The sequence below is a fragment of the Pituophis catenifer genome, unplaced genomic scaffold (genome assembly GCF_029215685.1).
Source record: "Pituophis catenifer annectens isolate HBS135680 unplaced genomic scaffold, rPitCat1.0.hap2 SCAF_1, whole genome shotgun sequence".
In the NCBI taxonomy this organism is placed as follows: domain Eukaryota; kingdom Metazoa; phylum Chordata; class Lepidosauria; order Squamata; family Colubridae; genus Pituophis; species Pituophis catenifer.
Window position 1 is genome coordinate 241,696,665 of NW_027256881.1, and position 72,089 is coordinate 241,768,753.

The 72,089-nt window shown below is 37.5% G+C and overlaps 1 protein-coding gene across 2 annotated transcripts; it reads left to right on the plus strand.

Moving 5' to 3' along the window:
- Positions 1-13,657: 13,657 nt before the first annotated feature.
- Positions 13,658-55,553, plus strand: PTDSS2 (phosphatidylserine synthase 2). 2 transcript variants are annotated; one of them, XM_070957363.1, is made up of 13 exons: positions 13,658-14,145; positions 21,102-21,203; positions 32,348-32,430; positions 34,373-34,440; positions 38,426-38,560; positions 40,597-40,647; positions 44,405-44,518; positions 46,358-46,476; positions 46,988-47,102; positions 48,138-48,283; positions 52,126-52,311; positions 53,581-53,680; positions 55,099-55,553. In XM_070957363.1, the coding sequence occupies exons 1-13, from the start codon at positions 13,658-13,660 to the stop codon at positions 55,165-55,167; spliced, it is 1,776 nt and encodes a 591-aa protein (XP_070813464.1). In that variant the 3' UTR covers positions 55,168-55,553. The 2 variants fall into 2 exon arrangements, 1 of the variants encoding a protein (XP_070813464.1); XR_011601667.1 differs by having other exon boundaries at positions 13,795-14,145; positions 53,581-54,253; positions 55,099-55,113.
- Positions 55,554-72,089: the final 16,536 nt, after the last annotated feature.

Here is a 72,089-nt window from a genome sequence, read left to right on the forward strand (position 1 = left end):
GTTTAACGTCTACATTAACCTCTTTTGGGGTCCTCCATAAATTTAAAAAATGAGAAAGGACTCAAAGAAGTTTAAGAAATACTGTTCTAGAGGATAATCTAAACCAGAAAAAAAAATCATAAATCATGGTCACATGACCATGGAATGCCTTGACAGGTCATAAAGTTGACGCGCCCAACATGTGGTCATGTGACTGCAGGGCAGCACAACTCTTTATGATGGCCAGAGGTGGTTTATGGGCTCTAAATAAAGCACCTGTTCTGTGGCCATGGTAACTTCCAATGATTGTAAAACAACCAGCCATTAAGCAAGGAGTACCTGTTTATGTTTAATTTTGTTGCCATCTATTGAACATCTGGATTTTTGCAGTGCAGATATGGTAGCCGTAGTGCTGGTGAGAAGGGTACATAAAACCCGCTGGATTTATGATCTTGTGAGCCCAGTCATTTTGTGTTCAAAAGAAATTATACCTTAGTATGTTGCATAAATACAATGTATAATAATGCTATTTGGTTTCCAATGCTTCTAACAGAAAGATGGTTCAGAGGAAACACAACACTACTAAGACTGGGGTTTGTACACTGATATCTAGTTATATAAACTTTGGGTTTATTTTTAGGGTGCTCCTGCAGCTCTGTATCAAATAAGGTTTAGATAACTCAGAACAGAGAGTCAGCTTTAGCCTCAGGAACCTGCCTCTGATGTAAACCATCAACTTAGCCTAAAGCGGTATGAAACTCTTGGGAAACTTTAATCGTATGAGTGGATAACCATCTTTAAATTCCAGTTTATAACAAGTCACCTTCCCTGAAATCAGGATAGTTAGCTAATCAAAAAGTGAAACAACTAATAAACTTTTGTAACACTCACCAAACTCTGAGGAAACATGTGCAAGATTGGGCTGCGTAGCTCTTCAATTCAAGTGAAATCTAGCCTCTAAGCTATGGCATTTTATAAACATAATCAATAGTTTTTCTCCCAAGGAACGATCAATCAATTGCATGGTTTTAAATTATAAACCAACTGTATTTTTCTATAAAATTTTCCGGTTGCAATATGAAACCTAAATAAAGAATTTTTTAAGTAAAAGTGAAATATTGATTATATTTCCGGCCATAACCAGAACATGAACTTTGGGGAAAGTGTGTGTGTGTGTGTGTGTGTGTGTGTGTGTGTGTAATTCTAATAGTTGCCATACACAAATGTGTCACTCTGCTTATTTTTTTCTTCTTTCTCAGGGATTGCCTTAAAAGAGTCCTTGCAGTTTTCTTGGTAAGATTTCTAAGAAGCGGTTTGCCATTGCCTTCTTCTATCTTAAGGCTGAAAAAAAGTGCCTAGCCTGATGCCTTAACCCAGGGGTCCCCAAACTTGTCAGCTTTAAGAATTCTGGGAGTTGAAGTCCACAAGTCTTAAAGCTGCCAAGTTTGAGGACCTCTGCCTTAACCACTACTCTAAACCGGCTCTCGAAAGGTCTGCTTACAAGTACATAGCGAAGAGATTCTTGCAAAATGTGTAAGGGATTCGATCCGACGCAAAGGAAGACCGAAAAGGCTCAAGAACGGTGCCACCACAAGGTTCCGTGGTGGGATTTATCGGGGGAAGTTGAATAGGGGGCCGTAGGTTAATTCCGCTCTTGCAGATGCCTACAGGCACGCAACGATCTAAAAGGTTATCCGGAGGTACACCTGAAGGGTCGAACGCAGTTCATTTTAGCGGCGGGAATTCCTTATTTATCTCATTCGCCACTTCCGTCCCTGCCAAACGTAAAAATAAATCTCAAATCGGTTGTGTTTGGCACTGCACACCGCCCCGCTTTCGAACCCTGTACGGTGGTCCCTGGGCCCCAATATACAGGGAGTAAAGGGACAACTCGCCGGGGATAGCGGGAGTCTCCGAAGTGGCTCAGCCAGTTAGGGCTGCCCCTCCGGCTAACCAACCTTTGCGCGCAACTCGACCTGCCAGTTCTGCCCTCTTACCGGCATGGTTGAAGGAGATCGGCGCTCCTCTCGCGCAACAGGCCCCGGAGACGAGCGCTCCTAGCTTCCGATCTACGACTCCCTCGCCTCGCTAACCGAACTTCAGGAGCCCCTCGGCCACATGACGCTTTGGGGCGTCCTTTCAGGCTCTCGGGTCTCGAGTTCCAATTCAAGCCTGATTGCTCGAAGCGGCCGGACTTCCGCGTGTGACTGTTTGGCTGCGATGCGCCTCCAGACAACAGAATCGCCACCTGCCGCTGTTGCCGCAGGCGGAGAGAGGAGAGAGAGAGAGAGAGAGACTTGCCCTAAACTTCCCGCCCTGCCAGATTTAACCAGGATATGAAAAAGTAGCCGGGCAGGGGCGGGGAGAGCCAAGCCCTTTGAGGTCTTGCTAGCTAGGGGATGGGTGTGCGCTTCCCTTTGTTGCTATAGCGCGAGCCTTTTCTTCCTCAAAGTGTAAATAGATCATCGTACGGGAGTTCCACCACTACCCCGCCCCAACCAGGTTAACTAGCTGAGCAAAAGATAAAAAATCAGCCTGACTTTGGCGATGACATCAGGAGCCACTTTTTTTTTTTTTAAAACTGGATTCACATCACACGGAAAAGTGTAAAAAGGCTCAGAACCAGTTTAAGGGAGTCACTGCGGCTGCATTGGACCAAAGCACCGCCGAAAACGGAAGATGAAGAAAAGGGCTCTGCATTGAACCTCTATACCTGCGGAAAAGTGCTCTGCACCCGGCTCGGACTGACACTCTTCTTTTCTCGTATTATTGTTGTCTAAAGAAAGGGAAATTCCCTCTAAAGCTTGGTGTCTTTTCCTCCTCCTTGCTTTGTAGGAATTCCATCAGAAAGGTTGTATATATTTTTTTTTAATTTGATTTATATGCCGCCCTTCTCCGGAGACTCAGGGCGGCTTACAATGCGTTAAGCAATAGCCTTCATTCTTTTGTATATTTTATACAAAGTCAGCTTATTGCCTCCACAAACTGGGTCCTCATTTCACCTACCTTAGAAAGGATGGAAGGCTGAGTCAACCTTGAGCCTTGGAGAGATTCGAACCAGCAGAAATTGCAGGCAGCTGTGTTAATAACAGGGTGCATTAAACCACTGTACTATCAAGGCTCTAGATATTTATCTAGAATGTAGGAAGATCTCCAAACCTGGCATTGCATGGACTCCAAATTTCTTAAATTAGTCCTGAAGTGACATGTTAGATTTGGGTTCAGTGTGTAATATGAACCCTGCTGCTGTGGTTTGTACACCATAGTGTGATTATGTACCTAATTGTTCGATAAACCATAATTAAACATAGCTTACCTCATTATGAATAATCTTTTATTAGAAGTGTGTAAGGTTCATGAATTGCAGTACAAGGTTATTATCTCCACATTATGTAATTTATTATAAGCAACTTCAGGAAGAAAGGGAACACTTAACAGGGCTTGTTTGAATTTGTTTTTGGGCATTATTTTATGTCTTTGTGTGAGTGTTTCATTTATAGTTTTATGATCCATCTTTTTTACAGGAGCTGAAGTTAGCTTCCAGGACATTCTCCAGAGGTTCTCCCCTCATTTCCCAATAATCCTGTGTGATATTGAACTGAGAGACATTGTTAGAAGCTTAAACTTAAATCCAGTGGTCATCCAACATCTTACAATAATCATTATATTTCATTTTCATTCTTTCTATCTCATTAGATACAGTGAAATAAAATGGGAAATAATCGGTGTATAGGATACCTACATATTAGGTGAATTCATTGTACTCAATTGCTGTTTTATTGTGGTATAGTAAGTAAAGCACAATTAATAAACCACCCCACATATACACATACTTACTTCCATACACAACGTATAGTGCTATGTGTGAACTAAGCCTCTGTGCTTTGCTTGGTTTCTGCTTAGTGTGATGATTATTGTTGAACAAAAATGATTAGTTGTTTTGACCTGTGTCCATGGTAGCTGCTTGAAAAGCTGGCAATTCAATGAGGTGTGCAATTTCATCAAGTGTTGGGTAACACTGATGACTTTCAGAGCTTATAGGAATCTTTCCTAATGGTCCCATTCTGCTCCTAGTACCCTCAAGATTGATAGATTACAATTCCCATAACAAGAATAAAGATAGACACTCTTGAGTTAAACTCAATTCCTAGTCCACTAGAGGGACACAGCCATGCAGTTTTCTTGTTAACAATATGGAAGTAATTTGCTACTGTCATCTTGTAGGATGTTTTCTACTCCCCAGAATTGGAATTTTTGGGTGATTTTTATCTCTCTATTAATCTGGCCTAAACTTGCTTAGCTTCAGAGTCCCGAGGCATTAGAGATACAAGACAATTCTAATCTGTTGTACTCCTTGCACTTTTTATTGTAAGTTCCATATTAAAAAATCCTCAGCGCCTTCTTCTCAGCAGCTCATGACAAAAATGTGACACAGGCAGCAGAAACTGCTTTAAGCTGGGATATTGCAGTGGTTCTCAACCTTTTCTTCACCATGGACCCCCTTTAAATACCTTTTGTGACCATGGACATCACCAAGATTTAACTAAGATTTGAATCATAACATTTCTTCAAGCCTTCTTGAACCCTCTGTGATTACATTGCAGCCTCCCAGGGGTCTGCGGACCACAGATTGAGAATCACTAGCATATTGCAAAAGTTGATCTGTAATGAATTATTTGTTCTATATTAGTATTTTCCTTCTTTGTAATGCATTTAGGAATGCACTTGTAGTAGTATAATGACTGGTAGTACTAGTAGGATAGACATGGATTGCAAAATGAAGGTATTTTCTGGGCTAGAAAAACATATATTAGACATGAATTGGTCTCTGCTTTTCTATATCAGACATGGTAGGTAGGCACCCTTGGGTGAAGACAATGCCTGAGCATCTGGATCTGTTATTCTTGCCTAAGAAATAAACAATTGCTTCGTTGCCTAATGCTTGATTACAGTTACCCATCAATCAAACATCAATCAAATTATACCAGAAGAGTCACACGTCCTAAACTGTAATTTTCTTAAACGTAATTTGTATTTGTATTTGTATTTATTAAACTTCTATACCGCCCTTCTCCCAAAGGACTCGGGGCGGTGTACAGCCATAATTGAGTTTTAAAATCACAAGGCTGAGTTACACAATAGCCATAAACCCTGATTTACAAGTTACAAAGGCTATATTAACAAAACATGCCAAACTAGAATCAAACACCCTGCATTATTCAAATAAAGTGGTTCAAGTGTATAAAATTCAGCCTACACAATCTGTTGGTAAGACATGATTTTATTAATCAAGGTTCACAGAACCTTAGTTTATATGAAATGGAAGGCACTTCACAAATCACCTTGTCTTATTCCGTTTAGTGAGGAAGTTCACTAAACCATCCCCTACAGATGGCCATCTGAACTTTTCCAGTGAGGAGGAGGTCATCAGTTTTCTCAACAGATAGTTAACAATTTAACAAGTCTTCTTATTCTTGTGATTCTCATAACCAGCCTGAATTTAATTCAATTGTTAAATAGATCAATGTCTATTTCTAACAATCCTTCACATATTTGAAGACTATTATAACAACTTCCTAAACATATGACTTGGTTTCCAATCTTACTAGTGTTCATCTGAACTCGCTCCAGCATCTCTACAGTATATTACTTAAAAGTGCACTGTAAGATTGCAATTGTCTTTTTGCTATTGCATCACACTGCTTGCTCATGTGTAGCTGATGATGAATGATATCTCTGTGTATTTCTTAGTCACCAAGTGAGATGTCTCAAATCCTCTTCTTGTACACTTGATTTTTCCTACCATAACTTCATCATTTACTCTTAATCAACAAAATTGCATTAACAAAAATAACAATATACATATTTTGACCTCAATCAAATAAACCCATTCTATTTTCCTTTCCTTTGCTTTTAATAATTTCTTTAAATCATGTCCCAGAACTTGATTTGTTTTTTTTTTTCCTCTTCTCAAAGCTCCTTTAAAGATTTAACACATTTGTTTTTTAAATCCAGAATAAGAAATGTTTTCAAAGACACTGTTCTGGTTTTGGAATATCCCTTTTAATTGTTAAGATATCAGCTGGTTGCATTAATCAAATCCGCTGTAATGTTTTTTTCATATCATTCCTGTAACCTAACATTTTCAAATTAATTTTCAGATACACATTTGAGTCTCTGTCCAGTAAAAGCTGTTCTATAATCCCTTTTAAATACATTTTATAGTAGCAAACAATCTTAAGAGTAATTTCTGATTGCATTGTTCCCAAATATCCTTGACTTCTTCCAAAAGTCAAATTATTTTGTATTGTGGATCTCTTCTCCTTAATCTTTAGTTCTTTCTGGTCCCCTTTAGTATCCAACCTTTAAAGTTCCATCCTATGATTTTTTTTCCTAATCAACAGCATTTTCCCATGGGAAGGTTTCATACTTAAATTTCAAAATGATCCTGTATTTTTATAGAAATCTAAACAATCCACAGCAAGGATTCATGTAATTAATTTCAAAATCTTATATCAAACCTCTTTGACTCTTTAAATGTGGGCAAAGATGACAATCCCTCTGCTCTAACCCCACCAGGTTAGCTATGTTATAGTCTCTTCACAAGGAGCTATTGTATGGAGGACTTTGGGGCAATCCTGAATCCTTCCCATATCCAGAGCAGAATTCCTATGACCCCATAGGGTCTCCCAACAGTGGTTACCGACTGGATTTCGCAAGGTTTGGCGGAGTCCACAATTTTCCAGCTGCTCTCGCCGAGACGTCATCCGGAAGCTCTCCACCCAGGAATATATTTTGACTGGCCTCAGAGACTTGAATTTATTTCAGGTAAGTAGATTTTTATTCTACCTTAATCAATCCTAAATTGTGTCTCCTTATGTAATTGATCATAGTTGGAAGACATCCCTCCCTCTTTTGGGAGAATAAAAGTGAGGAGTCCTTCAGATTGAGTTTAAGTATTGGTAATGTGATGGGTGTATCTATGTAGGGTTAATGAGAATAATATGAACATGGTTTGCTTTTACCTTTCAAGATTTTTTTTTCCAATTTCCCACTCCAACATATTTATTATTAATCAAATTTATATAGCCACTCATTTCAGTACTTGAATTTGGGCACACAGAAGCAGCTAAAACAACAAAGCAAAACAACAATTTAAGAAACAGTTAAAAATCACGAAAGCAGTTTGGTTAAGGCATCAGACTAGAATCAGGAAGCTATGACCTCTAGTTGCCATAGACACAAAGCAGCTTGGTGATCTTGGGCCAATGTTCCAGACTCAATCTCTCCTGAAAGAAGAACTTCGTAGAGAATGCCTAATGGTACTATAGGGCTCTTTAGTTTAATATTAAAAATTATTGAGAGAGGAATATTACAAGCATATACACATAAATGAACAGAATGCAGAAAAGTGATGGGAAATACATTTTCTTCCAGTTTTATTGGGATTCAGCATTCTCCATTTAAACTTATCTATAAAATTAATGTAGATATATATACTTTCTTAGCAATTTTCAGTCTAAAAATTCAGATATCCAATGAATTTAAATTATCTCAAGTACAAATGATGATTTCTCATAGAATTATGATACACCTCTTTACATGCTCTTCAGATGGGGTGTGTAGGCTACAAAAGACACAGAACAACTGGAATACAAATTGATTGCATGAGCCAATAGTTTCTTGCTAAACTTTTTAATTCAGATCTCTTTTTTAAAAAATGATTACTTTCATGCATGAAAGCCTACTTATATAAATCAGGTAAGTTTTTCATAAACAATAGAAAATGGTATGACTAGCAGATGATGATCTATTGCTTGCTCCTATTATTATTGCGGATGCAAATGTTCAAATTCAGAAAATGTAGGGAAACAAGCACTAGTCTATTGTAGAAGCAGCTTCTTATAATTATAAAAGTTGTTGGAAAATTTGGTAAGAAGCTTCCTTCAGTCTGGATTCACATTCTTGAATCAGAATGGGTTGTTGATTTTGTCTTAATGTGAACTGTGGACTCAACTTCGTTGCTTATTCAACAATCCAGGCCTTAAACAAACATGGTTTAGGATATGTAAACTCAAACAGTGAATCATAGATATGGTCTGGAATGGATGACAGCTAGAAATGCAGTGGGATAGATAGAATAAAGAAATACCCATAATAATTCTAGTTTCCAGACGCTGAGACTAAGGTTTGTAGGTTAAGTGTGGATGTTTTTTGGACTGAATTATCTTATAGCACCACCTACTGTGCTTTTGGCCAAGCTGCAAGCTACAAGAGAATAACCATCTTCCTTCACATTCAGCATCTCTGAAAGATACTTCCTTTGCTAATTGGTTTTCTTTTTTCTTTTCTGTGCTATTTTTCTTTGATTTTTAAAAAATCAAATTAATATTGTATTAATTTTTTATCTTAACTGTATCTCTTAATAAAATTGCTATTTAAAAAACACTTGACAAAACACTTTGTCAAATGCTTTGCTGTACACTATGTTCAGCATTCCTTGGATTTACTAGGCAAGTACCGGTCATTGTCCCCCCACAAAAAAAGGTTAAGTGGCATGACTTATTTGTCACAAACCTATGCTGATTTGTATTCTTAGCCAAGTGTTCACAATTACACTATTTAAAAAGGACCTCTTTTTTCCCTTGTTTGAAAATGGGACAATTTTTGCACCCCTTTAGACTTCTGAAACATTACCAGAATTCCATGAATTCTCAAAAATTAAAGCTGACAGTTCTGCAATCACCTATGCTAGTTTCTTCAGTGTCCTAGGATGTAGATCTGTAGTTTAGCCTTCCTGGGACAATCCTTATTTCTGGCAATGGCCTTACATCATTTTTTGGCTATGAGTCCTTGACAATATAGTCATCATGGACTTTTGAACAGAATATTCTAGATGGGGCAAAATTTGCCAATATTTTGGCCTTTAACAAGAAAAAAAATCAAAATTTGCTGGTTTTAAGTTGGTGAAGTGCATAATCAGAAGAAAAAAAATAAGTATATTTTACTGTTCTAAATATTTGTTTCCTAAAATGTTAATATTCATTTTTAGAAATAGGCATTTGCCTCCAGGCACCCATCACTCTGCAATTCAAAGCATTCTATAGCTTGAACCCCCATGATCCCAATATTCACTTTTTTCCTTTTGATAAAATTATAGTTGTGATATTCTGGATTACAAGGAATCTGAAAACCCGGCAATACAAGTATCAAGATGAGTATATATTCATATTGTGAAAACTCCTAGAGCATCCATGAACTTCCATTTGGCAATGGATCAACTTTTCAATGTACTTAGTGTAATGATTAATTCAGTATTGTACTTGACTGTGCATAATTGAGAACTGGATGCTAAAGCTTTTAAAAACCAATTCCAAAATCAACATTTGTGGAGAGACTCTCATTTCAACATGATTTAGATAAGACTGCTAAATGAGAGATGGGTGCCAAGACACTTCCCGGTGAGAACCAATGTTTATATTAACTTTTTTATATAGTACTATACCTTTGGAACTGTGATCCGTACCTGAATTCTTTAATTTCAGAATGGATGAGCAAGATAAATATAACAACAACAATGCATTCTTAGTGAATCTGCAATACATTCCCAAGATAAATTTTTGGAACACAAGAATGATAGTAATGATTGCCTTGGTACATTAAGCAAGTCTTTCAGCTCTGGCAAACAAGCTTTGCATTTAGGTATGTAAGTTGATAAGAATGTGAAATGAAATAGTGCATGTAACCTTAAATATTTACAGGCTAATGTAGAAAGCGAATTGTTAGAAAATTTTCCAATCTGATTTTTTAAGACTATCCTATTAATTGGGGAGTAGAAAAAAATATTTCTTCCAGCTTATATAGTTGTCTGCATTGGTAAAGTTGAAGAAGCTGCCTTTTTTTAGCATTACTAAAAAAAAGCTTTAGTAATGCTTCACAATATACTTCTTGATTGAAGTCTAGTGACATGCTCCTGCTACCTGCATAGATAGGTTCAATATTTTGCCAGGCACTTCAAATTTATTTGCAAACAGCAAAAAAATAAAATAAAAGCAAGGACTACATTGCCAAGGCTAGATGAATAACCTGCAATCATGAAATACAGGACAAAGGCAGGGAAAATTTAGTTGAACCGATTTAACTCCATCTAAACCAGGGGTCCCCAACCCTCGGAATGCAGCCCACTACCATTCTGAATGTGCAGCTTCATTTGTGACATGTGCAGCTCCATTTGTTTGAGTGCAGGCACACATGCCTCCTGTACGTACAAATAGCACTGCGCACATAGATGTGCATGCCCACCTCTCATGCAGAACCAACCCTTCCCCCCTCCCCCCGCCAATCTGCAAAGCCAAAAATGTTGGAGACCACTGATCTAAACCTTCCAACAAAAATATAGCACTTGGAGTACTACCTATAAAATAATGTATGTTCAGAATTTCAAGAACCTTTGGCTTACCCTGGAATGATCCTGGGAAGGGAAGACCAATTTATGCTGATGAATAAACAAAACTCATACTCAAACCATAATGGAGCAGCCAGCAAAAACAAACTTCACTTTGTTAAGTACATGGCTAACTTTACATATTGTACTAAGACAGAATATATTGTAACTCATTTGAGGCCTAACATTATTTATGAGCCTAACCACTCTGACCTAACAAAACACGATTAATAAAATTGTGGCTTAGCACAATATGTGAAGAAAATCAAACACAATTGAACATTAATGTTTTTATCTATTTGAAAGCGACTAGATGGGGTAGTAGAATTAACTTGTGAATTACAAATACAAATTATGAAATACTTAATATTTCATAAGATGTAAATAAAATTCAAATATAATTCAAATTGACAGAGAAATGGGCTTTAAATGAGATAAAATGCAAAAATTTCTGCTTAGAAAGTATTATACACATAAGATATGAAGGGCTACCTGGCTTAGCAGTGATTATGTGGCTATTCGTCAGTGTGGAGTATTAGCAACCACATAGCTAGACCTTCTCTAGTATCATTTGTCTCCAACTTGACCGTTCTTCCAACTATGTATCTTAATACTCTCATTAATCAAATATTTGTATGTGTCCAAAATTGGTGATTTGAGCCCGGTTATTTGTCCCTTGAGTGAGAAATCTGAATTGATTTTTTTTTCTATATGTTTTCTTGGTTATCCATGTTTTTCTCAGGGCTTCTTCAACATCAAGCTCAAAAGCTTCAATCTGCTTTCTATCCTGCTTCTTCAAAGTGGCAATGAAGTTTATTGAAGATATTTGATTCCTGTGATGTATCTATGATGTGTCAGAATCATTTGGCAACAATTTTCCCTGTGACCTAGCAGGATTGGGTGGCCCTGATGGAGGTGGTAGTAGAAGGCTTGATAATAGAACTTATGAAAAACAAGTCACATAGTAATTTATTTCTGACTGAATATGAACCAGTAGTACATCTGCAAAAACAGCTAATGAAATTTTGGACATTACCACCAGACATGGCTTCTAAACTACAAAAACCTATTGTTCCACTTTGTTCTTGAATGCTTATGTTCAGTTCCCAGCATACATTAAGGATTCAGAGAAATTGGAACAGATTCAGAATAGAGACAGCAAGAATGAACAAGGGAAATCAAGTCCTGTATAAGAGACAGGACTGAAAATAACGTTGGAATGCAACAGTATTCATCAAATAGTGAAACTATGTTACATCACAAGTCACAAGTTCTTGTCACCCCTTTAGGCAATATGAGGAATGGCAGGAAAAAAAAGTTCTGAAAAATAATAGTCCCATGATGGAATACGTTAGCCAGGGAGGTAGTGATTTTCCATTCATTGGAACTGTACAAATAAACTTCTGTTGTAGTAGTTTTAGTGTATATTCCTGTATGGAGGAAGAGTCCCAGGTCAATCTTGTCTGCGATTGGAAGCAAAGCAGGAACTGATTAATATTTGGGTGGGAAACAACAAGGAAATTCCAGTACTGTAGGCCACCAGACTGAGAAGTCAAAAAGTTTTGGAAGAAGGCAGTGACAACTCCCATTGCACGGACCTGTCCATGTCAACAGGAATCAAGTTGTAATTTAAAAGTGAGCATCTGCAGAGCAGGGGATTGAACTTGACTAACTAATTTTTATGTATTTGATTTCTAAACTACCCCAGTGCTGCAACTCATAACTGTATGTGAAAATAAAACATCCATGGGCACTGTAATTAAGGAAAATATAATACATGAACAAACAATCAATCTAGTTGGAGCAATAATGTCTTCCAACTGTAAGCCAGCAATGTACAATTACCCTGACTGAAATGCATGAATCATGGACATCACATAGTTAATACCATCCTAACAATATTTTCTTAAAAGTGTTAAAGTAGAATTTGTTTATCATATTTGTTTCTCACCCAAACTGGCAACCCACAGCAATTTAAAAGAAAACCCACAACTCAAAATACAAAACCTGTACAGATAACAAGTTAACAAAACAATAGATGTAACCAATTATATATTAGAATAAACAAATTACTATAATAGCCACAGGTGCTTACTCAATACTAGGCACCACAGGCCTCAAATGAATTTACATGCAATGTGATCTAATGCAATCATATGGATATTTGCTCAGAAGTAAATTATATTGGGCTCAAATTGATTTATTTTTGACCAAATATTCTAGAGTTACATCCTAAAAATGGTAACAATCTAATCTTGCTGGAAAATCAGCACTGAATGTGAACATTACCATAATTATACAGCAGGATGTGTTACATACAAGCTACCCAATAAAAATAGGAGTCTTATTGTGGTTTATGCCACAATAAATATGTTGGTCTTGGAGATTTCACAGTACTCTGTGCTGGATATATTGCAGGTGGACAGAAACTGAAACATATAGCCCTGCTCTAGTTCAGAAAGAGGCTAAAAAGATAATCATCAGCTGCATTTCTCCCTGTTACAAGGCAGTGAAAAGCACAGGGATTCTCGGGATCATTGGTGCAATTATTCTACTATAACTTCTAATTCTAAAATAGTTTTGCTGGGTTTTTTTTTCGTTTTTACTTTCACCCAACTACTAGTCCAATGACACAGATCTCTTTCTTTCCTCAGCTCAGAGGTTGTTGTGTAAGGGGGGGAGGGGAGTAAATTGCTCTTTCCAAAAACCTGAAATCATTTGCAAAGAGTTTTTTAAATTAGGCATGGGACCAATAAAGGCTCGTTTGAAATGCTGGCTCCCTGGCTACTATTCTTCGACGACAGGAACATACACTCTCCCCCCTTTTCCCCGTCTTTTTTTTTTTTTTAAACTAAGCTGCAATTTTTAGTATATTTTCTGTGTTTAGACACAGTAACCCTCTGTATAATGCATTTACTGCACTTTTATATCTGGATTTACTTAACGCACGTATTAACCTAAACTAGCCGTACCGAATCCACCAACAAAGCCCTCAACTATCTAAAAATGTTTCGTCAGCCAACCAATCATTGGGAAACGCTCCATCCCGACGTCCTCCTTCTCCATGTAAACCTCCCTGCGTTGGCTTGCTGCAACTGAACTTCCATTGTCTACGCTAGAAGCTTGTCCTGCCAACGCTCCCACCTCCGAAGCTTTGCTGGACGGTGCCTTCACGAGCCAAGAAAAAGAAGAGGGGGGGGGACGGACGCAGAGAGAATATAACAGGGGTTCGGAATGCGCATGCGCCCCACAGGCCTTAGCCGCTCACGTCTCCTCCGAGAGGAGTCCCGCCCCTCAACCTCGTCCAACGCAGGGTCACGAGCGAGTGCTGAAAAGGCGCTTGAACAAGAGCTGCTGTGTTGGTTCTTCTTCCGAGCTTCGCATGGGGCGGGCGGAGGGATCGGCAGGGCGCGCGCCGAGCATCGCTTAAGCTCGCTAGTCGAGGTCGCTCTCGTGATGAGGCGCGGGGAGCGGAGGAGTCACGGAGGCGCCTCCGGCAAAGCGGCGCTGGAGGAAGGGCAGCCGCCGTTTTCGCCGCCGCCGCCGCCGCCGCCCCCCAACGGCGCTTCTCTGCCTGTTGGAGAGGGGCCGCGCGGGGACTCGCCGCCAGTGGCAGCAGCTGCATCGGCGGCAGCAGCGCCAGACGCCGCTGTCGTCACTCATGGCGACCGGCGCAGCACTGAGTCCGAAGTGTACGACGACGGGACCAACACCTTCTTCTGGTGAGAGGGGCGACTGTGCTTGCCTGAGCTCCCCTTCTGCCTGCCTGCCTGCCGGCCTGCCTGGTCACTCTGCAGGCAGAACGAGCGCTTAGGTGCATCTGGACCCTGTGCATAAAAATAAGGGCGCCCAGAGAGTGGCTGAATCTGGAGGGGAAGGTTGCTGGGCGCTGATGCTGAAGGTGACAGCAGCAGCAGCAGCAGCAGCAGTAGAAGAGGCGAGGGTTGGATAAGAATTTAGAGGTAGCACTGGCTTCTATTTACATCTAAGTTGATCTTTGATAGCTGTGTGTATGTGTGTCCTCTGAAAGAGATGGTACAGCACGTTCTTAGTTTCAGGACAGACCTTTCTAACTTGCTCCTCCCCTGCTCTTTGTGCTGACTTGGCTCCATGGCTATTGCTGTCTCGGATGCGATTTTTCATCACTTGCTATCACACATGTAAACAAGTTTACAGTTACTAACTAGGCAAGGGTTATCCTTTCGGAAATATTTCATTACCAGATTCTCCAATGCCTTTGACAATGGCAGAGCTGCTAAAGGTATTGGAAAAGTTCTTAAACATTCAGGGAGATATTCAGAGATGTATCTGCTTTGAAAGTAGCCCATATACATACATACATACGTACGTACATACATACATACATACAATATAGCACAGTCAAACATCAGAAGTTGACCATGGGAAATATTTTATGACGCTTGGTATTATGCCATAAGATGCTTTATGATAATTTTTATGTCATAAAATGTTTGATAAAGTTTGCCGAAGTTCAATTCCAGGGGAATCAAGGGTCCCAGATTTTGGATACATTCTGGAAGTTAGTACATTTGAGGTACGCTGGTTGAAAAAAAATGATGTACACTTTTACCCAGTTAAATGTTATGGATCCAAAGCATATAGTATGTATATCCTGTTATTGAACATAACTCTGCTAAAGACCAGTTTAATCAGGAAAACTGATTAAGATTGCTTTGTAGACTATTTTCACAATTTTCCTTCCTCTTTTTATCTGATGCCTTGCTGCTGAATCTGTTAAGATTAGAAATCAGTGGAGATAGTGGGTCAACATCAGTAACTGAGTTTAAACATTTTGGGGATAAACACATGTCCATCATCTGACAAAAACAGAAAATAAAACAACAAAATAAAATTTAATAAAAACAACGAATAAAGAAAGAGAGAAAAAAAAACAAACTCAAAAGGCAGACTTGGACAACTAAGTCTTTTTCTGTGGTCATTTTTCTGTTTCTCTTCAGTTTATAAATAGATATTGCAACATATAATAAAAGCTTGGGGAAATAAGCCAATTTAATCTGCATCAATAAAGGGGCACTTGGACTGCATTCCTTAACTATGCTTAAATTCATACCTTTCTTTTTTCAGAATACTGGTAGTCCTTGACTTACAAACGGTCACTTTGTGTCTCTTCAAAATTACGATGGACACCCCGCCCCATATGGTATTGGTTCCAAAGTTCTGATATCTGCCCTCCAGTTTGTGGTCACATGACTGCATTTCAGGCATTCGGCAACTGGCCCAAATTTATGGCTGTTTGCAGGATCCCGCAGTTATCTGACCACAGTTTACAACATTTTTGCCGAAAACTGGCACTTCTAGTTTTCGCCAAAAACACCCCATAGTGAACAATGAGTTGACTTGACTGTGATGATTTGCTTACTGACCACCACAAAAAAGGTCATTAAGTCAGATTGGTCATGTGGGTGACCCGCTTTACGACTGTCACAACTTATGACCATAATGGGCAAGCTCCATTATGGTCATAAATTAAGGGCTACCTATGTTTTCCTGGATTGTTAGAGAAAAGGAAATATCTTTTTATATTCTTTGTCCTTTTTTAATAGTTTCTGTTAGTTCTCCAAATTCTTTCATATTATTCTGGCACTTACCCAGTTTGTACAGATTTTCTACATTAATTGTCTATTTTTAGAAAGCAATGGGAGAAGATTGTAAAATCATTTTGTACTTTAGCAGCATTAGAAAGTGGTATAGAATGCTTATTGCTGATAGAGCATGCAAATGGAACTATACCAAAAGAAAAGATTGACAAAGGAACTTTATTATTTTAAAATAATCCCTGAAGAAAGTGCATAAGAACTACATGAGTTAATAACAGCTGAGTGAGCCATAGTAAATTTCTGCTATTTTTTCCTTACAGCTTTTATTTTAGCTGATGTTTTAAATTCCTTGTTGCCCATAAAAAAAATGACATTAGTGACATCTCCATTGGTTAAAAATAGTGTTTACAACTGTACTTGTAGGTCCTTAAATAAAAAGCAACCTTGAATTTTACAATAATTAATTTATGTCAATCACATATCTGGGCATTGGCTATATGGACTGCATCCAGAATATTCTTCTTCTAATTAGAAAGGCAGAAATCTGTGTAGATTATGCTGTTGTGCTGTATTTCCCACCTAACTGTGTTTACCTATCTGTGCCATTGATAGAGAAGAAAACAAAATAGTTGTAGACTTAAAAAAATGTTTGATATTGCAGGGGAAAAATTCTTTGGCTGTGCAAAAAAAAAAAAAAAAAAACCTTGGCAAAGAGAAAAACGTGAACTGGCTTTGTATGACTTGAACTTTGTGAACTTGGCAGCAAGAGGGATACATTGATACTCAGCAACAAATTTAGAGCTCAGTTAGCTTCCTAGAAGTTGTTGCATTCCAACATAGTACCTGAGAATTCACTGTCCCAGTATTCAGTGCTCTGCAATTTAGGGAACACCATATTTCATCATAGGTCCAGGAAGCACTTTAGAGAGTACATTAGGAACAACTGTGGTACAAAAATAGTGATCTAGTAACTGGATCTTACTGATATTTTGGGTTATGCCATGTTTTAAACGGAGTGTGGGTGAAATTGCCAGTTCTTCCAATAGTACTCAGTTTATAAACTTCTGCTAAACTGTTGTTTTGTTTTGTTTTTTGCAACACTTCATAATATTGTAATTATTCATCTTGGAAATAAGTGTACATTGTGTTACATTTTTTCCCCTCGTAGGTTAAGTTCTATTTCAAAGAAGTTTCCATTTGTGTCTCTTATTTTTGATGTTCCTATGTATTCTTAGTTACTCTTATATTTGGCAAAACATTTAAAAATGGATGTTCTTACATTTTTAGTAGTTAGAGTTATGGTCATTGTGGAAAAAGCAAGTACAATAGTAAAGATCTAATTTACTTCATGCTAGTAAACTGGAGTACTTTAGTGGAATAATTTATTGATTGCAATTAAAATATCTTTAAATGTTGCCATAAACTAGCAAAAGCTCCCTTAATTTTTTTGCTAATTTTTATAGCTGATGCAATTAATTCTATTTACCATCAAATCACTACAGATGCTTAGCAGTTTACAAAACAGAAGCAATCATTTTAGTTAAAGCATCTATGATAGATAGAAATAAAATAAACAATAACTAAGTCACAAGAATATAATGGTGTGGTGGAATCTGGAGCTGAAGTCCTCCCTAAATTTGAAGTGCTTCTCTAGTAGTTCCTGTGGTAAGTATATTATTCTGGCGAGATTCCTGTCAATAGGCGAGTAGCAATAAACGTACCACTCTGATCAACTCCTTGTGTCATTTCTGGTCCCTTGTACCTCACTAAGGGTAACAATAATAAAATAATAAAACAAATCATAGGAAAACCAAATTAAGTAATTTTAAAAATTAAATTAATGTAATTAAATGTGATAACAAACTATTCAACCAAATGCTTTTCAGAAAAAAAAAGATCTTCAATAGCTTCCAGAACATTATAAGAGATGGAATAAGCTTTAATTCTAAGGAAATTGTATCCCATAAGACCTGAATAGCAACTGAGAAGCAATCTCTCCTGGCCTCCATTCCCCTTACAGCAGGGATCCCCAACCCCCAGGCCATGGATTGGTACCACTCTGTGGCCTGGTAGGGGCCGGGCCTCACAGCTGAAGGTGAGTGGCGGGCGAGTGAGCAAAATTGAAACCATCCCCCCCCCAGACACACACACACACACACCGGGTCCATGGAAAAATTGTCTCCCACGAAACTGGTCTTTGGTACCAAAACAGTTGGGGGCGGCTGCCAGTACTTAACAAAAGTGATGTATGACCAAAAGCTTCTCATGGGAAGAATGTAATAGATGGGCTTACTCAAGTTGGAGAAAGCAGTCCTGTAAGAAGCTAGGCTCCAAGCTAATTTATAATACTGATTACCGGTATATAATTACAGATGTAAAGAATGACTTTAAGAAAATATGTAGGTATTAATGTTTATTGAAATAAAAAGGAGAAACTCTTTAAAGACTAATAATAGACACATTTGAAATAAACTCCAGTTAATGAAATACAATCTAATTATAATGCTATCTTCCATTTCAAGTGGGGGAGGGGGGAGTAAATATTTGATCTAAATGTCCATGGAATAGAAGAGGCTGTCTTCTAACTAATGCTTCATTCATGTTGTATTTATATTTGAAGAAGCAAGACTGTTCCTATTATCCCCTCTCTAAGTATGGTTATGAAATATCAGGAATGAAAGTCTATGCTTTTACCTGAATGCATAGCATTTTCCCTTTTCTGCTTAGATTGTAGACCCAGGTGATAATATTAATGTAGGTGTTGCAATCTACTTTTCATCATCACTCATAGAATATATACACTAAGAGTTTCTTTTGAAGAGGCTTTTCATCTATAATATTCAAATAGATACAAAATTAAACTCAATAACTGTTCACAGTGGTAGTTAACAGCAGAATTACAACTTTCCAGAGGTAAAGTAATGCCCCCACTAGAAGAAGAAAATGTGATTTTATTTGAACATTAAATACATAAAATAATTTATCAATTAGTCAACAATTTCATATTGGAGTTTTTGACATTTTTGTCAAATTGCAACTCACAAACCATCAGTGTTTGGTCTAGGACAGTGTTTCTTAAAATGTGGTCTGCACTGAGTTGGCTACGGCCCTGGGAGTCCTAGCTGATTGGAGGACTTGGATGCCGAGTTGAGGGTGGCAGTAGGAGCAGGAGTCAGCAATTGTCCTGAGGGAGAACTGATGTCTCCTGTAGCTACCAACTAGCTAGGTACATGGTCCAGCAACAATCTTGGCAGTTTTTTCCCTCTGTGTAGGACACAGGACTTGAATGTACTAATTTGATTTGATCATGGTGGCTGATGGCCTGAAGGGATGAGTTAGACTAGCAAGGATATTGAGGGTTTTGGACCATTTTGTTGGAGCGGGCCTGGATGGGGCTGGTCATGCCTCCTGCCTCTGAGTGAGAGGCGGTGGCAGGAATGAGGCCTGGCCTATTAGGCCTATTGGATGTGATATTCTGTAGAGACCAGGGGGAGGATTTAATAGATTTGATGGTGTGGGTGAGGAATGGGAGGCACTGCTCAGGTTAGGCACTAAGTTGGTTTTAAAACCACTAGTAGTCTGGGTAGAGTCTAATTCATCTCCAGTTATTTGTTGCTGGGTAGGGTAGGCATCTTTAGCTTGGGGTTGGGAAGAGGTAGGAAGGATTTGAGGGGGGTGCAATTCTATTGATACATATAGCCCATTCGTATAACCTTCCAGTACAGGTTGTACATATTTCTAAGGCTTTATCAGAGGCTCTTGGCTGCCACATGGGTCTTCTGTTATTCCTTCAAGTTTTTCTCTGAGGGAATGAATGAATAACCATTTCCCATCAGCTGAAATGTCAGATAACATTTTCTCAGTTATCATTATGAAATTTAACATTCAAGGTTGGACAATGAATGTATTGGGATAAGCTAAAATGAAAGAAAGGAAGGTATAAGCATTTATGTTTTCTAAAACATTTCATTGTAAAAGCAGGGGATGTAGAAAAAGCAATAAGTTCAGAAATAAGTTTGGATGTTACAGCTTCAAGGGGCTTTTTTGTTATTTAGGCTTGGTTTTAAGGTGATGTTTATAGGCACTGAGTATTTTACTAGGTTGAAAGTTGTTGACAAAATTATTGAATACTACTTAATGAACAGAGAAGACAGAATCTTTTATCATTCCTCTTAAGTTAGAGAAGTCATCTCTGAATATATTTTCAACACATTTGGTTGGATATTTTGAAAAAAAAACCCAAAAGATAAAGTAAAATCTAAAAAATATAAAAGTCCTATTGCTTTTGGAAAAAACTGCACCTCTGAAGGCTTTGAGAGCATTCTGATTCTTTTTGATTCCTAGAAAACAGTTTGTGACAATCCCTATCTTTTTTATCAGCTTGTCAGCTTCTGAATACGTTTTGGTTCTGAAGGATTTTACTGTAGCTTTCCCCCTCTGTTTTTACCTCAATGATCAGCTGCTGTTTTATCGACTGCTTTTGAAGATTTCTTTAAACTTCAGCTTATTTAAAATGTACAACTCTAAATGCACATAGTGAGTGAGTGAGTGAGTGAAAATGTATTTTTGATGCAGTTGCTGGTATTTCTCTTGTGAGCCCAATTTAAAGTGATGTTATTCTTTTTCTTGTTGAGATTATCACCCCATACATTTTTCTGCTACAGCTGTTGTTCAGGCTTGATTAGTCTCATTAAGTGAGTTAACATAGCCAACAACTCTATTATAACAACACCTTTTTCAGTACTTGCAAGCCTGGGACAGTTCTCCCCATGGAAACTAGCATTTTCTTCAGGATCTTTCAAAACAAGGTGTAAAACTCTTTTTGTAGACACTGATTTGTGACTCTTCTGAACTTGTATATGTAACTAGTGAATTTGTATTATTTTGCCTTTTAAATGCTATATATTTTATATTAGGGCTGTGTGCATGTATATATATATATATATATATATATATATATATATATATATATATACACACACACACACACAAACATATGTACTTGCACACTTAAAGCTTTCATTTCTGCTGGTGAAAATAATAAGCCAACTATAAACAGTGTGTCAGAAAAAGATGATATTTTTTTCCCTTGTCAACAGGGAAGCTCACACTTTAACAGTCCTGTTTATCCTTACTTGCACCCTGGGCTATGTGACCTTGCTTGAAGAAACGCCACAGGACACAACCTATAACACAAAGAGGTAAATAACTTTTACAGAATACTGCAGCAATGTTGCTCACTTATTAACTATTGTTTGTTGGAATACCAATTTTTCAATTGCAGTTCTTTTATACAGGTAGTCTTTGACCATTTAACGACTATTTGAGGTTAACAGCACTGAAAAAAGTAACTTATGTCAAGTCTTGCACTTATGAGCATCATAGCATCTGCACGGTCATGTGATCAAAAATTGGGCTCTTTATGATGTTTGCAGGGTCCCAGGGTCATCTGATCGCCATTTGCAACCTTTCCAGCCAGCTTCAAGAATGAGAGAAGCCAGATTCACTTAACAGCCTTGTGATTTACTTAACAAATGCAATGATTCACTGAACAACCATGGCAAAAAGGTGTAAAATTAGGAGCAACTCACTTCACACTGCCTTGCTTAGTGATGGAGATTCTGGTCCCAATTGCAGTCATAAATTGAGGACTACCTGTATTTGGGATTTTTTTTCTGCAACAGTCTGTTGCACGTTTAGTATTTATTTCCTAGTCTCATTTGAAAACTAATGATAAAAATATAATTTAAATGTTGCATATTGATTAATCTTGCTTTTTAAGAGGTTTCTTTTATTAAATCACAGGGTAATTTGAATTACTCCAAAAATCATTCCAAGTTGAAAATGTTTTCTTGATATTTCTCTATCTGATGGAAGTTTCATTGAACTTACAAAGATTGGTATCTAAGTAACAGAGATGTATTTGGTTACCTCATGAATCAAATAACATCTTTTAATATATCTTACAGGAAATGTTTTGTTAAATTAGATTGGAAAATGTATTCATACAAAATCAGGATTCATTCTACATGTAGTCTTAAACTTACGAGCAGTTGTTCAATGACTGTTCAAAGTTACAGCAGAATTGAAAAAAAGTTACTTAAGACCTGTCCTCAAAATTACGACTGCCCTGTAGTCATATGATCACATTTCAGATGATTAGCGACTACATACATTTACTGGATTCAGACTTACAACCATGTAATTAGCTTAACAACCACATGATTTACTTAATGACTATGGTGACCTGCTTAAGAAGTATTATAAAAATGGTTGTAAACTCAAGTCCGGTCATATGATGACCCGATTTATGATCACAATGACTTACAACCAAAATTCCAGGCTCAATTGAGCTCATACGTTGACGACTACTGTATACTGTTTTAGGTGAAATAAAATATTGGACCGCAACTGATTTCTTTCTGTAAGCTCAAAACTACTGAATGCCAGAGTATAACATGCTGGGGTGGGAAAACCCTGCTACTTGTGAATCTGATAGTTGTGAGTAGTAGGGTATTGTAGAGTTGAAATGGAATATAAACAAACAGAAAGATTAATTATTTCATCAGTTGAACACCTGTCTAGTATAGTCACTCCTCTGCTCTTTTCTCCCAGGGATATATTAGGCCATAATTATTTGTGAAAAGGTAGAAGGATATTTTGTGAACTCCTTGTTGAAAGATAGTACATATACATTAAGGAGGTGACAAATTAGTTATATAAAGCAGACATACACTTTGAGATTGAACTTTCATCTTCTAGTTTACGTGGTAATTCATTGGAATAGCCTGCCAACTGAATTATTGCTAGATTTTTGATTAGTGTAATTCTGGAGGCAAAAATGTACTAAAATATTTATAGGTATATCTGTCTGACTTATTAGCACTTAGAACAATTAAAGTTCATAGCTCAGTTTGAATTACCATACCTGAGTTTAATGTGCCTGAATATGACTTTTGCCCTATTGCTTCTCCTATTGTGACACGAACTATCCGTAAAACAGTCACTAGTTTTGCAATAAGCTAGAATATTAAACTCAGTGAGTGATGTTGGATTAATCAGTTTCTTAGCCTAATTTATCTCATGGGTTGTTATTTAGGGAGGTTAAAGGATTATATATAAACTAAAATTAAAGGATACAATGCCATGTATGTAGCTTTGAGTTCCTTGAAAAAAGGCAGGATATGAATGTAGTAAATAATAGTTTATCAAGTAATCATTTGACTGCTGAGATGTGCATTGTTTTGCTGAGGAATCATAGGGTGGGGAAAGTTTTATATATGTTTGAGAACTAATGTGATCTTTGGATGAAAATAATCTCTAATGCTAAACTGTGGGATGTAATCAAATATATCTACCTATTAATTAACTTAAGGAGATACAGTTATCTCCTTGGTCTTCCAATTCATTTGTTATTCTTTTTTTAAAAAAATTAATATCCATAAAATCCCTGTTTATGGGAAAGAATAAATTAAAGAGCCAGTTTGCTCTAGTGATTAAAGCATCAGGTTAGAAACCAGGAAGACTGTCAATTCTAATCCTGCTTTAGCATGAAAGCCATCTGGGTGACTTTGGGCCAGTCACTCTCTCAACCCAACTCACCTCATAAGATTATTGTTGTGGAGAAAATAGGAGAAGGAAGGGGTATTAGGCATGTTCGCCATTCTGACTTATTTATAAAAATAATAATAGCAAAATATAAATAAGATCCAAATCAGGCAAGTGTTGTTTATAAGTTTTTTTATGGCTGCTGGATTTTTATCATTATTGAAGTCAGCACAAACAATAAGCTGTTTTGTATTTATGCTGCTTTCTAAATCAGCGGGTCTGGATGGGGAGGAACAGGCTCAGACTCAACCCTTCCAAGACCGAGTGGCTGTGGCTGCCGGCGTCCCGATATAGTCAGCTGGTGCCATCGCTGACTATTGGGGGTGAATCTTTGCCCCCCACAGAGCGGGCTCGCAATCTGGGTGTCCTCCTGGACGCACGGCTGTCTTTAGAAGAGCATATGACGGCCGTGGCCAGGGGGGCCTTTTATCAGGTTCGCCTGATCCGCCAGTTGCAGCCCTTTCTGGACCGGGACGCCTTGCGCACGGTCACTCATGCCCTTGTCACCTCCCGGCTGGACTATTGTAATGCTCTCTACATGGGGCTCCCCTTGAAGAGCACTCGGAGGCTCCAGCTGGTCCAGAATGCGGCCGCGCGGGTGGTTATGGGCGCACCTCGTTGTGCCCGCGTGACACCCCTCCTGCGCGAGCTGCACTGGCTCCCAGTGGTCTTCCGGGTGCGATTCAAGGTGTTGGTTACCACATTTAAAGCGCTCCATGGCACAGGACCCGGGTACCTTCGAGACGGTCTTCTGCCACCAATAGCCTCCCACCGACCAGTCCCTTCCCACAGAGAGGGTCTCCTCAGGGTGCCATCAGCCAAGTTATGTCGGCTGGCGACACCCAGGGGGAGGGCCTTCTCTGTGGGAGCCCCAACCATGTGGAATGAACTGCCCCCGGAAATACGTAAGATCTCCGACCTCCGGGTGTTCCGCTGCGCACTGAAGACCCTGTTGTTCCGCCAGGCAGGGCTGTCAATATAATAATTTTAAATTGGGGTATTTTAATTTTTGGGGTTTTAAATCGGCCAAATCTATTTAATTATTTTAATTTTTAATTATTGTTGTGTCTTGTGTTTTTAAATTGGCTGTACACCGCCCTGAGTTCTTCGGGAGAAGGGCGGTATAGAAATAAAATTATTATTATTATTATTATTATTATTATTATTATTATTATTATTATTATTATTATTATTATAAATTTGATTTTGATCAGTGTGCACAATAATTCAATTTCACAGATATTAATCAAAAGGCAAGCAAATTGCCCAGGGAAAGCTAAAGATAGCAAAGATTTATGGCAAGTTACATGAGCTACAGATCATTTTCACATATTATATCCAGCAGTTATTAAACAGAGTGACTGCAAACGTAACTTTTTGTCTTCTGATTAACTAATTCTGCTATATATAAAATTGTTGAGTGTCCCAACTCCCAATAGGTGTGGGTGTGGGGAGGGCTGAGATCATTTCTGTCTCTGTGTTTGAGCTGTCCATGAGATTGGGGATGAGAATTTGCCCTTTTCTCAGATTTGGAAAGGGAGAAAATGTTAAATATTAATTTTTGCTGACAGCATGTAACCTCAGTGAAATTCGGTAATCCACTGTCAAAATATCAAGGGGCAGCTTTATATCATGCTTAAACGTAGAGAATGTACATTGTTATTGATCCAATAATACAAAAATTAAAATATGAGAATAGTTTTATTGCTTTTTAGAAAGAGCAACCAGTTGTTTTGAATACTTCAAGAGTTATTGCCTCAAAAGCAGACTAACTTACCTTAGAGATTGTCAGGTTGGTATGTTGTCTGTAGGTCTTTATTTCAACTTTTCTTAAAGAGCTGAACTAAATTGTGACCTCTCTCATGAGACTGAGAAGCTTCTCTTTACTCAGTGAACTTTTAAATAGTTATTAAATTTAAACAAATATGAGGAAAAATAGTATCATCTGTTGCTTAGAAGAGACATTAGTTTGATCCACTTCAAACTGGCTTTAGAACACACCATGGTGTTGTGACAGCTTAGTTGTAAAATAATTTTTATTTGGGAATTGGCATGGGGAATGAGACACTTTGGGTGTTTCTCACTATCTCCATGACCATGGTATCTTTCTAGATTACCTAAATGTTCTGGGAATAGGAGGCACATTTTTGCAGTTCTATGTCTTAGGCCAGGGATGGCTAACCTTTTTGCCATCGCGTGCCAAAAGTGGGGGGAGCGTGGTGGGGTCACACGCACGTGTGCCCACATCCATAATTCTATGCGCCCTGCCCCCCAGTACTCTCCCCACTTTTGGCACAGTGGGCTCTGTAGGCCCATTTTTTGCTCTCCCTAGGCTCCAGAGCCTTTCTAGGAGCCTGGGGAGGGCAAAAACAGCCTTCCCCCCCCCCAAAGGTCCTCCAGAGGCCGGAAACAGTGTGTTTCCTGACTTCTGGTAGGCCCAGAAAGCCCGAAAACCGGCTGCCGGGCGCATGCATGCGTGTCGGAGTTGAGCTTGTGTGCCCACCAATATGGCTCCGCGTGCCACCTGTGGCACCCATGCTATAGGTTCGCCATCACGGTCTTAGGCAATTTCAAATGGTGTCACTTGGATATAGTTGCTTCTTGAAATGAGAGCTGTTAATATATTGTCCCCCAGGACTCCATTTTGTCTCCAGTGCTTTTCAGTATCTGCATGATAGAAGAAAACATCAGGAAACTTAGAACTGAGTTTTATCAGTTGTACTGAATCCACCTAATCTGTTTTTGGATGTGGGTCACACTTTCCTTGAATCAGCTGCATGATCTGGGGCCACATCTGAAGTGGAATCTCTAATATCCAATTCGAGGTAATAGCCAAGCCCACCCTTCATCACATTTGCTTGTGTCAATTGCATCTCTTCCTGGAAGACACTATTACACTATTTAAAATTATTGTGCGTGTACCAATAAACTCCAGTCTTGAGTATTGTAACATGGTCTATTTAGGGATATCTACATTTGCAGTATAGCATATTCCATTGGTATAGAACAAGTCAAAGAGACCGTGTTACACCTGCACTAAGTCATTTTCTGACCTCCATGTTTTTAGATTAATACAAAATATTTTTAAACTCATATCTTTTGACTACTTGAGAGAATGTCTTTTTCTGTATGATCCCATCTGCTCATTGAGCAGTTTCACTATAGTTGCTCTGGTCTTATCTCATGATGAATTAGAATCAGGCCTCCTGTATAGCTGCTCCATTTCTTTGGAATATAATCCCTGTTTAGTTAAGGGGTGTAAGTGCTTGTAAGGATACTTTTTAAAGCAGACTTTTAATTCTTGGATTTAATTGGTTTTAGATTTTTTTTAAATGGTGTTTTTTGTATCTCAGATTTTATTACAACCACCAAGCAATAACCAGTTGTACAATATTATTCATGATGAACTTGTTAGTTAATGTTTGGACATGGAGATGCCAATTATGCTGTGAAAGTTTGTCTCCCTTTTCAGGTGAGCATAGAATATTGATATGGAAAACTGAATACAGCTCTTCCAGGAGGTTGATATTCTTATGTCTGGACAAAAATAAACCTAATATAGTATTTGCCCTTAAAAAGGTCATAAAGGTCTTATGAGGCAATCCCATTCTCCAGTATATACAACTGCTTAGTGTTATTGTGGAATTGATAGTAACACAATGCAGCAATTCAATCTGTGATGGCAATATTGATCTCTTCTAGGAGATCGAGATGCTAATATTTCCATGGGTTGAAATGAAAAAATACCCACTTGCTTTCCAGTCTCTGGAAAAGGAGACATGGCTATTCTAGGAGCAGAGCATTCTAGTTCAGGTTGGTACTGTCTCAACACACAGAACTACTTTTTTCAGAGATGGGCTGCACTTTCTTTAACAAAGGGTTCTCGTTGTGAGCATGCGCACACATTTCTCTCGCATGCCCCCCTTTGGGAGAGAAACGGAACTTCAAACAGGCTCCTAATCAGCTCAGGCAGCTCCGGTGAGAACAGCAGGGGCGGCACGGAATGCAGCTGGGCCAGCCAGTGAGCCAGAAAGTAAGTTATAAATGGAACAGGCAGGTGGGCAGGCCCAGCCAGGGATCAGAGCTAAGAGTTCACCCGAACCCTTGCGACCATGCAGCAGCCCACCACTGACTTTTTCCCATTTTAGCCTTGGCAGAGGAGAAGATGCATTAGGAAGCAGATCCTCTGCATCTTTTCCCAGCTGAACCTTGGATAAGGAAAACACATGTAGAGAAGCAGATTGCCTGGTCCCCAGGTTTCTACCCTTAGGCCTTTGCCTTCTCTCAGTTGTTCAATTGAAGTCATCCAGCTGGTAGCCTTTCATCAGAATGACTTTATTTAGTTTTTTATCCCCCTAATCCCTGAGCCTAGTGTGGGAGACATCAGCTTCAAAGAGAAGAATGGACTATTGCCCTTTGGCAGTATCTTATCACAAATCTTCCTGAATCTAGAGAGGGCAAAATTCCTTCTAAAATAAAGGGCTCTTTTTCACTGTCATGATTTTTGTTGCTTTTTGGATTTGTTAATGCTGCCCAGCTGCAGAAAGATGTTAGTGTATTCTCCTATCTTTAAAAAAAAATAGGTCTATACTAACAGCATTGCCCCCAGCTTCCTAGATTGCGTAATCAAAGGTTTGAATAATGCTCTGTTCTAACAAGTCAGCCTACATGTTTTTTCAGGAAACTAATTTTAAAACAGGAAAGGTGACTTACATCCGTTCTTGCTTATTTAATTCACCTTGATAGAAATTAGCCCATTTTCCTGCTCAGTAATTATAGTTGTATTTGGGAGTTCTGCCTGGTAGATTTAATTCAAAGGTTATCTCCTTACCACCCATCTTATTTATCTTACCATCTTATTTTGAGAACCTCAAGTAAAGGGGCACTTATTTTGTGCCCCTTTACTTGAGGGACACAAGTAAACTTCTTAAATAAATAAAATCCTAATAAACTTTCTCTGCTTTAGATCCCTGTTTCTGTATCTGCTATATATCTGCTATATATGCTATCTATAGTTCAAGTTAGAGGAATTTTTTTCAATATAGTGTTAAAGTAATTTTCACATAAACTCACACTCATCATATATCTTACTGATATACGCTGTTATAATGATGGATTCATATATCATCAGTGGTGGGTTGCTACCCACCGGGATGAACCAGTAGCAATAAATTGGCGAGGGTCGCAGAACCGGTATTAATGGCTGGCTGGCCACGCCCCGGAAACCGGTTCCCTGGTCGCCACCCCGCCCGGTCACTTCCTTTTTCTCCTCACCACCCGGGCGGCTTGCCTGCCTAAGCTGCCTTCCCACGTGATGCCTGCCCTGCGCCTCAACTGAGCTGCCTCCTCCTGCTTACAGGTAAGTCGCGCTAGCCCCCTCCCCAGAGCAGGCTGCGCCACCCCCACCAGGCTCACGACCTTATCTTCCCAGTCCCTTACAGGAGTCCCCCCACAGCCCATTTTGGCTCCCAGGGGCTGCAGGGAGGCTTGCTAAGCCCACAATGGGGCGCAGGGGAGTGCCTAGCAAGACTCCCTGCAGCCCCCTGGAAGCAAAAACGGGCTGGGGGGGGGCGTCAAGGGAGAAAGAAACAAAGAAATGCTCACTGTTTAGAGAGATCCCCACCTGCACTGAGTTTGAGTTGAGAGTTTATTGTAAGTGGCTGCTAGCTATCCTTGCTCAGGCTAAGCTAATCAATAGTGGAGCTCTAAGAATGCCAGATGATCAATGGTCACGTTCTGAGTTTCAAAACATCTGGCTTTTCTTCCTCCTACAAAAAACCTTCTGGGGTTCTTCACAGAAAGGGAGAAAGGAGAAAGAGAGGGAGAAAAAAAGAAAGAGGGAGAGAGAAGAAAGAAAAAGAGAAAGAAAGAAAAAGAAAAAGAGGAAGGGAGAGAGAGAGAGAAAAAAACCTCTGTGCTATTATTTTTAATTGTTCCATTATTTATCATGTGTTAATATTTTACACTGTCCCTACACCTAGAGTGATTTTACTGCCTTTTGCCCAGGGCTACCACATATTTTTAGAGATTAACATGCATTCAATGTCTATAGTCCAGAGCATAAATATGTGTGTGTTTATTTTGTGCATCAGGTTGCATAAGTCCATCTTAATATGCTATTCCTGGTATGTGATGTTTTGTACACATACAGAGAAAGAAGCACTCTTGTGATCTTTGACTTTTACGCTTGCTGTCAAACATCAGCCATAATACTAATTACTGTTTTGAACAATATGCACGAATGGCTATGTTATATGTGAAATTATGACTGAAATATTTCTGCACCTATATTGGTTCTCACTGTCAGGAAGTTTCTCCTTAGTTTTAAGTTGCTTCTCTCTTAGTTCAGTTTCCATCCATTGCTTCTTGTTTTGCCTTCTGGTGCTTTGGAAAATACATTGCCTATACATTCTTTCTGGCAGCCCCTTAAAAACCTGTTGCTTATCACACTCTTGGGCAAAGTATGTGAGCCATTTCCTCCTTTCAGTGGTCTATGAAAGTACATTTATAGTATGTAGATAATAAAGTTGAAAAAAGGTGAACAACATTTTTGCAGAACTATAGATACATTGAGGCTGGGTGTGGCAAGGAATGGCTAGGAGGGGAGGGGCCAGGCAAGGGACCCCTTGACGTGAATGACATTGAGTTGCCCATGCCCACCCAGTCACATGACCACGAAGCCACTCCCACCATCACATGACCAAGTCACGCCCACAGAACCGGTAGTAAAAAAATTTAGAACCCATCCCTGTATATTATGCTAGGTTATTTATTTGTATGCTGTCCATTCCCAAAGGTTGAGGCAGATGAAGGATTTAAGTTGGAGTAAGGGAAGGAAGTCATGGAGAATATTTTTGTGGTGGCTAAGAATTGAAAACGACTTGATGGCATATAATTAATCAATAAATCAATCAAGACAGACAGCATTGCCACTCTAGGTATTTAAGAAGTGAGTGCAAATTGTGCATGCTAATTCCTTTTAATAAAATGTGTTAGTTGGAAAAAATGTTATCAGACTTCTGAATTTTTGCAAATATCTCTAAGAAAATTTCCCTCTTACTGATATGGCTAGCCTAGAAATAAAAGCCATCAGACTAATTACTTGAAGTATCCACTCTTAAGTTGAATGTGCAAGATTTGGCCCTCACTCCCCTTTTTGAAAAGATATGTCTGCTTTGTATAACAGGATTAGTTTGGATTTAACAGAGTAAGAGTTATATTTTAATTTGGTTAAATTGAATTATTTATTGGTTAGATTTATTGGTTATTTCCGGGCTTCAAGATTTCATTCTGAAAGATATTTTAAATTGGCAGTTTATCAGATTATGATGGCCAGAAGCTAGATAGATCAGAGTCTCTTGGTAGATTTCTTGGTCATCTGTATTAGTTTCTCAAGGATTTCCAAATTCTAATAGAACTAATGCACAGACTTTTCTCCCTGCCTAAACTGGGTTGTGTATGAAAGAATGCTTATTTGGTCAAGTCTATAAACTCAGTTCTGAGACTGAAAAGAATCCCTATGTTTCCACAAATTTGGTTCTAGTTAGTCAGTTCTATAAAAATAGAATAGAATTCTAGAAAAATGGTTATGTAGCTATCAAATCCAGTGACTGCTAGATATAAAACATTGCAAACTAAGGTTTTCCAGTGTCTTAACCAAACTTCATGATACTTCATCAAGACTGGATTGCCTTAAAGGTTTCATTCATTCAGTAATAAATTTTATCATGGTTCAAAAATACCCACAATGTTAACGCACTGGTCTCTTTCTTTCTCTTTCTTTCTTTCTTTCTTTCTTTCTTTCTTTCTTTCTTTCTTTCCCTCCCTCTTTCTTTCTTTCTTTCTTTCTTTCTTTCTTTCTTTCTTTCTTTCTTTCTTTCTTTCTTTCTTTCTTTTGTATCAGCCTTTATTATTTTTGCAAATAACTCAAGGCGGTGAACATATCCAACAACATCATCTTCTCTTATTTTTCCCACAACAACAGCCTGGGAGGTGGGTTGGGCTGAGAGAGAGTGACTGGCCCAAAGTCACCCAGCTGGCTTTCATGTCAGGCTTTAAATGCTGCTGTTCAGAATTTGTCTGTTATGTGTAAAGAATGATATCTATTTATAGTAAGATGACACAGTAATTGTTTGGACAATCTGAAAGATTTTATTTCTAAAAACGGAACTAACTTACTCTGCATGTTTTTGTAATATTCTTAATAAATAAGATGTAGCTAGCTGTTTTGTTTGCACCTGACTCACATGGTATGCTTCTTCCTCATAGGAAATCTTAATAAATCTACCAAGACAGATAGCCATACCGTATATTAAAGGGAAACTAAGAGAGGCCTCTGCAATATCTAAAGTAATTCCAAAATAGCAAGATATCTATTTGTGAGACTTAATGTCATTGGAAAAGAGGTTTAGATGGTTTTATAATCTACGGTATGTCCATAACTCATTATTTAAGAATCTCTATAGATCATTTAAATTTCATTGACACCAGAAATACCTATGTAATAGCAATTAGTCCAGTGAGGCTTTCTTCTAGTCCAACTGATCGTTATCAAGGTTCATTTAAGTAGCCAAGCCTGGTAGGCAAAACATCCATTTTAGTCCAACTCTAGCCAAGATAAAATTAATAATCGTATCGCCTAATTTTATATTACATGAACAGTCAACATGTTAAATTGACTGTAAGCAAGTTATTGTTACAATATACTGAGGACTGTTTTGTTCTTAATATTTTCCAGAGGTATTGTAGCCAGCATTTTAGTTTTTTTGTGTTTTGGAGTCACTCAAGCAAAAGATGGTCCATTTTCAAGACCCCATCCAGGTAATCCAAATAGCTCATAGCATTAAAATAGACTGATGAATGTCAATTTTGAAAATCATCATTTTTAATACTATCTATCAAGATTTCCTTAACAAAACCTGTCATAGCATTTTGAAAGTTCTAATCTGATCACTGTCCATGCTAACCATGTATTGTATAGATTCTGTATGCTTAACATGCTGCTGTATATTTATGTAAATTTTCCAATTTCCTGCTTAGTTTTGCAACATATTTAAAAGAATATATAAGTAACATTTAAGATAAAAATCATATCAAAAAACGTAGAACTGTATCTATATTATACACTACCCATATGTTTATGAAAGCTTCTCCTTACCATTCTTAATAAAAATAACAGAATAGATGATACACGAGGAAATGGTTATTGCAAATAAATGAGTGCTGGGCACTGTAGTGAATGTTGTAAAAGTGACCTGAGTTTGGTGAGTGTGTCATGAAACTGTTAATAGAAGATATATTGTACTCATATTGTATGAGTAGTTCATATGAACACTTGTAAGATACTTCTAGGGGTGTGAAGTCTCTAGTTCATTGTTTGTCAATGTCCCCATGTTGAAGAAACAGTGGTCCATCCAGTTTTTGGAGGAGTTTTTTTCTCACTACAGTACGCACATTACTATTCTTGTCAGGGAAGGATGTTTCAATAAGCATGGGTCCTAGTGAAACAATCAAAGCCATGTTCATTTTAAAAATACACATAGCCATTCTAATAGAAGTGTTCATATTTCAAAAAACTATTTTATATACATATTTCTCTGTAGCTAAAGAGCATTAAGAACATCTTCATAATGGAAGTTATAAAATCAGAACAATTTTAAAAATGCAATATAACTAATTAGAATTAATTTTAATGACAATAAGGAAGTAATTTGTTTTTATAATGCTTAGATACTATGAAGTACATTTTCCCTTTATAGTCGTCTGTGCCTGTAATCTATTCATGAAATAACAGATGCAATTAAAATAATAAATACACCATTTGAACTATTGTTATTTTGAATGGAACTTCTGAAACTCACATCTGTAAATTGCTATTCCTTAAAGTACTTGCAAATTCTAATTTATCAGTGAATAGTTTTGAGAAGGTATTCCAAGTAATTCTGGGACCACCTTCTTTTAGTTTGGTTCAGCCCTTTCTTTATTTTGATCAATATGACCAACAAATCAATCTTACCTGTCTAAATAAGATGTTGTGTTTTCTTGATAGTAAAATAGGATAAGTGAAATAGGATAAGTTCAGCATAAGGTGCTGCTTGTTTAATTTCTGGTATTTTCAGAATGCCCTTTTATTAATTCTTGGAATGTTTATTTGCTGACACTACCCTCACCTGTAATTTCCTTGACTTTAAACCTTTCCATTTTGAAATGATGATGTGATATGAAACTGAATAAGTGAGATATGCCACATAGATGAAGTCAGATTTACTTTCACTACAATTCACAGCTATTTTATAAGATACAAATTTGTAATACAAGACTGCAGTGTTCTCTGTATATTAGCCAAGTTGCAAGGGTGTTTTGCCCTACTTTGAACCTTGTTTCATTTTTATTAGTAATTTTAAAAATATGTAATAAAACTACAGTTGGATGTAGAACAAAAAGCTAAGGGAAGGAGCCCATTAAACTTTAATTCATAAGAATTGATCAGAGTACTCCACAATATTTTGCTGCCCAAATCTCTTTATTGGAATGAGTGGATTGTAAGTCCTCAAAATATGGGTGAATTTTCTCTGTAATTGATTTCATTAACCTTTTCCAGTTAGTCATTTGGGCCTTCTGCATTTTTATTTTTAGACTGCCTTCAAAGCATATACAATTCCATACAAACAAAGCTTCTTATTATTCCTAAAGATTCTATATGTACTAGTTTAGCCTTATGCCCAACTGTAATATATCTACGTTTGTTAATTTGTTCTACTAGCTTACTGGAGGTTTTGGCTATGCGTCAGTGTTGTCTATGAGCTTTTTCTCATCTTCATACTTTTTCAGGTAAGGAATTTAAAGTTTGTATTTTAAAGAAAACCTTAGAGATAAAAAGTAGAGATCATAATAATCAGCTTTACTTCTTACCATGAAAGCATATTGCATACAAATGCATAAGTGACATCATTTCAATAGTCCATCTGACTATTATTACTATAGTTAATATAATAACTGTTAATATATTTTGGTTAACTCAAGGCAGTAAACATACCTAATATTCTTTTCTCATATTTCTTCACAACATACCCTGTGACAGAGTGACTGGTCCCAAAGTCACCCAGCCAGCTTTCATGCCTAAGGCAGGCTTAGAACTGCCTTAGCAATCTCCTGATTTTGAGGCCAGCACCTTCACCAATACACCAAACTGGCTTTATAATATTACAGTACATTATATAATGCAGCTTTCCTCAACCTGAGCATCTTGCGGATTTTAACTCCAAGAATTCTCAGCAGTGGGTTTGATTTAATCTATTTGGCAGTAACTCTGCAGGATCTTGAATTGAGGTATTTCTCATCGTATCTACTGAACTTTCTGTGACTGAAGATTCCACGGATTTAATCTGGACTTTCTACAAAAAAAATGGCCCCTTCCTCTTTACAATGCAAGAATCAAAATTTCCTTTTAACTCATTTGTTTTAGACATGTATGTAAACATTCAAGCAGTACTTCTAAGTTATATCTTTCTTTGGAAAGTTTAAGATGGTTTGCTTTCTGCACTGGGACAAACCTTTCATCTAATAGGATAATTGTTCTGCTGAAATTTTTTAGCCCTTTTTCCAGGTTTCAGTTCATCCTCAGAAAGAAGAAATTAGATCAATCTCAAATGAATAAAAAGCTAGTTTCCCTCTCTTTTTCAAGCAGAAGCAATGGTAATCTTCATATAACTTTTTAACTGAGTCATGGATCAAGTTAATTTGTCATATGAATACCAAACCCCAGTCAACATCAGGAGGGGTCATTTTAATTATGACACAGGTAATGTTTTTAGTGAAACAATTTTTAGTGAAACAATTATTCTTGGAAAGTTTGGAAAAGCAAAAGGCATATTTTCATAGAGATGGCCATAATCTGTAGAAAACTGATTGATACAAAAACTTTGATTAAAAATATATTTATAAGAAGTAAATGAGCATTAATGGTATACATGAAATAGAAAAGTGTTTGAAATGAAATATTTAGAATGTTCCTTTAGAACATGGAATATAGTATGTTCTGAATGAACTTTGGTCCAGAAGAATAAAATTTGAAACATTTTAAATGTTCCTTCATAAAGAATAACAAAATCATCTTATTTTCTTACTTTTTTCATCCCAGAATTCATCCCACAACTGCAAAAGTCGACTGTATAGTAGTTCATGATGAATGCTACTTGACATCCAAAGCAAAGACAATTTTACATTGATCTTAAATAAAATAAATAATACTTTTTTAGTTTTTACAAACATCCTTTCAGCTAAAGAAAAAAAAAAACAATTAAGCATACTTTCTGCAACAAGTGCCACAGCCAAAAAGCATTTCCCAACAAAGAAGGAACAACAGTAATCCACAGAAAAGTTCCAAAAATACATTTCTCCAGCTATTCAGTTGTACTTTTTTCCTAATGCTTATGTGAAGTACACTCATATATTTGGCAGTCTAATAAAGAATATTTGTAGCTCAGGGTTGACATGAGAGGTCCTTGGTGCTCTCTGAGCTTGCTTGTTTTCTTGCAGATGTTTCATTGTCCAAACTATGTAACATATCAGTGCTACTACCCTCATTTGGCAATCTACTTGCCAAGCTCGACCCATAAAAAATACTGTTTTTGCAGTTGCTACTATGCATGGTATAATTTGAGAAATGCCTGAAAATGAGATAATAAAATATCTCATAACAAAGAGTGTAAAACATATTTAAACCTACATTCAGTGCATTCAGAAAGTATTCAGACCCCCTTCACTTTTATCAATTTTGTTATGCTGCAGCCTGATTCTACAGTTGTTGAAATTCATTTTTTTCCTCATTACACTCAGATCCCATAATGACAAAGTGAAAACAGAATTTTATAAAGGTCTGTACATTTATTAAAAAGAAATTGAAATATCATATTGGTATAAATATTTAGACCCTTTGCAACAACACTTGAAATTTAGCTCAGGTGCCTCCCGGTTCTCTTGATAGTTGCTGACATATTTCTACACCTTAATTGGAGTCAATTTGTGGTAAATTAAATTGATTGGACATGATTTGGAAAGGCACACACCTCTCTATAGAAGGCCTCACAGCTGACAATGCAAAGCAAATGCCATGAGGTCAAAGAAATTGCCTGCAGAGCTCAGAGACAGGATAATTGCAAGGCACAGATCCGAGGAAGACTAAAATAAAATTTCTGCTGCACTGAAGATTCCTAAGAGCACAGTAGCCTCCATAATTCTCAAATGGAAGAAGTTTGGCACAACCAGGACTCTTCCAAGAGCTGATTGCCTGATCAAACTGAGCTATCGGGGGAGAAGGGCCTTGGTAAGAGAGATGACCAAGAATCTGATGGTCACTCTAATTGAGCTCCAGAGATCCAGTGTTGGAGATGGGACAGAGTTCCAGAAGGACAACTATCACTGCAGACCTCCACCAATCTGAGCTTTTTTGTCAGAATGGCTAGACAGAAGCCTCTCCTCAGTGCAAAACACATGAAAGCCCACTTGGAGTTTGCAAAAAAGCACCTGAAAGACACTCACACTGTGAGGAGCAAGATTCTCTGGTCTGATGAAACCAAGATCGAACTGTTTGGCCTCAATTCTAAATGTTATGTCAGGCACCACTCATTATCTGCCCAATATCAACCCAACAGTGAAGTGTGGTGGCAGCATCATACTGTGGGGGTATTTTTCAGCAGCAGGGACTGGGAAACTGGTCAGGATTGAAGGAAAGCTGAATGGAACCAAGTACAGGGATATCCTGTCCTACAGCATTCAGGACCTCAGACTGGGCTGAAGGTTCACTTTCCAACATGACAACAGTCGTAAGCACACATTCAAGACAATGCAGAAGTGGCTTAGGGACAGTTCTGTCAATGTCCTAGAGTGGCCCAGCCAGAGCCCTGACTTAATCCCTATTGAACATCTTTGGAGGGACCTGAAAATGGCTGTCCATCAATAGTCGCCATCCTACCTGACTGAGCTTGAGAGGATTTGTAAAGAAGAATGGCAGAAAATCTCCCAATCCAGGTGTGCAAAGCTTGTTGAGTCATACCGAAAAAGACTCAAGGCTGTAATTGCTGCCAAAGGTGCAATTCAATTCAAAGGAGTGAATGATCTGAATATTTATGCCAATGTGATATTTCAGTTTTTTCTTTTTAATAAATGTACAGACATTTCTAAAATTCTGTTTTCACTTTGTCATTACAAGGTACTGAGTATAGATTAATGAGAAAAAAATGAATTTCAACAACTGTAGAATCGAACTTCAACATAAACAAATTGACAAAAGTGAAGGGGGTCTGAGTACTTTCTGAATGCACTGTAATTATTTGACAGACAGCACTTTTTTTTTTCCATATTTAAGCATTTGATTGTTCCCTCAGCTATACTCTCCTTCTGTTCTCAGATAGCCCTAGCCCCATCAGCAGATATTGAACCAACGTGTTGTTTTATTGGCTAATGCAGTCTTGAATTCTTTGTATCTGCATTTTTTTTAAACAAGCCATTTGTAGGAGTATGGGGTAGTTTGAAAGAATCGAATGAAATAAGCCAAAGACAAATATCTAGAATGGTGATACCTTGTTCCTAGTTCCACACAAAATACGGCTGTTCCAAACTTGGAATGTTGTATATGTTTTTTTCTAGATATCTAAATTTATTTCTTCAATTCTTTTATAGGGTCTGGGTAGCTATTATGTATGTATATTTTGGGGGTAGCCATTATATATGTATATTCTTTTGGTATTGCCGATTTAACAAATATGACTTTTTAAAACAAATGTTGATGTTCTTGAACATGTATTTAATTTTGCAGACTGTACATGATGGAAGACAGTTTATGAAATTTATAGATCCTAATTTAGGAGTCCCTTTACCAGAAAGAGACTATGGTGGAAATTGCCTTATATATGACCCCAATAATGAAACAGATGCCTTTCACAATATTTGGGTAAGATGCTAAAACGGAGGGATTGTATTCATTTAATAATACCTTTATGTCCTAGGATTTTGTACTACTTTATTTACCATGGATGCCTAATAATTGTTGCCGAATCCAACATCAGTTGTTTCATAACTAAGAGTTTGTCTTCAGCAATTCCATAGATGAGTTCCAATGCATCTTTCTGAGAATTTCAGGCTTCATTTCTTTAAAAGCAAAATTAACTTGGAAGACAGACTGCAGGTAGTCCTTATTTAGTGACTGCAATTGGTTCAACAATCTGGTCATTAAGCAAAGTGATTGCCAAGTGAACACCTCTCTGAGAGAGAGACATGCTGTGAAGATCATTGATAGTTGCTGTCTCATTTAGATAAAGTTCTCTTACATAATGTCCTGTGCCTAATTCATTCCCCCCCCCCTTTTTTTTTTTGCTTCCCTGCAGGGTGGAGAGATTGCTTAAACAATTGCTTCCTGAGCTGCTTTTCAGTGGAGGATTTCCTTAAAAAAGAGTTAACTATGAGTTAACAAGGTCACTGTGACCTTTAGTAATTATTAAAAGGCTCCAGACCAGTGGTGGGTTCCTCCCTGTTCGGCCCGGTTCTCCCGAGCCGGTAGCAGTGACTATATGACATCACCGAACCGGTTCTGCTCCCCCCTGCCCTTCCACCCCCCATGTTATTCTTACCTTTTATTTGGCCCCACCCCCAATCTATTGCTGCCTCCTGAGTCCCAGCTGATGGCTAGAGGGAAAAAAAACTGTTTAAACTCTTGCAAGGCTTCAAAGGGCCGCCCTACAGCTGATCAGTGTTAAAAGAAAACAAATGAGAAGATCAGTGCCTGCAAAAATAAATGGATAGATCAGTGCCTGCAAAAAATAAATGGGTAGATCAGTAAAGCTCTGCAAGCAGTTAAAAACCTGGTAAATCAGTACCTCTGCTAAATCCTAAATAATTGTCACATGACCATCAAGCCACGCCCACAAAATAAGCCACGCCCACAGAACCGATAGTAAAAAAATTTAGAACCCACCCCTGCTCCAGACCTCATAGCTGCTGCATGAAACTGACCAGACCTTAATCGGTTTCATATTAAAGGCCTTTTTCATCATAAATGCTCAGAGTGGAAAGCATTTATTACCATTACATTTGTGAATGGTTGCTCTCCAAGGTGGTTGCTAAATGAGGATTATCTGTAGTAAAATTTTGAAACTCATAAAAGTCATTTCCTACTCATGGGAGCTAAGATATTACTGCCTTGCATATGGCTTTGTATTTTGTTGTTATTTTTGTTATTTTTTCATAACTAACCAAATGCAGAACAAAGATAAAAGATGTTTTCCAATTTTATAAATTTATATATAAATATTGTTACCTTGAATGTGGATTTTTTTTGTAATGCAAAATGTATGCATGTTTCTGTAACTATCTTCTAACCTGTGTAGTAACTTAATCATGCTCTCCATTTCTCCATAATTGTATATTAAGAGTTGACTTAAATTATTTAATTACTTCCACATTTTTGAACTACGTAATATTTCAGTAAAGCATTTCCTTTTTATGGAGTAAAAAACTGATCCAAAGCATTGATGCCTCAGATCTAAAGAACAGATTGAGACTCATGCTGTATTTCTAGACTCGTGGCTCAAAGGTACAAAGGTATAGTTTTTGAAAGTTAAGATAATCATGTTTGCCTAAGGTTTTGCTGGGATGAGGTGTATACAACAGCAGAATTTAACATCTCAGGAACATTATATGATCAAATATTGTATTATCTAAGATAAGCACCCATTTTTCATCTTCCAGATAGCTTATAAAAATTGAAAAAAGAAGAGCATTAATCTTTTTGTTAGAAAAATTTACATTATACATTAGATGTGAGATGTAAACATTTTTTTTAACCATTTAACAAATATTTTGAAAACATTGTGAAAATGTTTCACATTGCATATGGAAATATATGCTTCAGTAGTCATTGTCATCATTTATGTTAATTCCTTTTATTACATAGAAAGTAACTCTAATCTGTATAATCTACTTGAATTACAGGATAAACTAGATGGATTTGTTCCTGCTCATTTCCTTGGTTGGTATTTAAAGGTGAGAATTGGCTCTTTCTTTGCTTAATTTCTTATTATAGTTCTGAAGTCTCATTCCTTGTCAGTATTACAAGTGCTTCTTATTTTTTATTATTATCACTGGTCATCTAAATTATTTTTTAAATAAATTTCTGACAGTAAAATTCTGTTTTACTGTTGAATATCTTTAAATCTTAATTAAGGTATTAAGCTATTTTAATATAAGACTTAAAACAGCTACCTATGTTACGATTAAACTAGGTAAAGGTAAAGGTTCCCCTCGCACATATTGCTAGTCGTTCCCGACACTAGGGGGCAGTGCTCATCGCCGTTTCAAAGCTGAAGAGCCAGCGCTATCCGAAGACGTCTCCGTGGTCATGTGGCCGGCATGACTAAACACCAAAGGTGCATGGAATGCTGTTACCTTCCCACCAAAGGTGGTCCCTATTTTTTTACTTGCATTTTTTACGTGCTTTCGAACTGCTAGGTTGGCAGAAGCTGGGACAAGTAACAGGAGTTCATCTAGTTACGCAGCACTAGGGATTCGAACCACTGAACTACCGACCTTTCGATCGACAAGCTCAGCATCTTAGTCACTGAGCCACCATGTCCCTAGTAAGGTTAAACTAATGGACACATAAATGCATCACTATTTCCCTCTTAATATACAAAGTATATTGAACAGTCCTGCTTTGTAATTATTGCTAAGCAGTTGATTATGTTTTCATAGCTACGAAACAACCTTTCTCTTCATAATTACTCAAATTTATTTTAGTTTTAAAACTTTTAGTCATCATTGACTATAACTTTGTAATGCATCTATGAAGGCTACTCTAGTTGTTTTTTGCTATCAGTACAGCAGACCTGACCTCCTCTATATAGTGATGGTGTAAGCTGACAGAAAAACCAGTTCAGGTATACAGGTAGTTCTCAACTTATGACAAATTTATTTAGTGATTCTCTGAAGTTACAATGGCATTGAAAAAGTGACTTATGACTAGTTTTCACACTTAACTATCATTGCAGCATCCATGTGGTCACATGATCAAAAATTGGGCTCTTGGCAGCTGTATTTATGACAGTTCCACTGTTCTGGGGTCATGTCATGGCATCGGGCCTAGCTATCTTCGAGACCGCCTGCTGCTACCGACGACCTCCCATCGTCCCGTGCGCTCCCACAGAGAGGGCCTCCTCAGGGTGCCATCAGCCAATCAATGTAGGCTGGTGACCCCCAGGGGGAGGGCCTTCTCTGTGGGGGCACCTACCCTCTGGAATCAGTTGCCCCCAGAGATAAGGAGAATCCAAGACCTTAGTGCCTTCCACCGTGCCCTTAAAACCCACTTTTTCCAGCAAGCCGGGCTGGCTTAAGAAGAAATTTTAAATGTTTTAATTGGTTTGTATTTTTAATTTTGGGCCAAATTTATATATATTTTAATTGTTTTTTAATATTTGTATTTTATGTTTTTTAATTCTGGCTGTACACCGCCCTGAGTCCTCAGGGAGAAGGGCGGTATATAAATTTAAAATAAATAAATAAATACATGTGATAACCTTTTGTGACCTTCAGAGCCAGCTTCCAACAACCAAAGTTAATGGGAAAAGCCAGATTTGCTTAATGACTAAATGATTCACTTAACAACTGCCATGATACACTTAACAGCTGTAGCAAGAAAGGTTGTAAAATGGGACAAAACTCACTTAACTAGCTTGCTTACCAACAGAAAATTTGGACTCAATTGTGCTCATAATTCAAGGACTACCTGTATGTGTCTTTAGCTATCAGTTCAATTGAGTATAGAGTACAATTGAGTATAGAGATGAATTTTAAAAACACTATTTATAACTTCTTTCACTGCCTTAATTTTTAAAAATAGTGTTTACACATACAGTAAATACTGAGAAAGTAACCTTTGTTCTGCTTTACAATTGGAATTGATATTACTTGAGGCCAATTTTAAAGTCGTAATCCTTCCCATGGATTTTCTAGAATGTAGTTGAAATACATCATTTTGATAGAAACTTGAAGCAAACTTTTTTCACCTTTAGTTATCTAATAATTTCAGGCATTTCATGAAGCTAGAAAATGTATTTGGAATGTTAGTTTGAGAATGTTGGCATAAGACATTTTTCTACTTTTAAGATAACATTTTATGCTAGTATTTGAAAGTACTACATTGTAGTGTGCATTCTGCAGTAAAAATTGACATACTCCAATTGCCTTATATTTTATCTGTCAATAATTGACCATCAGAAATTATATCTTAAGTATTTGATTTCAGCATAATTCTGGAAAGTTCTTGTTTAGTAGCTCTGCATGAGTAATGTTCAAAGGCTATGTTATGTTCAACATGCATATAATTTGTGTATATAAAGGTCATTGATTTGAATGCTTGCATAATTCTGTATTTATGAAAAGTGATGCATGTGTTCTTATTGGGATGTTGGATTGACATCCCACTATCAAACAGCATTCCTTCACCTAAAATATCATTTATCAGAATATGGGAAACTTTATATTACATCCCCATTATTCCAATTCCTTCATTATTAAATTGCTTTTGATATTAGAAATACTACTGTTGTTGTACTGTTGTAACGTATTATTTTATTGGACTGGTATAACAGTCAGCTCTTTGGAAAATTTGCACTTCTACCTAAATAATTAAGAATATTCATTATATATATATATTTAAACAATCTATCCAAAGAACATTACTGTGTCATTTTAAACACTCAGTGAAAAATGCAATCCAAATAGAAAGTATTCATTGACAAAGATTTATATAACTAGAGATGGAAGAATCAGACAATTCAGAAAAATATACACTGTATAGAGTGAATCAGGATGGAATCATAACCCAGCTATTCATTGGTGAGCAGATAAGATTGTTCAGGTTTGTGTTCTGCTACAAAGTTATGCACTATAATTCAGCTGTAGGCTTCAACAACACATGGCAAAATAACTTCATTTTTATAATAATCACCTATGCGGTAGATATCTTGTGTTTGTGTAGCAGAAAGCACCAATTACGTTTCTCAGCACTTAATATTTATTGAGAGCAGTCACTTCCAATTAGGCAGAAAATCAAGCCTCATGCTTCATCCACTTTTTGTTTTATGATATATGAAAGGGTACTGGTAGAATTTTATTTTCCTTTTTATTCAAAATAGAAAAACAGAAACCAACTTCCTTCTCATAGGACTGTTCGTCCATACTTGGAATTTAAAGAGTAATTCTAAGTTCCTGCCTGAAAGCAAACTCAATATTTTGTGCTGCGGATGTTTTTGAGAGCCTTTGTTCCTAGTGTCTAGAATTTGTCATCTTCAAAGGACTACTGGTGTACAATATATTATAAACAAAACTGGAGAAAAAAAATAATTTGATTCACATTTTAACAGCTGTTTTCTTAAGTTATGCTCCTTCACTTAATACATGAATCCAAATACTACTATCCTTTGGATTTTGCAATCAAAACCATGCATATAAAAATGCAAATTATTAGGGATAGTAGCATTCAAGAAACATTAGCAAGGAAATTGCTTAGTAAATTTATTAAATGGTATGTCGCATTACACATGAGAATGAATATTGATGTTTATTTTAAAATATCATAAATTAGTGCAAATATATAATGTTTGAAAACAGTGGTAAGCATTTACTACTCCTATTCACAAGTTAAATGTCAGTGAGATTTTTTTTCTTATTTTATCTTCAATATTGGGTAATGCAAATTTGAACTGATCTGCAGAATAATTTTCTTCTTTCATAATTTGCTTAGACACTAATGATTCGGGATTGGTGGATGTGCATGATTATCAGTGTAACGTTTGAGTTTCTGGAGTACAGTCTAGAACATCAGCTTCCAAATTTCAGTGAATGTTGGTGGGATCATGTAAGTATTAAGTACTCTCTTAAAAATTATTTGGCATATAGTGATGCAAATTCATTTTTCAAAAACTCATTTCACAGGGTTTAGTTACTAATTAAATATGAATAACTTTGGCAAGAGTAATTTTTATAGACTCTTCTTTCTAGAGACCATCTAGCATTGAACTCTGATATCCTGGGATTCATGAAAATGATTGGCAGTTTCTTTTATTTCTAATGTTATATTAAATACAGATACACATGAACCTGAGAGCCAGTTTGGGTAGTCCTCACTTAAGATCAAAATTGGGACCAGAATTTTAGTCACACCTATGTCATCACATGACCAGACCCAATTTGGCAACTGTTTTTTTAATGGTGATTAAGTTAGTCACCATTCATGGCCGGATCTCACCAGATCGACAAGAGCGAGATCAACGGCCCCAGGCCTGCCGGAAAAGCCAGGTCTTCACCGCTTTTCGGAAGGCCAATAGGGCGGGGATGGTCCGGACCTCAGGAGGTAACTGGTTCTAGAGAGCTGGGGCAGCCACAGAGAAGGCCCTCCCCCGCGGATTGTTTAGCTGACAGGACCCGGAGGAGACCAACTCTGTGGGATCTTACCGGTCGCTGGGAGCTATGCAGCAGAAGGTGGTCTCGAAGATAACCTGGCCCTGAGCCATGTAGGGCTTTAAAGGTAATAACCAACACCTTGAATTGTGACCGGAGACCAATAGGGAGCCAGTGCAGCTCGCGGAGAATATGGGTGTACCTAGGTGCACCCACGACAGCTCGCACGGCTGCGTTCTGGACCACTTCTCCGAACACTTTTCAAGGGTAGCCCCATGTAGAGCATGTTGCAATAATCTAACCATGAGGTGACAAGGGCATGAGTGACTGTGAGGAGAGCCTCCCGATCCAATTAGGGTCACCTGTGATGGCGAACCTGTGCAAAGGTCCCCCTAGCCACAGCTGTCAGATGTTGCTCTAATCTTAGCTGTGAGTCTAGGAGGACACCCAAATTGCGAGCCCGTTCTGAGGGGGACAATTTCTCCCCCCCAGAACCAAGGATGGACAATCGACATGGTCTTTAGGAGGCAATACCCACAGCCACTCGGTCTTGTCTGGGTTAAGTCTGAGCCTGTTGACTCCCATCCAGACCCTCACAGCCTCCAGGCACCAGCACATCACATCCACCACATCATTGAATTGACGCGGGGTAGAGATATACAGCTGGGTATCATCCACATATTGCTGATACCTCATCCCGTGTCGTTGGATGATCTCACCCAGCGGCTTCATGTAGATGTTAAATAGGAGGGGAGAGAGGACCGAGCCCTGAGGCACCCCGCAAACGAGGGGCCTAGGGGTCGACCTCTGTCCTCCTACCAACACCAACTGTGACCGACCAGAGAGATAGGAGGAGAACCACTGTAGCACGGTGCCTCCCACTCCCAGCTCCCTCAATCGTCCCAGAAGGATACCATGGTCAATGGTATCGAAAGCTTCTGAGAGATCAAGTAGCACCAAGATGGAGGAATGACCCCCATCTCGGGCTCGCCAGAGATCATCCATCAGCATGACCAAAGCAGTTTCCGTGCTGTAGCCAGGCCTGAAGCCAGACTGAAAAGGGTCTAATAATAATTCTATAGATGAAATCATTTTATGGGCTAAGAAGCATCTGTTTTGCCAAAATATTGGTTATATATAATTGCTATTTTAAAGTGCTATTTAGTATTTTATAATGGTAATGTGTGTGTGTGTGGTACATGCATATTATGTATAGAAACTACAGTACCATTATTGCTATAGTCACAAGTTATGTAGAGATTGTGATGGATCATTAAATTATTATTATTATTTGTAGTGGATTATGGATGTAATCTTATGCAATGGACTTGGCATCTACTGCGGAATGAAGACATTGGGGTGGCTTTCTTTGAAAACATATAAATGGCAAGGACTTTGGAATATTCCCACATATAAGTATGTTCAGTTACAAAATTTTATATTTAAGGCAGAAAAATGCAAATTTTATAATTTTTATCACCTTTTATGCTAATGAATCCTAAATAAAGATTAAATAGTTTTAATTTAGGATAAATTAATAGTTATAAGTTAGAAGTTTCATAAATATTATGAGATGGTATGTTTGTGAAATAAATTAAGTAATAGGTTAATGATGGCTTATTACCATTTATACAAATGTCATTTTGAGTAGAAACGTTGAACATAGTTGTCTTCTTAAGTTTTCGTTGGTGTGTATATGTAAGAAATTAAAATCTCAGGTGTGTAAAGTATTGTTTTATTTCTTAAATTACAAAAAATACTTCTGTATACTCCCAACCTTTTTTGTTTTTTTGTTTTTATTTTTAGTTTCTGCATTACTTCTGGGTTTTTGTTATTTATGCCTTTTTTAGTGTTTTTGTTAATCACATTTTATTTAATTGAAAGTTTTTTAAAAATTAACATGAAATATCTTTAATTTCCTCTCCAGAGGTAAAATGAAGAGAATTGCCTTTCAATTCACACCATACAGTTGGGTTAAATTTGAGTGGAAGCCAGCATCCAGCCTTCGCAGATGGCTAGCAGTGTGTGGTATTATTTTTATTGTAAGGGCAATTTCTTTTCAATGAACTAATATTAGTATTTCAAATCGTTTTTTATTTTTCAAAATACTGTAAAAAGATTTCTTGCTTTTTCCCACAGACTCCCTGTTTGACATAATAAAAATACAATTATTTTTCCAGAATTCCTGTTTTCATGCTAAGAGCAAAATAAAGAAAAGGAAGGAAGGAAGATGCCATGATGGTCCCATTTAATTTAGAAGGCTATATAAATACTAAGCAATATATAAATTGTATAGGCTAAGGGATGAATGTATACATGCAAGAAACACACTTTATTTCAGTATTTATTATACTGTAAGTAAATGATTCCCTGATAATACAGACCACAGGAAGGAGAAACCCTCTCCATCCAAAGCAGTTCATTCACATATGCACATAACTGGTAGAATTTAAATAGGACAACTTGTAGTGAAGAAAAGGTAATGTGCTTGGTGTTTTTCTGTTTAATCAAATACAAACATTTATCTGGGGAAAAAGAAATGAAGTAAAGAACATTTTTCCTGCATTTGTCAAAATTGGTCATCTTGAATGATAATCTGACTTTATTGTTTGAATACATTTGTTTAAAAGTTTGATCTTTTGAATTTATATGAAAGAAGTGCCGTCTTAAAATAGTATGATTAGGAGGTTAAAATCAGTGTGAGGTTTTGAGTTTGTAATTTTGTACTAAATAATTACGTTTTTTCTAACAATTCATTTCCATATTTTTGAATATAGAACATCAGTAGTTGTTGCATGGACAACCACATCTCATTTAGACATTGAAGTACCTGGTCATTTCATCAAATTTCCATTATGTAATAAATGAGAATAGGGAAATAGCAGCATCCAAGAAAATGTAGGCGATAATGATTAAAAATACAGCTTTATTTTTTTTGAATCATTAAAATTGTTAACTTTAATAGTATTTCTTTGGCAAGACATGTCATACATTCAAATTTATACATTTTGAAGAATTGTGACATATTTTAAGTTTGAATAACAGGAAATAGGAAGTGATTGAACGGTATGTGTCAGTTTTTATTGGCAGAGTTGAACACATTTTACTTGAAATTTGTCCTATGGATGCCTCCAGAACACTACTTGGTCCTGCTGCGACTTGTCTTTTATGTGAATGTGGGAGGAGTAGCCATGAGAGAGATCTATGATTTCATGGATGATCCGTAAGTTATTTCTCTTTAAACTCAGTTGCTTTATTTTTAGAACTGGGGATGTTTCCTGCAAATTGTTGAGAAACATTATTCACCAAAATAATGAATGAATCCATCTGTTATTTCAAGGAGAAGTATACTATCTTTTTTCCAGGCTCAGACATATAATGCTTGACAAACTAACATTTCTGCTTTATTACATTATTTTGCTGCATGCCGTTTTCAAATGTATAGTAGTGCACAACAGCTTGAATGAAGTTTATGATTCAGACTAATTGGAATGCAGTTAGTTTTTGCATAGGAAAATTTCGGAGAGTGTTTTAAAAGCAATGTCTTAGCCTGAGGATGTTGTTAAATCTGGATTTACCCTAAAATTTTTTCTAATCTTGGTTTTCTGACACTATAAAGGCACTTTACAGCATTCATATTTTGCAGCAGTGTGGCCTCACAAAGCAATGCATGAAGTAAACACCTGCTTGCTTATTATTTGTTATTTCTGTTTGTTTTGTTTATCAAATGCTAGAATATAGATCCATCTAATTGGATCCATCTTTTGTTCTGTTGTAATTTTGTTTTAAGTTTGGTGATAATGAAGCAAACTGGTTGGCCCTACAACTTGTCAGCATACTGTTTTATCTCTGACTATCAGAGAAATGTCTGTGTTTAGTATCTAGGATTCCAATACCTTATGGAGATCACTTGTTGGTCTTTGATTCCCAGAGCAGGGAAGAATGGCTAAAAATGATTACTTTAGTTGGATTTCACAATATTGAGCAGTGACATTCAGACCGTTCCCTGACCCCTCGTTTTGGACCTACTGTTTCCTTCTTCAAAGTAAGAAAAGGTCTCACTTCTCTCCTCAATATTCTAAGGAATTCTGGTCCATTTTTCAGTCATTGTGTTTGAGTTGAAAAAGAATCTTTTATTCTTTTGCCCTCTGTTCAACCAGATGGCATAACGTTGGAAAAGGGAAGCTTCATCTATCCCCAACCCCTCATTTTTGATTCAAGGTATTGCCATTCTTTGCCAATAGAAGATACAGAGATCAAAGGAAAAGATCCCAAAAAAATGATCCCATATGTAACAATTTCCTACCTTTCTTAACTTTTATTACAGAGAAAGTGACTACTGTATTTTCCAGTTCCACTAAAATTTCAATTTCTGCACAAACATAAGAATCTCCTCAGTACTACACTTCCTAGTAGGAGGAAGTTAAAAGCAAACTGTCTACAAAATTATTCCTTTATAAAATATACATAAGGGCATATTTCTGTTTCTGAGTATTTTCAAAGATTAATGAAGATTTTCTCCCCCTTCTATTCTAGCACACCATTCTGTTAGGCAGCTTAAAGATTTATGTAACTTCTTTTAAATAAAAGACTACTTTCAGTTGCTAAAATGCTCATTGAATGCTCTGCAAATTTTCAGATATTCAGATACACCACTATGCAGATTTTGTATGATATATTGAGGGCTATGGGCTATGGGTCATTTTGGAAGTGGGGTACAGATGTTTTTAAGGGGAAATGTATATTAGGTTTTTTTTTCTCCTTCAAACCATTTTTTAAATGTACAAAATGTATAAGAAAGGGGCTCAAGGCCTTCGCTTTACCTATTCTGGATGTGCTCTGGTGATTGTAAAGGAAGGATTGTAAAGGAATGCCAATAAATCATACCTTTTTGCAGCCTGTGTCTTGTTTTCTATGTGGAACAAAGCTGCTGGAATAAGAGTGATAATAGTCTATGAAAATTAGGTCAACTCATGGAGGTTTTACTGTATTTGGTTTGGTGATACAGAATATAAGGTCATATTTGAGAAATGTAACAATCCGGTTCAGCAGGATTCTTTGCGCTAGGAAATAGATTAAAGAGCTATAGGATTGACATTCCTTGCTGTATCAGTTGCTATTGTTTCCAGCATTCCCTCGTGTAGATTTTTCCTGGGTGTTGGTTTAAAACAGCAGAAACTAGATACGGTATGGGGAAACTACTAGGTACTAGATTTAAAAGCAGGCACTGAAAATTTTAAGAATTTTGTTAGAGATGTCAGAATTCACCCAAATAAGTCTGCCTTGTAGGTATAGCAAAATGATCTGCCTAAATTCTTTATTTATAATTAACTGTGAAATTGCTATACTTTCTCTTCTTTATTAAAAAGCTAAAATATTAATGTAATAATATTGCAGCACAGTGAATACAGTGGTACCTTTATACTAAACAGCTTTGGAACTCATCAAATTTGGTATTCAATGCATTTTGACATAAAAATTTTGTCCCAGTACCCATCGTTTGTTTGGTATTCAACGCACAATCTCGAACTTCTCAGTGTCGGCTCCCTTGTGACACACTACATTATTCTTTATCATACGGATCGTTTGGTACTCGTTGCCCTTCCTGGAACCAATTAACGATTACTACTTAGGTACCATTGTCTAACAGATTGTTCAAGACAGAGCATCTGTGGAATCTGTCTGTTGTTAAATCCCCACCCACCTCTATATCTTTGCTTCCTTCCTTCTTTCCTTCCTTCCTTCCTTTTCTGAGACACTGGCCACAGGCATTTAGAAACAGCCCTCTATGTAGCATCACTCCCTCTTCTAACTTTAGGGAAGTTGCTTTTTTTTCAACTGTTGTCAGCAAGAAAGTACAAAATGGGCCAGAAGCCAGGCTGGGGAAAAGAAATTCCCAATGCTGTTATTCCAGAATACACCAGCCAGCATACCAGTCCAACTGCTCAGCACCCTTCCCCCCCCCCCAATTAATCATGCCTTTCTATTCAAACTTCTGAGCATCTTCTTAGGCTACCGATCTTTAAGCTGTTGCACCAGCACACTGTCCATCTGCTTGACAGATCTTTGCAGTGTCTCCCCTCCCTGCTTTCTTCCTTCACCAACATCCCAGGTATGAAGTGTGCCCTTACCCTGCTCAATCTTCCTAGCATTGTCCCTCTTGCCTCAGAACTCAACCGAGAAACCACACAGAAGCATACAGATTTTGTAGGGCAGGGGTCCCCAACTCCCAGGGGACGCCCACTACCAGGCCATGGCCTCTTCGGAACCAGGCTGCACAACTGTTGGGCAAGGAGTCACGCAACTCTACTTGCACAAGCAGCGGGTGATTGCGCTTGTGTGAAAAGCTCCATTTGTGTGAGCAGTGTGCGCACCTGCTGCTTCTGCAGTTGGAGCTGCATGTGCTCACACACACACTCCTGTCACTCACAGAGACTCATCTCCTCTCCCTCACCCTGCCAGGCCGCCAAGCTGGAAAGGTTGGAGACAGTTGTTGTAGGGGAAGCCATAACACCTGTCCAGACATCTTGCCCAAGTAACAGATCAGCTTGTTGTTTGCTTGTTGTTTTGGAATGCTTTGGGGAATGAAATGTCCATTGTAAATAAACCACTTAAACAAGGTTGGTGAATATACCATATGTATATGAAATGTAGTTTTATCAATATAGAAATTTGGGTTACCATAGTGATCAATATTTGTATGATAGACATTTACTGTTATTTATGGGGTAATGTTTTGCAGACTGTAATCCACTCTATCAAATCTTTTACTAGAATATAGACTCTTCTCAAAGATCACCTATTTCAGCCTCTGATTTTGGGGCACATGAGAGTCTGTCTGAAAAGCAGTTGCTTCTGAAGTTATGCTTCCTGGGTATGGTATAGAGAAGCATTTCAAGATAACATTTTTATAATATTACTGAATGAAATTGATATTAACTGGAGTAATTCAATTTAATCAGCAAATTTTTAAGATAATGCATTTTTTTGGATTTGCCTTGTGAATAATATTTTGAGTACAGATATGTTTTGTACCTATATGCTACTACTTTTGTTTTATTGCAGGAAATTCCATAAGAAGTTGGGTCAGCAAGCTTGGCTGGTTGCTGCTATCACAGCTACAGAGTTCCTTATAGTGGTAAAATATGATCCATACACTTTAACACTGTCACTCCCTTTCTACATTACTCAATGTTGGATCCTGGGAATCATGCTTGTGCTTGCGTGGACAGTTTGGCGCTTTTTCATTCAGTAAGCAAAATTTGATTCTTGACTGTCTAGCTAGGCTTGTAATCTTTAGGTTGTTTGTATGGGAATTTTAAAATACTGTGGTCTGATAAAAGTTATTAAACACATGAACAAACATCCATATTTTCAAGACGCCAAAGTTGGGAGACTCACTAATAGAGATTAACTTTCTTGTTGATTTTCAGGTAACCCTTTGATTAAAGATCTTTAATAAAGCCTTAATTATAACACTTAGTTGCCCTATAATTCTGAAAGAAGCACGCTGTCTGTTCCCATTAGATTGTTTGTTTGTTTGTTGTTTATTGAATGAATGAATGAATGAATGTATATGCTGCCCATCTCATCAATAGGGCAACTCCAAGGAAGAGGAGAGAGAGAGTTCGTATACTGAACTAATCCCCCAAATTAAATTTCATATCTAAAAGATTTCTTGCTCTTTCTTATCAAAATAGAGAAATGGGACAGAAAGATATCGGATAGCATACCCTAGGTTATGAGGTTCTGTTTGGCAGAATGTATTCCCTCTGGCTAGGCCAACTTATGCTCCCCATCTCTGAGAAAGGAGGGCTGCAGGATAACTTTTTTTTTTTTTAATTTGATTTATATGCCGCCCTTCTCCGGAGACTCAGGGCGGCTTACAATGCGTTAAGCAATAGCCTTCATACTTTTGTATATTTTATACAAAGTCAGCTTATTGCCCCCACAACCTGGGTCCTCATTTCACCTACCTTAGAAAGGATGGAAGGCTGAGTCAACCTTGAGCCTTGGAGAGATTCGAACCAGCAGTAAATTGCAGGCAGCTGTGTTAATAACAGGGTGCGTAGACCACTGTACTATCAAGGCTCTTGCTTTGGATTCAGTTTCAAGGTGCCACATAAACATATTTTTGAGATCATAACCCTTTCATTGGGATCATGTAGCAGCACTGGATTCCAGGAAAAGATATAATTGCTTAAAGGTATTGCAGAGGGATGCTACATTCATTCTCCCGCATGCCCTGAAATACTTTTTGGAGATCAGATCTGAAGTGCTGCCCAGACATTTCTGCTTTGCATTAAATCTCCAAAGAGTTGAGGGGGGGGGATTGAGAGTGGATCATCTCAGTTTGTTTATTTGGAAGGCTGATTAAAATGTATAGCACTTTTTAAACAGAATTACGAGATGCAAAACCTAGTTTACAATTGTTTTAGAGAAATGAAAGGAACTACAGAGGTTTATTGCTTCTTTTTTTTTTAAGTGAAAGAAACAATTCTTGTTTTTTGTTCGTTTCAGTGACATCACCTTACGGTATAAAGAGATAAGAAGGCAAAAGCAAGAACATAAATTTGGAAAGGATAAGTATTTAAGCAATGGTGATGGACAATCTGTACTGGTAAATGAGTACCTGAAGAATAAACTAAGAGAGAAAAAACTTTGATCCTGAGTAATTGGTGAAGGGCTAAGAGGGTTGATTTTCTTGATTTGCAAGTTTAACCCTCCCTCGTTTTGTAATTTTCAATGTTTTCTCATGTGTGAGAATCCTTTTGGAAAAGATGCCACTTAATCTCTTTTGAGGAAAGTGTTTACAACTAACTGTAGAAGTAGTGCTCCTTCCACAGGAGAACCTCAAACCAAGCGTGGTAAATGTGGGTGCCACCTCACAAAGAGAAGGATTGGGGAGGCTTTAACCGATAAAGGCAGCCTCCCCATCCTGGAAAACTGTTACCATTTGGGTCATCATGAACATGTTTTATGAAATAAATTGGTGCACTGTGAAAAGCAGTTTGATGTTTTCTGCTGAAACTAGTTTAAGCTATAGTGAGTTCATGTTCTTATGATTCATTTAACAATACAAAAAAGAGGGATGCAACTGAAGTATGAGAACAAACTGCAAAATTTGCACAGTACGCTACTGCAGCCAGCCTTTGAAAGTCCTGAATTTAGCTGCCTGGATCTCAAAGCAAAGGTGCTTTACTTTGAACAACTGGCTAGTATATTACACTCTCAAATACCTCTTTGTCAACTGTCTCTTTAGGAAAGGCATCTCTTTAGAAAGGATGCTGATTAGCCAAATAGTGAAAATGAAGGCAAAAGCAGGTAGAAATGTGTCCTAGTCTTAGTCATATGAATCAAAGTGAACTTTAGTTTTATTCTTCTGCAAATGAGATACTTATTGTTCTTGCCTGGACTGTGTTTGGTTGCTCCTCTGTTGAATAAACCAAAATATATGACATGGATGTTCAGAATCATTTTTTAAACTTCTAGAATAGGGATGGGCCCAAGTGTCCTTTCAGATATTATCAAACAGTTCTCATCAATCCAGCTAGCATGGCTACCTGTGCTGGATGATGGGAGTTGCCCATTTGTTGTAGAAATTAAGGCAGGAAGATTATGGGCAAGTGGTATGAGCATAATCAGCCACTAAATGCTGATAGAAGTATATTATCATCTCTCAAGCCTCTAGACCAAGAGCAGCAGCTGTCTTGCTTGTCATATTCTCTCAAAATAACATTTGTTTTATGAATATCTTGAATTGTTTTCATATTTTTAAAACAGCTAGGTCAATTTAACTTACAGGTAACACTCATTTTTATCTTAACACTATAATTGGATCTCAAATAATTAGACTTGGGGGAATTTATTTTGAAATGTTTTATTCTTTGGACATGCATATAAGCTAAAATGCTTACTTGCCTCTTCTCCCTGTACGATCTCAAAGTGTCGCTACTTAAAACACATTGCATAGATCTTGGCTCCCTTTTATGATAATACTTGAACTGCAAAATAAGTCTGTTCTTGCCTTGTTTCCAGGATACCACTAATATTCTCCTCTTAAACAAAGGATGCTTTCAGGAAAAGAAAAAAAATCCATATAAATGAATGTTGAAAAGTTCACCAGAAGCCACAGGTTGAAATTCTTCATTGAGTACCTAGTACATTTCAATTTAAGAGTTACATAGCCTTTATCTGTTTTGTACTAGTAGATTCTGCCCCTCTTTGTAATTTTGTATTGTAAAGTCTTTCATGTAATTCTGGTGGTAACAAGTGCAATGGGGAAAAACTTGAAAATAATTTTGTTTTGTTTTTTGTTGAGGAAGTAATTGTGTAAAAACTGAAGTATGTGAAAAATGCTACTTTTGTTTTCAAAATTGAAGTTGACTTACTCTCAAACCATTACTTTCATACTGATCTTTATGTTCATGAAACAGTCTTAAAATTATAGTATGGCAAATTGAACAAATGTAATAAAAGAGTATTTGCTGGTATGCTTCTGAGTTACAAACTTTATTTGGGAAGAGAAGTGGTTCTCATGTTTCATGTGGATAGTTTTATATACACACATAACCATCAGGTCAACTTTGCATTGTTTTTTTCTTCTACCTCACCATCATACATTGTATTTGTTTTTTAAATGTCCCAGTTTTCTTTTAGAATCTCAACCTGTTTTATTTCCGGTTTAACACCAAAACACTTTTAAGCACTTTATTTTTCTCATGCATACTTTATTATATACTGTATTATAATAATAGTATATAGCATATCATTATAGAATGCTCTATAAAATAATCTTATTTTATTCAGGAGCGGGTTCCAAATCCCGTTACTACCGGTTCGCTCATGCGCGCATGTGCACTTCTGCGCATGCGCAGAAGCTGGTGGGTGGGCAGAGCCTCCCACCACCGCTACCAGTTCGCCCGATCCGGTGCTAACTGGTAGCAACCCACTACTGATTTTATTGCATGTGTCCGCTAAATAGTCAAATCTATAGTAAATGTTTTTCACATTCATACATTTCTCAATGACCTGCTAAAGAGAAGGGAATCTTCTATGCATATTCTTGCTGGACATAAGCTATACCGTACTACCGGTATACTTATATAAAGCTATACTGCACTTCCTAGAATTTTTTTATTTTACCATTCTCTATTCATGTTGGGAGATTAATGTTTTTGTTAATTCTTTTCCCTGTTGGATATGTACTTTTCCTTCCTTCAACTTTTCCTTCTTTTTGTTCCATGCCCATTGTTTCCCAGGATCTATTCTTGATGCTAGCTAATGTAATCTTCCCCACGTTCACAATTTCTCATTACCCTTATAGCCTTCACTGATTCTCTCAGTCTTTAAATATAGTCAGTCATGCTTTTCATTTTATTCTTTTTCCATACATAATATACATATACTTACATTTCAGTGGTGGGTTCCTCCCGGTTCCGCCAAGCCAGTAGCCGTGACGATATGATGTCACCGAACTGGTTCTGCCCACCCCCACCCCGCGTTATTCTTACCTTTTATTTGGCCCCACCCCCAATCTATTGCTGCCTCCTGAGTCCCAGCTGATGGGCTATAAGGAAAAACTGTTTAAACTCTTGCCGGGGGGCTTCAAAGGGCCGCCCTACAGCTGATCAGTGGTAAAAGGCAGTTTGGTGGTAGACCAGTGCCTCCAAAAACAAATGAGTAGACCGGTGCCTGCAAAAATAAATGGGTAGACCACTGCCTGCAAAAATACATGAGTAGACCAGTGCCTACAAAAATAAATGGGTAGACCGGTACAGCTCTGCAAGCAGTTAAAAGCCTGGTAGACCAGGCTGCTAAATCCTAAAGAATTGTCACATAACCATCAAGCCACGCCCACAAAATAAGCCACGCCCACAGAACTGGTAGTAAAAATTTTTAGAACCCACCCGTTACATTTATTTTTTTTCTAAACACATATTCACCAGCTTGCCATTTTTATTCATTTAGAGTCTCTAAGTGATACAGTCACACTTTCTTTACTTTCTTGCCTTATTCCCACCCATTCATTCAGATCTTTTGACAAAATTAGATGATTCTCTTGAATTGCTTTCATGCAGAATACTGTACAGTTTTTCCCAAAACCCATCTTGATTCTCCATTTTCAGCTGAATAATAATATGCAGCTATAACCAACTATGACACATTCTGCTAGAGAGAAATTCCCTGAGGATGGGCTCCAGCATGAATCCAAAAGCTCAGAAGACTCCTGGTCCCTGTGACCGACCCAGATTGGATCCTGCAATTTATGACTTCCTACTTTCATATAACCTGTGATGCCATACATCTTGATCTCTTAGCCTTTTCCTTCATACTTAAACAATCAACTTCAGTTCACATGATGAAATCACTTTGTTTTGGAGGAGTTAGCTGTACAACAAATGAAACATATTAATGTTTTTAAAAAAAGAACACCAAATGTCCATTTATAATGTGCGGCTTTATTCTGAATGGACACATGAAATCCCCAAAAATCTTTAGGGACTGTATTCAAATTAAAATTATGTATCCATACATAAAGTGTTCAATATTTTACCTCTTTAGGAAATATCCCTAAGTCAAAATACATATACAGTTTTATTTTTTTTTTAAATTTTTTTATTGAAAAAGTTTTTCAAATACAAATTTTCCCCCCCGCTCCCTAACCCCCCTCCCCCTCCCCTCCCCCCATGGCTTCTACAAGATGAAATCCAAATTAATATCACATTATATAATACTTTACCACCCTTTTACACCACCCCCTATGTGCTAAACATTTCTTTCTAACATTATTATTATGTCCCCCGTATATTATACGCTTCAAAACAACATTCGGCTATGAGACTATATAATAAATCCTAATTTGGCATTTATTCTACTCATAATCTACCCATTTCTTCCACCCCCATACGTATATCTCTTAATTCAAATCTTTTAAGTATATTAATATCTAAACATAACATCCCTTTTCCTAAACTAAGTAATCAGTAACGTTACCTATCACCTTGTACCGTATCAATTTTATTTCATCCACTTTCCTACAGGTCTACCATACATAATATATTTATTATCTTTATTCTTCTGCCCATATCACTAAAAGATATTTCCATATATAAATAAAACCCTCAAATGACTTTAAATTTGTATTCCATATAGTATCTTTTGTAATGTCTTTCAACTAGATTGTTAATTCCATCGACCATGTTAGGGTAACATCAAGTCCTGCTTCCAACAGTATATTCAGTATCTTCAATTACCATCTGCCCCCATCATTAATAAGTATTTCTGTATATGAACCCCCCCCCCGAGTGACTTTATATTCCATATGGTATCTTCTGTAATGTCTTTTATCTAGATTATTAATTCCGACAACCACGTTAGGGTAACAGCCAGATCATCTGCATGCCCCAATTCCATAGTCTCTTGCCTTATAGCTCAACGTATACGTAATCCATTTTTCAGAGAGTCCAAAATAGAAAGTTCCAATCCGCTCAATCACAGGCCATCTTCCACATCCCAAAAACACCAGCACTGCAGAGATCTGTTATTCTTCTCAAAATAGTATAAGTCTATAATTTGCCTCAGCTATATTTTCATGTATCAGCCTTCTATAAATCCCGCTTATTATATTTAATCGTCTCTTAAATAACTGGCATTAATCTGTTGGCTAAAAAAAAATTGTAGTTTAAAATTTTTTAGTTTTGTAGAACCTGCTTCTTCTTTTCTTAACTTGTTGTGGTTTAGATCTCCACCCTGGTTGCCTTTCTAGAACTTGTATATCAGCTGATTGAATTACATGCTGGTCTTTAACTTGATAAGACATCAAATCAAGATCCAAAGCCGCCTCTCTTATATTTATAGGTGATCCAGCTATAGCCTCTGAAGGAGAATCCAAAAGCGGCTTATCCAAAAAGCCCTCTATAACTTGTCGTTTTTCCATTACCTCCATCTCCATCTGCTTAGCCTGAGTTTCAGTCTCTTGTTCATTTTGCTTTTCTTTATCCCCCTCCTGTATTCCTGACACTGATGACATACGTAGAGATGTTGGGCCCATTTTAAAAACCTTGTAGTAAAATTCTTCCGCTTTTTCAACAGTGTTTAATTGATATCTTTCTCCTTGATATCTCAATATTATACCAACTGGAGCATCCCACCTAAATGGGATGTTTTGTTTCTTTAGCTCAGTCACCAAAAATCCAAAGTCCTTTCTATCTTTTAACATCTTGGACGGCAGCTCTTTATATACCCAGATCTTCATTCCATTCATTTCTAGAATGGAGTTAAAAGACTTTTGCACAATATCATTTCTTATTCCTTTATCAGTAAAATAAATCACCACATCTCTAGGCAATTGTCTTTGCTTTGCCACCCAAGAATTTACTCTGTAGTCCTTATCAATCTTACAGAATACTTCTTCAGAGCTGACCTTTAAGATCACAGCCAGAACTTCAGAAGACATCTTTCTCAAGTCCTCTCTGTTATTTTCCTGTATTCCTCTCATTCTGATCGCAAATTCCATGGATCTAAATTGCATCATTGTAACTTCATTTTCAATCCTTTGCTTTATATTATCTACATTGTAAGTCTTGTGATCAGCTTCCTTCATTTTAGACTCTACTTCTGAGCTATTTTCTTGAATCATTGTCAAATCATTTTCAATTCTTTGTATTTTATTATCCAGATTATGAATCTTATAATCAGCTTCCTTCATTTTAGACTCTATTTCTCGATTGATATCTTTATCCATTTTTAGAATTACTTCTGAGAAGCTTTTCAAAGCTGTTACAATATATCGCTTCAGGTTATCATACTTTTGTTGAACCAACTCTTTAATTTCCTGTCTAAATATTTCAAGATTCTGGTTCATAATCTCATCATGTCTTGCCAACTCCTCCACAACAAATTCCTTTAAATCTTTAAAACATTCTTCTGCATCTGCGAGCTCAAAAATTGCTCTTGTGATTTATAAATGGGGGAGCCCCCCCCACAGCTTGGTTGTCTGGCTTTGTCAGTTTTAACGCCATCCTGCCACACAAACAGACTCTTTTTAAAGAAAAAGTCTTCTCTCCACACAATATCAATATCAAGTCTCTAAGAAAGGAAGAAGCATGAAACAGAAATTTTTCTCTTCTCTTGTAGCCAGCGCTATTGCTTCAGATACTTTGTAACATATTAAACCATTCAAACGGAAAGACTTTCGCTTTCAGCTTTCTTCTCAAGCCTCAGCCAGCCGCCATTTTAAACTTTTTTTTCCCCCTTTTCACTCTTTCTTCATTCTTAAAATCAATCATAGGGTTGTTACAAATACTTGCGATTTAGAGTCCCAAATCCGGATTTCATCCTGCTTATTCAAGCGATCTGTTAGTTTTCGCTAATTAGGTTGGTCACATTGTCTAGCTCTGCAAAGCGCAGAGTTCTCCCGAAGCCCGGAGCAGCGGCGAGCTGGATAGGGAGCCTCATCCTGCTTCCTCCCCAAGAGTAAAAAAAAAACTCTGGGGACTTCGCAGAGGGCTCTACCTGCTCTGACCGGCTCTCCTCACATTTCCTTAAGGAAACGGAGTTTTTCGAGCCGCCTCTCAGCTGTAAAGGTGGCTCTTTACGGGCGGCAGGGGTGGCGGTCCCAAAAGACCGTCTAGCGACGACGGAAGCCAAACCGGAAGCCCCCCATATACAGTTTTAGAATGGACTTCCATACAAATGGATTTAATTCATATTTAATTCCTAGATAGTCCCCTGGAATGAATAATAACCCCCTCCCCCCAATCATCGTGATCCTCTTTCACAGAATACATCATTAGAAATATAATTCAAAGTTATTCCCACTAAATAGGCAATAGCTTGCAAATATTAATTTTGTTTGAAAAAAAATGACATTTACAACAAAATTAACCAAAAAATAGAGGTTTATTTCAAAGTTCCTATTTTTCTGAAATTGGACAGTGTTATCTAATAAACTTACAATTTTCTTCTCATTGAATTCACAAACATGTTACAACTGTTTACATTTACCTATACTAGATAATGGGAGGTTCCATGCATATTTTGGGTTAGGCACTAGGCCAAAGCAGCACCCTCTGAATCAGAGGTGTCAAACTCGATTGCATTTTATTCTGTATTGAATAAATACAGAATATTGTGTTGTGGCTGTATTGTGACGTATCAGGATTTTTTTTTCCTTGCGGGGCTGGGGTGGGTGTGGCCTGCGGGGGCCGAATACGGCCTGCGGGCCGCATGTTTGCTCTAAATCAATTAGGTACTTTTTCCAAAGCACTGGATTAAACCAGGAGCTGAATCCTATGGATCGTGTGTATTCCTCTAGATTGTGTAAAATCATCCAAATATACCTAATTTTCTATGGAAGTCAAACCAATTATCTCTTGAACCAAAGTTCCTGACTCAAAGTCTTGATTGAAAATCATTGAGTTAATTTATCCTTTAAAATACTTTTTAAAAGTGAAGTAACACTGGCTTTTCTACAATGATGAAATAGTAAGACTAGCAGATTTCACTGAGATTTTAGAGAGGAGTAATTCTAACTTCTGTTTGAGCTGTGTTAGCAGTCTTCATATCCCTCTACAGTAATGTTATTTACTTGCTTGATAGAATATCTTTTATTTTATTATTTATATCTCACCTTTATTTTTTTTTACAAACAACTCAAGACAGCAAACATAACTAATACTTCTTCCTCCTATTTTCCCAAAACAACAACCTTGTGAGGTATATTGGGTTGAGAGAGAGTGACTGGCCCTGTCACCCAGCTGGTTTTTATGGCTAAGGCAGGACTAGAACTTACAGTCTCCCGGTTTCTAACGTTGTGCCTTAACCACCAAACCAAACTGTTTAATATCTAGTAATACTTGGGTATTACTAGATATTAGAGTATATGATATACTCTGTGTGTGTGTGTGTGTGTGTGTGTGTGTGTGTGTGTATACACTTGCAGAGAGAGAGAGGAGAATATAGAGGATTACTAGCTAGAATATTAGTAATATTGGTATATATAGATAAATGTACACATGCACACATGTAACATATATAGACATACATTTCAGTATTCCTGCATTACTAACTTCATTCTTCAATTACATTTTTCAATTATTAATTGAAATCATTCTTCTGTGTTTTTAGAAGAAAAGCTAAGTAAACTACATATGAGAAAGAATAGTGCTGGAAGGACGAGATGTTTTTTTAACTTACAGTATAAATCTAAATGTCGATCAAAAGGTTGGCAGTTCAGCAATTCAAATCCCTAGTGCCGTATAATGGGGTGAGCCCCCGTAACTTGTCCCAGCTTCTGCCAACCTAGCAGTACGAAAGCATGTGAAAAATGCAAGTAGAAAAATAGGGACCACCTTTGGTGGGAAGGTAACAGTGTTCCGTGTGCCTTTGGCATTTAGTTATGCTGGCCACATGATCACGGAGACGTCTTCAGACAGCGCTGGCTCTTCGGCTTTGAAACTGAGATGAGCACCATCCCCTAGAGTCAGGAACAACTAGCACATATGTGCAAGGGGAACCTTTACCTTTACCTATAAATCTGTCATATAAAAATAATAATTATTAAATGATTAATAATATATTCTAAATTTCTTAACTGACAAGAATGTTCAGTTGCTTATTTCTAAACCATGTTAATACACTTTTCACATAGTCTAGTACAGTGGTGAAATCCAAATTTTTTTACTACTGGTTCTGTGGACGTGGCTTCGTGGGCATGGCAGGGGAAGGATATTGCAAAATCTCCATTCCCACCCCACTTTGGGGCCAGCCAGAGGTGGTATTTGCTGGTTCTCCGAACTACTCAAAATTTCTGCTACCGGTTCTCCAGAACCTGTCAGAACCTGCTGGATTTCACCCCTGGGCTAATATATTAGATAATTTCTTTATACTACATTCATCGGACTTAATATCCAACCCAGAATTGTGGTCACTGTGGCTATCTATGATCACTTGATACTGTACAGCTGAGAACGGTAAGTCTTTATTCTTCTTTGGAGTTTATACGATTTGACTGGGATGGTCTGTTCCAGCAGTCAATCTTCTGACAGTTAAAGGCTGAACTGGAATTATGTTGCCATTCCATAAACCAGGAAATAGGTATCAAGTAGAACATGAATGCAGCTGTCTTACTACTTACTAATATTATTTATTGTGGAGTTTAATTTAGGCACTTTCCTAAGAAAAGGCATCTGTAACCATAATCCTTATAGTTACAGGAACCATGAATGCATGCCAGATTGTTGTCAATATGAAGTTTTTTTTCTGAACAATAAATTTCAATTCCTCACCTATCTAGTTTAAAGAAAAAAAAACTTCTATGTTTTTGGAGGTAACTTCTTGTTTAGTATTTCCTCTTTGGAAAGGATTTCTTAAGAATTTAATAGAATATAGGAAGAGAGATGTACAGAAATATGTACTTTCCATTATAATAGATTTTAATTAAAGTTTGATTTGGAAAAGCAGCATTTCCTTCATAAGTGTAAATTTGCAAATGTAAAAAGGGAAAATAGTAAAAAGTAATTATGGCTCGTTAGATAGCCTCAAATTCTCTCAAAACAAGACTGTGTTATTGACATGTTTGCATCTAAGTAAATATCACATTTGAAGAAATACATTAAAATGAACAAATATTGTTGTTACTTCTTACACCATTAAGAAGATCTGTTATAAATTAGAAAACCGAAGTGGAGATGATAATTTTATCAATGTATCTTAGGAAACTTCTGGTTAAAGGCCGTCTCTGCATCTAAGAAAATTTTTCATTATGTTGCTCCAAATTTTTCAAAATGTCCAACATATTTCTAACATTGTCTTTTAACTGTCTTTTATATAAAAACGACAACTTGTCGTTACTCAACAATGAAACTGGCCTATAGTCACTTATTAAAGTCAAATCTTATCCCTCTTCAGGCATTAATAATATTTTGGCGCTCGAACTCTGGCATCTTTCCTCCCTGTAGGATAGATTTCATTGTGTTATGTAAGTTTATGTAAATTCATCTTCAAAACATTTATAAGAAAAAAACGGATAATCCATCTGGTCCAGGCACCTTTCCTAGTTTAATCTTTTTTATAGCTTCAGATACTTCCTTTATTGTTATAGGTTCTGTCTCTGTTCCTCTGTAATGTTTGTTTCTTTAGATATTATTCTGTTTTCTCTAGAGAGATGTAGTTTTCTTCATAAAAATTAGAATAATCTAAAAATCCAAATCTTTGATAATATATCTACTTTAGAAACCTTGTAGCCAAATTCTTTGTAGGCAATATCTATTCTTGAAAAATATCTATGTCTTTCAGAAAAGCAAGTATACGTTCTTGAAATGCCATTTTCTGCCTTCATATATCAACCAGTCCTAAATTGTCCATCAAATCAAGGGAAACTGTTGGTAATTTGTCTTGAGTAATTTTAATATTTTTCTCAGAAGTTCTGTCTAGTTGTGGGAGGATCCCAACAAATCTATTTTGCTCATCCCTTAATACAAGCTCTAATTTTAGTTGTGGATTTATATACAATGCAAAATGACTCTATTTCTTTCTCTCTTTTTTTGCTTTCATTTCATTTTGCTGAAATGAATTCTTCTCCCAAATTTTTATAAAAGAAATATTTTATGTCCTTTTTTCAAATATTTATTTATTTATTTATTTATTTATTTATTTATTTATTTATTTATTTATTTATTTATTTATTTATTTATTTATTGGTTCGATTTATATGCCGCCCTTTTCCGGAGACTCAGGGCGGCTTACAATGCGTTAAGCAATAGTCTTCATACTTTTGTATATACCTGCTTAGTAGGGCTTTCGCCCCCCCCCCCAAGCGGTGTTCTTTTTTATACAGTCAGTTTATTGCCCCCACAAACCGGGTCCTCATTTTACCTACCTCGAAAGGATGGAAGGCTGAGTCAACCTTGAGCCTGGTGAGATTTGAACTTGCAGTAATTGCAGGCAGCTGATGTTACTTAACAGTGCTTTAGTCTGCTGCGCCACCAAGGCTCTTTTGCATCTCTTGTAGGCAAATTATCTCTTGTTTTAATTTTTCAAATAATGGTTTTATACAGCCCAAGAGCAACACAGGAATTGCAACCTACACAAACCCCAACTTTCTACCCTGTATCAGCTGATGATTTCAGCATTCAATTTCATTAATGGGCTTCCTCAGGAATGCTGCTGCTGCTGCTTTCCTGAAAGACTCACTTGGCTTTAGAATAGAATAGAAATAACTATTAGAAATTTGGCCTTAGAATAGAATAGAAATAACTTATCCAGAGAAATAACTCTGGATAAGGGACAAAGACCTGCCTAGCTTCACCAAACTGGTCAGCAAATCGGATCCTTCGGATTTCCTTCCTTAAAGCCCTTAACTTGTATTAAAAACATTGTTTTCCCATAGTTTGAGGTCCTTTTTCCTTTTAAAGTAGGTACCCAACAATCATTGCAATAAACATGGCTTTTCTCCTCAGTATTGTGTGCTTTGTATTTTCCACAACAGGAAGGCCTTAAATAATTAAAATTCTAATGCTCGAACAGAAAGTCTAAACAACCCCCACAATATCATAATAGAGGTGATGTAAGTAATGGTGCATGGGAATCTTTTTTTTACAATCTGAGAAGTTAGGGAAATTGTTCCTTTCTGAGTTTCTTGCTTTGCCCATTATGCAGTTGTGGGCCATGTCCTCTCTTATATGATTATTCCCTGGCCAGCATCTCTTTCCCTCCCAAGGTCATGCCAACAAACCATTACAAATGATCAGGTAAAAGACAACCTGCAGCAGCAATGTGGACAGTGCAAGCAGCTCAGAAGAGACTTGCCTGGACTGTATTAGGCAATGGGGTGAAAAATACACTTTCAGACTTGCAAGTTTCTATAGAATTAGTTCATCTTGCCTATCTGGTCTACCTTGCAAGATTGACAATATTAGATTAGTTGATATGCAAGCAATATTAGTCAAAATCTTACCCTCCTATTACTGGAAAATAGTTAGGAAAAGGATGATACTCTCAATTTGGAATCTTATTTACTATTCAGCATACCCTTAAAGTTTAATAAATATGTCTGTTGTCCACCAGGGGGTAGTAGTCTACAACTATTCAAGAAACCAAATAATTGGTAAAAGTTAGTAAAAACCTCTGAATATCAGCAAAAAGAATTTGCTACAAAATTACTCGTGATACATGTTTTGAAGTCCAGCCTATAGCTGTTTCAAAAGTTGAATTTAAAATAGATTAAAATCTTGTATTCTAGCCAGACAGTCCACACTGTTTCCACTGAAGGTAGAAGGAAAGACTCCCATCACTTGGGGGGGAGGGGGAGATCAGAAAGAATCTGATAGCACCTTTGCAGACTAACAAAGTTTATTATCATTGTTTTATTGTTCAGTCTGAGAACTTTTGATGGGAGTTCTAGTCTCTCTCTATAGTGCTAGAATACTTTTGTTCCAAAATGCTTCAGAGTATCACGGGTTATCTAACAGCACAATGGGTTTCAACACATTACAATTACTAGTTGATAAGGTAATCTGTTTTATAGCTTACATGTCGTATGAGCATCTTACAATCAAGAGAATGAGAAATGCAGTTGGGGTGATAATAACCAAGTAGCACTCCTCCTGGAAACGGACAGAAAATATCCTTTCCTCCAACCACCTCATTAATGTTTATGGTGGGAAAAATAAACAGACATACTTCTGCTTAATGACTTTCCATTTGCACTAAAATTTCCATTAGTTGTATTTTTCATTAAAATGTTTTGGGCTGGATTTGCTTCCTCCCACTTTTCCAAGCCTCTTTTAATGTATTTCTGAAATCTCTCAATCATGGTTGGACAATTCCAAGAGCGAATAAAAAGACTGGGTGCCAAGCTCACAAGACATAATTCTATATAAACATTTCAATACTCACATTTAAATGCAAACCTAGATTAATTTTAACAGAAATGAATTCTGACTTTCATCAGTAATGGGATATGAATTGGGCTCAGTTTTTCTATGCAGTGCTGTTTAAAAGATGATTAAAATATTGTATATGAAGCAGTTTTATTTAACACTTGAATTATACTTTATTATACATACCGTGTTTTCCCGAAAATAAGCCCTCCCCGAAAATATTTAACCGCATGCACATCCGGTCCCTGTTATTTCCTTTGCTTAGGGTTAGAGAGACAGAGCTGGAAATGGGGTAAGACAGCAAGAGGTTCCCCGTCTTGCTCCACGTGCCCCAAAATAATAAGACCTCCCTGAAAATAAGGCCAAGCGTTTATTTCGGGGTTCAAAAAAATATAAGACAGGGTTTTATTTTCGGGGAAAAATGGTATTAGATATTATTGCTACATAATTTATATTCAATCTTGCCTAATCTAGTACCTTCTGAGTTTACAACTTCCAACTAATTTGGCAAAATGTTGCTCAGGAAAGCTCATACTTATCCATGCAAATCCTATCAAAAATGTTCTCGTTTTGTTTATCCTAAAGATTTTGCTTACAAAATGTTTATAGCAAGACTCCTGGCAGCTTTTTAGCTACCCATAAGTCTTCCTTAGCTTTCCCTAATACCTTCCTTGCATCTTCTTTCTTCCTTTATGCTAAATTGTCAACTCTAGTTGCCAACAGCTTTGTGGTCATGTATGCATATGCTGTTATCCACATGTGTAAATCAGATGACAACGTCAGGATAGGTAGAACTATCTATGTTACATAAAACTATGGAATTTAATATTTCAGATACTCTGAAATTCCCACGTACCCCCCAAATGGATGGACCTGTCCTGTGGCTCTCCAATATGATGCCCACAGAACAGTCCTTTGATGGCTGCTGGGCTCCAGTCCCATCTGATTTGTTAAGCTTTCTTTAATTAAAACAAACCTAATTGCAAGCTAACAAGTGCAAAACAAAGGCATTCTTAGAAATAGCTATCTAATTTCTAGAATGTTGTAACCCAGGATACAATCCTTAGACATTAGTAAGAGGGAATTCTTAACTTTCCTGCATCCTTCACTGGCTTTAAAAAAACTTCTACTAATGTCTCTTCATTCATAAGACAGTAGTATCAACTCTTGGTTAAATCCTCATAATGACATATTCTTGAAATGTATTTTTAGATGGTCATTTTCCCCATATACACTGTCCCTGGGAGTACATTATGACATTCCACCATTCTTTGCAGCATTTATGGCCCATTCTTAAAAGCATAATTGGCAGGTGCAGAGCAGATTTAAGTTTTGGGAGTTATTATCTACCAAAAATGTTCCCTTAAAGATAGCCCTTTGACTTCTATGTATTAATGTCAGTTGTTCAGACTCTGAGCAGTACTCCAATCTGAATGTTAGCCTAGCAGATGATCAAAGTAGTTCATAGTAGCTATAATGGCTAGGGATGATGGGCCCTAGTTGGAGTTCTTAGGGCGGCTTCATTCCTGATTGGTGAGTTGGTGGATCAGGGGAAGGAGAAGGGTTGTCACATGATAGGATTGTAAAGGGAATAAGCAACTCCTCCTGTTATAAGAAGACATATTAGGTGAACGAATAGTTTTTGTGCTGGCCTTGCTTCCCTAGCTGTCTCCAATGCACTCATGTTCTACGCTTAAGGATAAGAACATTGCAATTAACAGCTAAATGAGATATTCTGATCTGCAGCAATTTATAAGTAAACATGTTCAGTTCAGTATCATAAAATACTGCTAATTCTAATACCGCAAACAGTCCCCATTATGAGGAGAGCACCCACCCGCCTCAGTCCATGATACTCTTTCACCCTCTGGCCTGCTTGCAAGTTGCCTGGGACTTTGAATTTCTAACTGGCTTTCCCATTGACTTTGGGGGAAGCCAGCAGAAAGTTGAAAGTCACAGACATGTGAAGTCCTTGCTCACTTGCCAGTTCTCCTGTATAAGTCAACAAAAAAGAAAGATTCCCTACTAATTGTATGTTTTCTTCAAGGCTTTCTCAGTAGCAGCCCCCGTGCTTTGGAAATATAGCAATTTCCTCTTTGCATTTACAAAATGGATAGATTCCAGTTCCATTCTTATTCCATTGCACCTTTTGGTCCCAATAGACTAATTATAGGCCAATGATGGTGAACTTTTTCGGCACCAGGTGGCCAAACCAGAACATGCGCATATGTGCACATGCACCAGAGCTTCAGAAACCTGAAGACCAGCTGGCCGGTACACGTGTGTGCCAGCCACCTGATCTTTGGGTTTCCAGCACATGCATGTGTGTCGGGCACCTGGTCTTCGCGCGAGCCGGACTGCCAGAAACCCAAAGACCAGCTGGCCGGCGCACATGTGCGTGCTGGCCACCCAATCTTCGGGTTTCCAGTGCGCACATGTGTGCTAGCCAGCTGGTCTTTGTGCAAGCCAAAGCACCGAAAACCAAAAGAGCAGCTGGCAACAGTGCGCATGCCCACAGAGAGGGCACTGTGTGCCACCAGCGGCATGCATGCCATAGGTTTGCCATCATGGTTATAGTATTCCATCTTAATGCCTATCTTGTTTTCTTTTAATCTGTAGTTTTTGCTTTTTCAGCTTTACTGTATACTGTCTAAAGTAGGGGTGTCAAACTCCCTATCAGGCATGGTCCTCTGCCAGCAAAAACAGAGCTTGGGGGCTGTGTGCGGGGCCTCTCGGGCCCGTTTTTGGCCGGGATGGCCTAGTACAACTCTCTGGCAGCAAAAATGGAGCTCTGTTTCCAGGGCAGCTCTCTGGGCCAGATCTAAGCACCCTGCAAGCCAGATCCGGCCCATGGGCCTTGAGTTTGACACCCCTGGTCTACAGTCTCATGATTGGGAAGCCTACAAGTACTGTAATGAACAATGACAAATGGCTGAGAAACCATAATTGAATTGCAGTAAGATATAAATGTAGTAAATAAATAAATAATCTGGATTGGCACTTTAATAAATAGGGTTATGAAAAGATCCACTAGTTTGGACAAAATGTGTTGTTTTATGAGAAAAACAATCTGCCTTTCTTGTTTATTGATATTACTGTGATTCAGTTACAATTTAAGCCAGGCATTGACAATGTTCAGATAAAGTGGGATCAATAATTGAGTTGTTATAGAAATGGAACTAGGCTATAAAGTGTGAATTGTGGAGTTTATTCAGAGGAATCACCTATTAAGTATTCAGAAGATCTCTCTCGTCCACTTGCAGATGTTTTCATTTTACCTTATTTAGAAATAATAGAAAGTGACAATTGAGAATCACAGCAATCACCTTTATATTATGGAAAAGGCAAGAGGGGAGAAAGTGCTCTGTAGAAGCTGGTGACTTTGAAATTGAAGACATAGCAAGTAAAATGTTCTGAACTTCATGTCAAGGTGGAAGATGCTACTATGGTTACAGAAGGATATCTTTGTAACTGGAGTTTCTCAACTCCTTCAAAACCTACCCTTTCAATGGAAAATTTATAATAGCTATTTAATTCCATGCCTTAATTTCATGCCTTATTTCAGTGATGGCCAACCTTTTTGCCATCGCGTGCCAGGAGACGGGCGGGGGAGGTTCACGCGTGCGCATGCCCACACCCATAATTCTATGTGCCCTGCGCGTGCATGCGGACTCCCCCTGCCCCCCCACTTCTGGCATTTCTAGGAGTCTCTGGAGGCTGGGGACAGCAAAAAACATCACTTCCTGTCCCACCGGGAGTTGGGAAATGGGCCCTTTCAGGCCTCCAGAGGGCCTCCGAGGGAGTGGGAAAGGCTGTTTTCATCCTTCCCAGATGCATAGAGAGGATCTGGAGCCAGGTAAGAAAGAAAAACGGGCCTTCCTCCCCCCCAGGCCCTCCGGAGGCAGGAAACTGCCTGTTTCCCTACTTCTGGTGGGCCCAGAAGGCCCAAAAATGTTGGCCGGCGCGCGCATGTGTGCCAGAGCTGAGCTGGCATGCCCACTGATATGGCTACGTGTGCCACCTGTGGCACACGTGCCATAGGTTCACCATCACGGCCTTATTCTAACCATCTAAGCATGTTTACTTGAAATAGTTACATACTGACTTCTTTCCTCTTCGTTAAATTGAGATGAGAGGCAAATATTTCTGAGCAGGGAGTTATTGTAAAGTACTTTTTTTGTTGTATGTTTTTTATTTTATTTTTATATATACATCAAGATCAATACATGAACAGTGTGGCATCTGGGTATCATTCATTTTGATACAAATAACTATACTAATATCAATAATATTTGTTACATTGATTAAGTTTATATACTCCTAGTATTAATACTCCTAATTGTATTAAGATATAAACCTTCATTATGAAATTATTCAATATTTCAATGTATCATTCTAATGCCAATTACAACATAGTTTAAGCATGCATAATATTATCTTTCAACTTCTAATCTTTCCATTTAATTCTTTAATTTATTCTATTTAATCAGGTCATCCTTACTAATCCTAGTACAGTACACATATTGTATTAAAATCTAATCCCCTTACTCCATCCTGACAACAATCACCATATTATTTAAACATACATATTAAATCCATCTTTCAACCTCTAATCTTCCATCTATTTATTACTTTTATAATATGTGTATTTTTATTTCTACTTCTATTCTACCTTTTTTTTCTATTTTTTTTCTATTCTAACTTTTAATCAGGCCCCCATTATATTAAAGAAAGAAGGGGGAAAACAAGAAAAAACATTTCCTTTCTATCCATCATCTCTTGCCCGTTTTAATATTTCAATTCTTATTTGTTTTTTTGGCATACCTCCCACATGCCTCTCTTGGATCTTTGTCTCTATCTACCTCTGCATTTTTACTGTTTAGTCCAGGGGTCTGCAACCTTAAACACTCAAAGAGCCACTTGGGCTAGTTTCCCACAAAAAACAAAACACCGGGAGCCACAAAACCTGGGTGGGCGTGGCCAAATCAACATCATTCACTCCCACCCAATCACATGACACCCCCCAGCCAAGCCTACCCAGGTTCTGTGGCTCCAGGTATTTTCTTTTAAACAGCTCTCTCTCCCCCCCCCTTCTCCCTGTCCCTCTCTCCCTTTCTCATCTCTTTTTCCCTCCCTCTCTCTCCC

Bases quoted from the DNA above. Each gene is read 5' to 3' on its own strand.
- PTDSS2 (XM_070957363.1), top strand. From the start codon at position 13,658: ATGCGCATGCGCCCCACAGGCCTTAGCCGCTCACGTCTCCTCCGAGAG. The intron at 32,431-34,372 runs GTAATCCAAATA...TTGTTCTACTAG, and splicing joins ATTTTCAAGACCCCATCCAG to CTTACTGGAGGTTTTGGCTA. The intron at 48,284-52,125 runs GTAAGTTATTTC...GTTTTATTGCAG, and splicing joins TATGATTTCATGGATGATCC to GAAATTCCATAAGAAGTTGG.